At 38.3% G+C, this 72,089-nt stretch overlaps 2 protein-coding genes and 1 long non-coding RNA gene across 5 annotated transcripts; 1 reads left to right on the forward strand and 2 right to left on the reverse strand.

Annotated features, from left to right (window-relative positions):
- Positions 1 to 927: 927 nt before the first annotated feature.
- On the forward strand, positions 928 to 2,961 carry LOC133718216 (uncharacterized). Its single transcript, XR_009850157.1, has 4 exons — positions 928 to 1,769; positions 2,192 to 2,358; positions 2,475 to 2,538; positions 2,784 to 2,961. It is a non-coding gene; the product is annotated as an uncharacterized LOC133718216 (long non-coding RNA).
- A 15,891-nt stretch (positions 2,962 to 18,852) lies between these two features.
- Positions 18,853 to 27,010, reverse strand: LOC133714807 (retinoblastoma-related protein). The gene is made up of 19 exons (XM_062141062.1): positions 26,804 to 27,010; positions 26,399 to 26,528; positions 26,151 to 26,255; positions 25,910 to 26,052; positions 25,715 to 25,811; positions 25,577 to 25,623; positions 24,039 to 24,237; positions 23,793 to 23,859; positions 23,449 to 23,628; positions 23,169 to 23,362; positions 22,171 to 23,041; positions 21,828 to 21,990; positions 21,660 to 21,732; positions 21,222 to 21,398; positions 21,014 to 21,133; positions 20,760 to 20,904; positions 20,536 to 20,648; positions 19,308 to 19,423; positions 18,853 to 19,223 (listed from the first exon to the last, which is right to left on the reverse strand). Exons 2-19 carry the CDS (start codon positions 26,519 to 26,521, stop codon positions 19,073 to 19,075), a joined length of 3,084 nt encoding a protein of 1,027 aa, XP_061997046.1. The 5' UTR covers positions 26,522 to 26,528; positions 26,804 to 27,010; the 3' UTR covers positions 18,853 to 19,072.
- A 5,681-nt stretch (positions 27,011 to 32,691) lies between these two features.
- Positions 32,692 to 35,572, reverse strand: LOC133717679 (sm-like protein LSM8). Of its 3 annotated transcripts, XM_062144392.1 has the most exons (7): positions 35,289 to 35,572; positions 34,216 to 34,559; positions 34,007 to 34,079; positions 33,707 to 33,747; positions 33,552 to 33,626; positions 33,235 to 33,287; positions 32,692 to 33,050 (listed from the first exon to the last, which is right to left on the reverse strand). In XM_062144392.1, exons 3-7 carry the CDS (start codon positions 34,041 to 34,043, stop codon positions 32,960 to 32,962), a joined length of 297 nt encoding a protein of 98 aa, XP_062000376.1. In that variant the 5' UTR covers positions 34,044 to 34,079; positions 34,216 to 34,559; positions 35,289 to 35,572; the 3' UTR covers positions 32,692 to 32,959. The 3 variants fall into 3 exon arrangements, with proteins under 3 accessions (XP_062000376.1, XP_062000374.1, XP_062000375.1); XM_062144390.1 differs by lacking the exon at positions 34,216 to 34,559 and having other exon boundaries at positions 35,289 to 35,571; XM_062144391.1 differs by lacking the exon at positions 35,289 to 35,572 and having other exon boundaries at positions 34,165 to 34,559.
- Between the last annotated feature and the right edge of the window lie 36,517 nt (positions 35,573 to 72,089).

The raw sequence follows: 72,089 nt of genomic DNA on the forward strand, positions 1-72,089 counted from the left end.
CACGAGAATACCATGGCTCCAACACCATTGGTGGCGTTGTCTCCGGTCAAGGTTTGCAAATTTCAAAAATTGAAAATAGCTCTCTACCTTCTTTCCACTCTCCTATCACTCTTCATAATGTTCTTTATTGCCCACATGCTTCTGCCAATATATTGTCAGCTCATAAATTACTCTCTGATAACTCTTATTATATTCTAATGTTTCATAATGCCTTTTATGTGAAGGATCTGAGTTCAGGGAGGACGCTTTTGGAAGGTCGGAGTAATAATAGATTTTATCCTGTCAATAATGGTTCATCGTCATCCAATAATTCGAGTCTTTTTACTACTTTTTTAGCAAATCGAGTTGCTGTGGATGTGTGGCACTCTCGCTTAGGCATCCATCAACACAAATTCTTCGTCATCTTGCATCTAGGATTTCATTGTTAGACAATCATCCTTTATCAAAATGTCATTCGTGTCCATTGGGCAAGTCCACTAAATTGCCCTTTTGTTTGTCTGAGTCTATGTCTACCTTTTTTTTTGAATTAATTCATAGTAATGTATGGACCTCTCCTACTCTTTCAATTCAAGGTTTCAAATATTATGCTGTGTTTGTGGATGATTTTTCACGATATGCTTGGTTGCTTCCCATGAAAGCAAATCTGAGGTCTTTACCATCTTTGTAGCCTTTTTTACTTACATTGAAGATCAATTCTCCACAAAAATAAAAAATATCCAAATAGACGGTGGGAGTGAATACACTAGTCATGCATTCAAACAATTTTTGCTTCAAAAAGGCATTCATCATAGACTCTCTTGCCCACATCATCCTGAACAAAATGGTTTAGCAGAACGTAAACATCGCCATGTTGTCGAAATAGCGTTAACTGTTCTTGCTCATTCTTCGGTCCCTAACACTACTACAGAAATGAGTTTCGTAGACACCGGCCCAAACTAAACAATGACGCATTTTTTAACCAACGTCCTTGTAACCCAATAAGGACGCTTAAAATTTTGAACAGCACGGCCCTTAGCTATAATGATAAATGTTTAGAATCCTTCTCTCCTTTCGAGACGTGAACAAAATAAACAAAGAAAACTGAAGAGCCCCTTCTGCTCTCCACTTCGTCTTCTCCGGTTCTCTCTCTCGATCGAGTGAGAGCTGTATTCATGAAATCACCGCCGATTCCTAGATCAGCGACCATTCAACATCGAATCCCTTGTCATCTCCGTGTATGCATAAAACCTTCTCTTCTGCACACACATGCTGCCAAATCCCCTGTTTGTTTCTGGCAATATCTTGTCCCTCGCCCTCCGCCGTTTCTCTTTCAAGGATTTATTTTTTCTTTTTCTTCTTTTCTGGAAATCTTTCGATCTGTGTGAAGTCACTACTGAATTGTTCTTTTTTTTTTTTTTCTAGGGTTATATTTTCTTTTTTGGTTTTGTGACTAATTTTGTTTGATTGATATCTGCAATATCGTTTTTTCTTTATTTTGGTTCTAAGTGTGAAGTGGTTTGAATGGGCATAAGAATCTTCTAGAGAAACTAATCTGGGATCCAACCAGATCTGAGAGCTTTGGTGCTTCAAAAATTTTAGATATTATTTTAAATGAGTTTGCAGATTTTGAATTAGGGATTTAAGTTTTTGGTTGAGAAAAAGTTCATGGTCGGTGATGTGAATGAATTGAGACACCTACATCTGCTAAACTTGTTTTCTGTCGTTTCCGCGGCAGGTTTCAGCTAGAGAAAATGGAGCAGCAACTTGAAAAAATTCTTGATTCTGTACAGGTATTTGTTAAATATGTTCTTTCAGGGTGTGTATTTGATAGCTACAACATAATCTTGTTGTGTAATGTTTTTTGCTTCTCTGTTCCCTGTTTTCATATGTGATTATCCCAATCCTTATAGTAGATATAGGTTGAGGATATGATTTCAATGTTATTGGGAAATTAATCAAGACTTATCACTATCAATATGATCAAATCTCCTAAGAATTAGGAAATTAGACTGTCAGAAACTTGCTTTCATATAGGTGTAATCTCTTATTGAAATATAAAATTCTGAGTTGCACTTTGTTTCGTTGAGCCATTGTCATATTTCCATCTTGTTGCAGTGATTTCTTCTACAAATATGTATGAGTGGTTTTCCTCTCACTATTCAAGAATTTTGTATTTGCGATTCATGTTATTTAAACTGGTGTTTGGGAACAGGTTGATTCAAAGAAGTTTGGAATGCTGGCAAATTGGCAGCGGGATTTCACCATGGAAAATATATTGATGCAGCTGAAGAAGGAAATGACAGCCTCACACATACTTAAAATACCAGCTGCTGAAACTTGTTAGATATTCTACGTACTAATATTAGGCTTCAGACTCAGGTTTGTTTTACTGTATAATCTTGAGTATCCTTATAATTTAAAGTTCGAGACCAAGTAAAGGTAGCTTTTCTGTTCTTTATTTAATCATTGTTTTTTTTTTTTTTTTTACTTGGCAGAACACATGCTCAACTTAAGTTGCTAGTAGCTGCTGGCATGTTTAAATGTTAAAGTTTTTAACAGGTAAAGTAAGGAATGTTTGTATTTTGATTATGGCTTATTGGTTTACTCTACAAGTAAGGAATGTTGCGTGGCTCTGCATGATTTAGATGCTTGTTTGTTTTGATGTGGACATCCATATGTGGTTGCAATGTTGCATCTATTAAGTTTTGGATTAGGATGCTGCTATGTAGTATGTTTTGTAATTTAATCGATTAATAGTAGTGTTATATTGCTCAGTTGCACTAATGTAAAACTTTTGATATCAGGTTGAGGACTATCAAAAGAAAGATCAAAAGGCCAATAAAGTACATTAACTACCGGGATTATACACGGTAATTACTTTTGCTTATGTCCTAAGTTTGGGATCATAGAGATTACATTTCGAAATATGACTGCTCTACAAGGGCAAATCACATAGTTCCAGATGGAACTTTGTTTTGCTTCTTTCTTTTGCCTCTGCCAAAATTCATGATTTGCCTTAAGAAAATCTGTCTTAGTTATTATGGTATAGGTGATATGTGGGCTGAGTTTCAAATAAGTTTATAGCTTAGAAAATGGAATCAATAATACCGTGGCTGGACAGTATCACTGCACAAAAGAGAAACTGTAATGCATTATTTTTAGTTTTGATTTGTTTATTTTGTTTAACTTTTCACCACTCAATTTTTTAACCTCATTCAAGTGTGACTACTATATCGCTATAATGGTGGAATGCTGAAATTACTTTGCTATTTCTATTCTCAGAGAGCTCAAGCTAAAAATGAATTCCAGCTATAACTATAGTAATCAGTAATCACCCTTCACAGAAATATTAGTTGAGTAATGCTTTAAAACATGATGATACCACAGTTATTTCGTTCACTTCTTATTTTCTAATTTGGACTTTCTGGAGCAAATACTGAATTGTGTTAGATAGTTGGGACAGTAGGATAGTTAATTAGCTGAGGAGAGATTCATGAAATGGGGTTAAGTTTCAGCTCTAAGCAATATCCATGTTTTATGTCTATTCTGTGGTCATTTTGTGAAGATACATAATTTAGAGTATGTTTCCTTGACCTGCATGTAGATGATTATCTCCTATGTTTAACATAAAAGTTTCTTAAGCTAACAATGCACTAATTATAGTGATCATGATTTTATTGCGTTTGAGAATTCTAAGAAAAGGTATTGCAGCACTTCTGTTGATCATGTAAGTACAGAATAATAAGCAAGCATATGTTGAATATATGAAGATTAGCAATTGATCATTTACTGATGTTAAGCTTAGTGCTTAGTGCTTGTCCATGTTAATAAATGGTTTGCATTTGCTGATGTTAGTGCTTGTATCCAACTTTGTTTGATTTCTCTTAAACTAGACAGTTCATTTCTATGCACTAGGTAGACAGTTCTGAATAATTGCTGATATATTTTATTTATAATGTCCAGAGTCCTTCAATCATGGAGTACAAAGCTCTGGGTTAAATGTGAGCATCATTATATGTGTATCTGATTCATTATGTGTGTGTGTTATATCTATTATGCAGGTCTTATCACTGACAACTTGTAGTGCAGTAAGCTAAGCCTTAAACATACCATACATGCTAACTAAGAAACTTTTCTCTGTGAATAACTGCATTTTACTTCAAATTTTACAATCATTATCTCTTATTGTTTTTACTTTTGAAAATCCTTTTGGTGCAGGTTATTCACTACTGTCATGTTTCTTCAAACTGTATCAAAGGTGAGTCAAAGCTTTTGCATTCTATTTTTTTTTTTTCCAGTGTTGTATTGTAGCAGATTTGAGATGTGTCATTAAGTTGGGCCTCTGATTTCTGTTAAATGTTTGGCATTTTGTTATATCTATCAGGTAGTGGATGAAGATATTGGAGATGATGAAACCAAGTTTTGTGCCTCTATAGCTAGTCATCTAAGATCACATAGGATATCAACATGTAATAAGGAATTATTTAGTTGGTTTTAATTGTAGCTTAGTTAACTATTGTCATCTAGGATTAGATAAGATTAGAAGGTATAGCTAGGAATTAGTTACTAGAATGTGCTTGTAGTCAAGTATATTGTAATGAGTAATAGATACAATGACATTTGTTTTGGGATTGTAATTATTTGTATGTAAATGTCTTCTTTTTGTTTCAAGGACATTTTTTTTTTTGTGTTCTATAATAGATATAAGGACGTTTTTTTAGCGTCCTAGTATACATTAGATGACCTTTTTATCGGATTTAAGGACACTTAAAAAGTGTCCTAATATACATTAGAGGACACTCTTCTAATGTCCTTTAAGACATTAGAGGACGCTTTTTAAGTGTCCTTAAAGACATTAGATGACGTTTTTTTTAGATTAGATGACGTTTTTCTGGCGTCCTTATAAACATTAGAGGACGTTTTTTGAACGTCCTTATAAGTGACTTACAATGACTCCTTGATAGATGACGTTTTTTTTGCGTGTCATCTAAAGTTTTCAATGACGTTTTTCGAACGTCCTAAAATGCTTTTTTTGTAGTAGTGTAAATCATATTGGGTTGAAGCAATTAACACCGCCCTCTATCTAGTAAATCGTTTACCAACACGTATCCTAAACTTTTCCTCTCCTTATGATAAATTATTTCACTACACTCCTAATTATTTTTTTCTTCGTACCTTTGGTTGTGCTTGCTTTCCTTACATTCGTCCTTACACTAAAAATAATTTGGATTTCCGTTCCAAAAAATGTGATTTTGTTGGTCACTCATTAAATCACAAAGGTTATCACTGTTTAGATTTGTCTAGTGGTCGAGTTTATCTTTCGCGTCATGATATTTTTGACGAGTCCAATTTTCTGTCCCAAAAATCCATTACTACCACCCCCTGTAGACGCTACTCCTTAAACCCAACATAACTCATTCCCTTTAATCACTACCATTTCCCATTCTTACCAACCAACCCACCCTTCACCCTTTCTACCAGCTCAATTAGCAAACACACCATCTTCATCAATACCTCAAAACACTCAACTTGCATCTCCATCAGAACCAACTCCACCCCAACCCCCCTTCTTCTTCCTCTCTACCGATGACAACTCCCATCGCCCCTCCATTGAGCCCTGATGTGAGTCATATTCCACACAACTCTAGGCCTGTTACTCGTAGTCAACATGGAATTGTTAAACCCAATCCCAAATATGCTATGGTTGTTAGCTCTGTGACTTAACAAATTGAACTAGGTTGTTTTAGTCAGGCAGTGAAGTAGGAGGAATGGAGTCTGGCAATGAGTAGTGAATTCAATGATCTCATTCAAGCTGGTACTTGGCAGCTCATTCCCCGTTCATCTCAAGGAATGTTCTTCCCAACAAGTGGGTCTATCGCATTAAGCGGAAGCCTGATGGTTCTGTGGAGTGATAAAAAGCTCAATTGGTTGCCAAAGGGTTCCGGCAGCAAGAAGGTGTTGATTATGGTGAAACCTTCAGTCCGTTAATTAAACATTCCTCTATGCTATTGATCTTAGCACTAGCAGTTTCTTTTGACTGGACTACTAGACAATTGGATGTTCAAAATGCCTTTTTACATGGATATTTGTCACAAGATGTTTATATAAACAACCGCAGAGGTTTGTTGATCCTAAATATCCTCAGTATGTTTGTAAGCTACAACGCTCTCTTTATGGCCTCAAACAGGCACCACGAGCTTAGTTCCCTTATTTCTCTACTTATTTGGAGGACTTGGGTTTCAATGCATCTCAGGCAGATTCTTCTTTATTTGTTTATCACTCAAGCACCATTAAGCTTTATCTGCTTATATATGTGGATGATATCCTAATCACTGGCACTCATGTTAAGCATATAAATATCCTAATCTCTAATCTGAGCAAGCTCTTCTCCACGAAGGATTTGGGTCCATTGCACTATTTCTTAGGCATTGAAGCTGTAAGGTCTCCTAATGGTCTTGCTTTAACTCAGACCAAGTATACCTTAGATCTCCTTCATTGGATAAACATGACAGAAGCTAAGCCTGTATCAACTCCTGCGACTAGTGGCAAACGTTTAAGCATCACATATGGCATTCCTCTTCTTGGTGTCACCAACTATCGCAGTGTTGTGGGAGCCCTACAGTACTTAACGTTAACTCGACCTGATATCTCTTATGCTGTCAATCAAGTCTGTTAGTTTTTGCATTCTCCTACTAGTGTGCATTGGGTGGCTATCAAACGGATTCTCCGTTATTTGAAAAATACCCTAAGCCACCCAGGTACTTTCCACTTAACAAGTTTTAGTGACTCTGATTATGCTGGAGATCCAGATACAAGAATCTCCAGAGGTGGCACTTGTATCTACTTGGGTTCAAACCTGATTTCATGGAGCTCTAAAAAGCAAAGTGGGGTGTCTCGTTCTAGCACATAAGCTGAGTATCGTCAGTTGGCTTATACTGCTGCACATCTATCCTGGTTTTGAATTTTATCCCCCCCCCCCCCCAAACTATGGTGTGACAATATTAGTGCCATATCTTTTGCTTCGAATATTGTTTTCCACACAAGAACTAGACATGTGGAAGGTGATTACCAGTACATTCGAGAAAAAGGGGTCCGCAAAGAGATTCAAATAGGTTATGTTTGCTCTCAAGATCAACTCGCAAACATCTTCACCAAGGGATTGTCTACACATATCAATGAGAATATATGAAAAAAACATTCTCCCAAATCTTCTTTAAGCTCTTCTAGGTTTGTTTTCTTCATTTTTCTGTACACTAGAAGATGATAAGCCTTGATCCATATTACTGATATCACGATTTCATTTGTGCATATTACGGGTTGTATCTTCCTTGTATGGAAATATTTGTTCAATGAACGTAGCATCATCACTTTCAATTATTGTGTTAGCATGTATACCAGTAATTTCATATTTAAATACTAAAAATCTAAATGCCGCACTATTCTTGGCATATCTAATAAACACACATGTTTGTAGTTTTTGGTCCAAGCTTCGTTCTCTTAAGAAGAGGAACTCGAACCTTAGCAAGACAACCCCACAGTTTCCGCTTTTTATAGGAAGGAATCTTTCCTTTCCATACTTCACAAGGAGACTTGTTTGTCTTCTTGAAGGGAATTTCATTTGTAGCAAATAGAAAATCACCCCACAAATTATGTGGATCCGGAACACCAGAACTATTGAGCTGGAATTGATCATATCTCTAAACGTTCAATTTTTACATTTTGCAACTCCATTTTGTTGTGGAGTGTATGGTGCAGTTGTTTGATGAACAATTTCATGTGAAGAAAAAAAAATCCAAAAAAGCATTATTCATATTCTCCACCTCTATATGATCTTATGATCTTGATTTTCGTATCAAGTTGATTCTGTACTTCAACCTTGTTGTATTTAAATATGTCAAAGGCCTCATCTTTACTATAAATTAAGTAAACATAGCATAATTTGCTGTAATCATCTATAAATGATATATAATACTTGTTCCCTCCACAAGTTGCGTTGCCTTAAAGTCACAAAGGTCCGAATGTATCAAACCTAGCACTTCATTCGACCTGTCAACATATTTGAAAGGCTGCCTAATAAATTTAGATTCATTGCATACTTCACATATGTGTTGATCATTGCCATTAGGATTGCACTTTGGCAGAAATCCTAAGTTAACCATTCTTTTTAAAGAACAATAATTTACACGGCCTAGTCTGGCATGCCATAAGTCAAAGGACTCAAGCAAGTAAGTAGTAGCCTTAATTATTTTATTAATAGTAGTAGTAGTAGTAGTAGTACAACCATCAATAAGCAAAACATTTAGTTTGAAGAGCCTATTAGCTAGGTAGCCCGTAGTCCTTCCCTACAAACTGTCCACATATAATTGTTACAAGTTTATCAGATTCAAAGACAAGTTTAAATCTCTTATTCACTAGAATAGGACCAGACACAAAGTTCTTGCAAATTTCAGATACATGGAGCACATCAAGAAGGGCTAATTGGTTTCCAGAAGTAAGCTTAAGTACCACTTTGCCCTTCCTTTCCAGATGTAGAAGCATTTCCCATATATAGGTTTTTGCCATCAATCTCTTGGTAGGTAATGAACAGACTCCTATCTGCACATATGTACCTTGTTGCACTAGTTCAACCCACCAATCATTTGGGTCACCAACCATGTTAACTTCTAAAACCATACCAATAAAGTCAGTATCAACAGCCATATTAGCTTGGTTATTGTTACCTTGGTTTCCAGCATGTTGGTCTTTCTTGTGGCGACAAGTTTGTACCTTGTGGACTGGTTTGCCACACACCCAACCACCACCTTTAGGTTTGAAACGTTTCGTTTTTGGAGCAATAGATGCAGCCTTGCCTTTGCCTTTGTTTTTATTCGAAAAAGTAGGCTTAATTGGACTTTGAATTGTCTCCTTCAACAATGTTTGCCTTGGCTTCCATGAATGAGACATCATTCTTCTTATTTCCTTGGTTATCCTCTTCCACTGGAAGCTTTTTTAAAACCAGTTTTTTCAACCGACAATTCCTCAGTCATATGTTTTAAGGTTTTCTTGAAATGCTTACAGGATGGAGGAAGCTTTTCAATAAATGACCGCTCCCACTTCAAATTTTTCTCATCCAGAATCATGCCTTCAATGTGCAATTCATGTATTATGATCTACAGTTCTTCAACTTGGTTGAGAACAGTTTTGTGATCCACATCCTATGGTTTAGAAACTTGGCGATGATAAATTTGCTTGCACATGCAGCTTGTGACAAATACTTCTTCTCTAAGGACTCCCATAATTCTTTTGCAAATTTGAGACATCATAGAGTGTATCATCAATCCATTAAGGATATAGGTTTTGCAGAGGAATTCACTATGAGTCCAAGCGTCAATGGTATTCAATCTCTCTACTGTTGCTGGAAGTTCTGCCACTGATTTCTTTAGCGAGACCACTTGTGCCAAGTTCAATGTCGTGAGATAAAACAACGTCTTTTGTTGCCATCTCTTGAAATCGACTCCCTTGATGAACTTATCCGGTTTCTCAGCATGAGAGGTCTTAGCGATAATCGCCGATTGATCCATCCTTAAGTACAGAAATTTTTGTCTTAGATCGTTTGAAACGTAGCGATAGTTAGTCTCGGATCAATCCTTAGTCGCTGAATACAATATATAATTACAGTATATATAAACAGAATTTAACAACAATATATAGATAAAGTACAAAAGTATTGTAGTAATGTATCAATCCTAATACACGAGTGCAATAGTTTTGTATCTTATATACAAATGAAACAAGAAATAAATAGAATTAAAATCACTGACTTGATTCTTGAGAGAAAGGCTTGCAATAGCAATGTCCTAAGACAGAATTTTGTCCCTACACATGTGTTGTAGGATACTACTCTGTGTTTGAAGGGGTTGCACAGATGTCTTGAAACCTGGCGAACTTCACTTGTGTTTTTGTCGAGTTTTTTTGTAGAAGAGGGTGTCAGGAAAAACCGATGTGCGTATCAATGAATGTTTTCGTCCTTTTATAAAGTTCGAACAAGGAGATGCAACTATTTGTATGTTTTGAATTTGAACAGAACAGTTGCAACTGTCTGAATCAGTGTTATCCAAAAACATCTTTATCCGAATATACAAAAAGAAAAGAAAAATCCTTTATTGGAATTTAACTAAGTCCTTAAAGCCCAAGAGCCTCGAGGTCCAAGGCCAACTTTATATACATGTATACTTAGAGCAACTCCAACAGCTTCTCTATAATTTTTGTATTATTGGGAATCAAAAGTCAAAGTTTTCCATAATTTTTCTTTTCCAACTCCAATAGATTCTCTATTTTACAGCAATCTCTAAAATCTCTATAATTTTTCCTTAAAATTTTAGAGATTGCTGTAAATTTAAGGAATTTTGTTTTCTATTTCCTCACTATCCCTAAAATGGAGATAGTTATAGAAAATATGTTAGAGCAAAAAAGACTCATTTTTCCCTAAAATAGAGATAAATCGAAATATGGAAAGATGTTGGAGTTGCTCTTATATGTTTTAAAATTCTGAGTTTTTTTGCATAAGCAAGTTTCGTCAGAATTCTTTTATGCAGTCTATTACTTAAGTGATATTCTTCATAAATAATAGGGGACTTGGTTTCTAATGTGGGATTTCAGACAATGTTCTAACAATTACTTTCAAAAAAACCCTTCAATGCCTAAATGAGCAACCATCTTATAAGTGAGTGGGAATCAGAGTGATTAAATGTCTTACCAAACCCACTTAAGGGTGTAATTATAGGGTGAAAAGCCTTATCTATAAGTTGGTTGCATCTTGCGCCACAATCTACTATCACCTATCATTGGGTTGCCCATCTCTCGACCCGAGCCCTGTGCAGCAACGATAGGGCCTCTGCCAACAACTTAAGCAAATGTTTCTCGATTCGTACTCACAGGCAACCTTCGATGCTTGCCGCAACCTTCGTACCACATGTCTCTAGATTCATACTTGCAAAAAATCTTTCAATGCCTTCTTACGCCATAATCTACTATCACCTATCATTGGGTTGCCCATCTCTCGACCCGAGCCCTATGCCGCAACGAAGGGGCCTCTGCCAACACCTTAAGCACATGTTTCTCGATTCCTACTCACAGGTAACCTTCGATGCCTGCTGCAACCTTCGTACCACATGTCTCTAGATTCATACTTGCAAAAAATCTTTCAATGCCTAAATGAGCAACCTTCTTATAAGTAAGTAGGAGTAAGAGTGACTGAATGTCTTACCAAACCCACTTAATGGTGTATTTATAGGGTGAAAAGCCTTATCCATAAGTTATTTGCAGCTTTGACCGCAATCTACTCCCACTTATAATTGGGCTGCCAGATTCTCGACCTGATCCCTGTGCCGCAATGATAAGACCTCTACCCAAACACCTTAAGCCCACATGTCTCTTGATTCATACTCATAGGCAGTTTGGTGCATCTGGATAAGAACATGTGCTTTAGGCTCACATCTTGGCAGGTTTATCCCTTGCTCCATATTTCTTGTTTGTAGGCCTAATCTAATTATTTTTCCCCCCACAAACCGCCTTTTTAGGTAGATGCAGGGCTTCTAGATGGCTTGTGGATAGTGTATGTGATAAACTGAGGCTCACAGAGGAGCAAGCTCAGGTCTATGCACACTGGGAGGAGTTTCAAGTAGATACAAAGTATCTAGATGGCGATATGAGTGATGTCGAGACAAGAAACCAAGGCCCATTGACAACAAGGGCGTTTTCAAGATCAAGTGGCAAGTTTATTACACCCTTAAAGATGGCAAGGGTTGAAAACACCAAGTGTTAGCATGTCTTGCGCCAACCTTAGCTAGCCTCGACTGCACATCAGCGGGCACACTATGTGCAAGGCTTTGGCCAAGCGGTAGGCAGGGCATTGCCTAGCACTGACGCAATAGGTAGGCAAAGAGGTAGCATCGTTTAGCGCTGATGGCATTTAGAGTAGGTAATACATGACCTGCGTGAGACTTCTAGTAAGGGCAACACGCAGCAAGACGCATGTTGACAAGGTTGACAAGCCAATCTGCCGAGAGCCACTGAATCTAGCCTCAACCTATCGTGGACGCTTCCTGCCACTGTCTAGCCAATGTTGGCCAAGGTTGGCCGCAAGCTGTCGGTCAGGGCTGGCCAATAGACAGACAGTGCTGGCTAAGGCTATAAGCAAGCAAGCAAGTAATGAAGCAAACAAGCAAGCAGTGACTCAAGCAAGCAAAGAGGGTTGATGTAAGAGGGAAATTGCCAGAAGTTAGTGATGCTTATCTATCTAAGGGAAGTTAAGAGGAGTTACTTGATGTAATCCTCCCTTTCGGATAATCCGGGGTGGTTGGGGATATTAACCATACTTAGGGCATCTCCAACCTAAAACTCATTTCAAATAAAAAAAAAATTGAAATTTTACTAATTTTAGGCTAAGTTTGATCTCCAATAGACTAACTAAACAAAAGCTAAATTTAACTTTAGAATTTAGCTAAAAAACCTAGCTATATTTAGCTAAAGATGAGAGACAATTTAACTAAAACTTAAATTTAACTTGGGATTTAGGTATTCTACTGGGGCAGAACTAAAAAAGTAATTACTTACATTTCAGTTTTAGCTATCACTGTTAGAGATGCTCTTAGATAAGAACAAGTAGTTACTTTACTCAATCCCTAAGCGGTTGGGCGGTTGGGGATATCAATTGCAAGAGAAAAATGTGCATTGTTCGATACACGTACCTAAGGAAGTTGGGTTGTCAACTTCCGAGAGTAGGCTACTCCATAAATAGCCATCATAGTTGAGACTCTAGGCACATCCAAGTTTGGAAAGATACATCCGTTTAGAATGTTATTGTAGGGATCTAAACACATGTTCATTATTAAGTACGAGTTACCACAAGGTTTGGATTTTCGGTAATTTGTCGGTTCTGTGGGTTGAATTTAATTCATGTCTTGGTATCCACTTGGTGTGAGAGAAACACTTGGGTGAAAAGTGGCAAGCCTCGCTTATAATTAGTGGTTGAGCACAGTTTACTCTGAGGTGTTGCTAAAAGGACACTCTTGTTATCTTATGGTGGGTAGCAAGGTGCCATTACAGAACGAGAGAAACAAAAAGTTCCCTATTTGAGTACGTGTCCGTGATAATACATGACACAATGCTCACACCATGTCTCTTCATCTTAGGCATTAAGAAGCTAACAAACCTCCCTCACCAAAGCTAGACAATGCCCTCGTCGCCAATAGGGTCTCGAGGTAGTGAGTCATTGCAATCATCATTCCCTCTAACTTCTTCACTTTTTTGTCTAACTCCTGCACTGATGATGTGAGGCAATTTTCACTGTTACGAGGGCAACATTTTCTTCCTTCAGAAGCTTCTTATCCTCTTTCAATTCCCTCAGCTGATGTTTCTTTTGCAGTATATTTTTCTCCAATCTCCAACTTCAATCTCTCCTTCCAATTTTTTTTTTTTTTCACAGTCAGACTTCTTACCTCCTATTCCTTTTTTTTTTTTTTTATTCCTCCCACTTGGCTTTTTCTTCTTCGTTGCAGCTTGTTATTGTCATCTCAGTTCCTTCATGTTCACCCATTTCACCTTCTTGGTTATCCTTTTCCTCTTCAGAACTCTGATCATCAGCAGCTTGAACCTCTAGTTCCGAACCATCCGTCCCTTCATCAGAACCAAACTCCTTAGATTCTGTCTCCTCTGCATCTTCTTTCAGCTTTGCGAAGAGTTTATGAAAGAAGAATCCGCAATATGTCAATGACATGCTATGTGAAATAACCAGTGACATGTTTACAATAGTTACATGAGCCAATGACATGAAGTGTGAATTGGCTAGTGACATGCAGTGTGATAGTGATTTGGTCAGTGACATGTATAGTGACTTGGTCAGTGACATGTATAGTGACTTGGCTTGTGACAACTATTTTGATAGAGAAAAACATACATTCAGTTTTTCCAAAGACAACTATTTTGATAGAGAAAAACATACATTCAGTTTTTCCAAGATCAGGCTCTTGATGTCCCATTTTCTCATTCCATGCTCTTCATTTTCCCTTCCAGCTGTTGGCTTGATTGTTCTAGTCTTTTCACGGAACCAATACTACTTGGACAAAAGAAAAGGAAAAAAAAAATAGCTAGTTTCGGAAAAACAAATTGATTAATGACTTAGCCAGTGACATGCAGTTTAACAAGTGAATTGCCCAGTGACATGCAATTTGACTTGGCTAGTGACATGCAGTGTAACAGTCACTTGGCCAATGACATTCAGTCTGACAGTGACTTACCGGTATTAATACGATGCAGTCACCCATAGTATTTGAGCTGCCCGACTTCTTCTTCAGCATATGCATAGACTTTTTTAGGAAGTTCCCGACTTCCTTGGCCCAGCCATAAGATCCAATATCATCCAACTTTTCACAAGCCTTAACATAATTCCATGAAATTGTCCCCATTGCGTTTGGGGACAAAAACTTGATTAACAAATGCAGCAATATTAACCTTGCCACATTTTTATCTTTCTCGATCCCTGCCTCTATTTTTAGCTTCTTTTTCAATGTGTCTTTCAAATTCTCCACAACACTCTTGTTAACCCTCTTCGTCTCTGGAAATACTCCTACACAAAATTGGACTCATATGCACCCTCAGAAGTCTTTGGAACCAACTCTCCTTGTGCTAGCAGTCCTAGGATCATTGAAATGTCGCTTGTGGAGATTCTAAATTTCTTCTTTCCAAATAAGAAGAGGTCTTTTTCATGATTGTAAGCCTACAAGAGTAGGATAATGAAATCATCAGATTTCTTTGCTGACTTCTTCTCTATATACCCACCATGGAATGCATCCACAATCTTTCCAAACGGTGTCTCCCTTAGTAAAGCTAATGTTCTTTCATTCAGTTATCTGAAATCGTCTTCAAAAAACTGATAGTTGTGCACCTATATTGCACGTGCCCTACTTTCAAATATCTCTTCCTCTTCTTCGGCACAACTTCGGCTTCTTCTTCTTTTTCATCTTCTTCAGAATCTGGTACAGTTTTTCCCTTTTTTGTTTGTCTCCCCTTGCTGCTCTTCTTTATATCCTTTCTCAGAATCTTCTACATCTTTTGCAGCTTGTTCTTCTTCTTCGTCGTCCTCTTCAGAATCTTCTGGTACAGTTTTTCCCTTTTTTGTTTGTCTCCCGTTGCTACTCTTCTTTATATCCATTTTTTCGTTGGTAATACTAATTCTTCTTCTGTCTCAGAATCTTCTACATCTTTTACTTCCTTTTTTTTTTTTTTTTTTTTGCTTTTTATCCTTCTTCGAACCCTTCTTCGAACCCTTCTTCTTCTTCATCGCTTGATCATCTTCTTCTTCTTATTCGACCTCTTTGTAATCTTCTTAATCATTGCTTAGTTCCCTTTCTTTTCTTTTTCCACTTGCCATTTCTGATCATAAATTCTGTACCAAAATTGTTAGAATAAGAAGATTAGCATTGACTTTGATAGTTATATGACCAGTGACTTGGCCAGGGACTGGGCAGTGAAGTCACATGCCATATCAGTGACATGGTCAATGACATGAGGTTAACACACATCTGGCTAAGGACCTAGCCTTGCCAGTGATTTCATGGCCAGAGACATGACCAGTGACCTGGCCTTGCGAGTGACTTCACTGGCCAGTGACTGGGCTAGTGACTTGGCCGGCCAGTGAGACATCATTGGCCATTTGCATTATATATATTTATTGACCCAACATCACATCGATTTTAGCAAACCATACAACCTAAATAGCATCACACACATTCATCATCTCCACATAAATGTATATGTCACTGTCCATGTCTCTGTATCAAACCAAAATTAAAACACAGCCACACCACAATCAAAACAGTCACACAATGGCCTCAAAACAATTTTGGGTTCCGAAATTCTACATTTCATAAAGCTATGAACGAACTCAAAGCAGGAAGCAGAAGCAAAATTGGATAAGTATCAAGCAATTTCATCACTAGACAATGCCAAATACGCAAAGAGATGATAGCGGTGGAATCGAGGCTGAAACATTACCAGCTCGAGGTAGACGATTTGAGGCCGGGAAGTTTGCAAAACCATAGAATTTGGGACTTCGTTGCTGAAGCACTCTTGTTGGAGGCGACGTTGCTGCATGGTGTAGGAAAAACAGTCGTCGTCGAAGGTGTGCGCAGGAGTAGGTGTCGAGCCGAAGAGAATTTGGAATCGTCTCAACGATGGAAAGTCTAGAGCGGTTTATGTGTTTTTGAAATTGCGAAACTGAAAAGAGAATAAGAGATAGAGTCGGGCCCGGGTTAGAAAACCTAAGTGGCATTTTTCGTAAATTTTGTAAGTTTTAGTGTTAGATAGTTAGTGCGTGACCTGAATTATCATACGCTATTATCTTTGACCTAAACTATCATTTGTATCTTCCAAATGACCACTTTAATCATTTTCCCTATAAAATAAGGGGAAATGCTCATTTACCCAATTTTAGCTTAAAATTTGCCCACTTGCTCCACTAACAGTTTTTTAACCCCATTTACCCAAAACACTCTAAGAGATTATTTCCCCTTTACAATTCTTTCTTTTATTCTTTTTATTTATTTTTGGGACTTTTTTGCCCTCTCCTTCTTTCTCACTTAGAAAGAAAAGTCATCCTCCACCTTGCTGTGCTCTGGTGACCAGTGGCCGGCCGAGGACTCCGGCCACCGGTGACCGGTGACCGGAATCCGGAATCCGGCCACCGGACTGTTAACCGGATTCCGGCGTCTGAATTTATTGCCCCCTAATAATACCTAGTAACCATATTATTACCCACCAGTAATCATATTATTGCCCCCCAGTAACCATATTACTGCCCCCCAATACTCATATTATTGTCTCCCAATAATCATATTATTGCCTCAAATAATCATATTATTACCCTCCAGTGAATTGCATAAACTCCCAAAACCAAAATGAATACACTACAGGCACAATTGATCAATTTATATGCATATTATTGCCCCCCAATACTCATATTATTGTCTCCCAATAATCTTATTATTGCCCCGCAATAGACATGTATAACTACTCAATAAAACTTTTTTTTTCATTCTTCTGCCAAATTTACCAAAAAAAACGAAATCAAGCCGGACGCAGAACCCGGACCCTGCGGCGACGACACCGACTGCATATCTCAAACCCCAGAACCCGGACGACATCCCGCACATAATCGAAACCCAAGAACCCGGACGACGCCGTCGGAATCAAAACAAAATCAAGCCGGACGCAGATCCCAACCCTGCGGCGACGACACCGACTGCAGATCCCAAACCCCAGAACCCGGACGACATCCCGCTCATAATCGAAACCCGAGAACTCGGCGGTGACGACGTTGCGGTTGCTGTAAGGGTTAATTGACTTCTCCGGCGGGTCAATTTTGGTCTTGCTTGACTATGAGTGAAGGAACGGCGAAGAGAGAGAGAGAGAGAGAGTCTGATAGGAGGTGAGAGAGAGAGAATTTTGTAATTTATTAATTAGTTTGGGGGTAAAAATGTCACTTGCATTTAAATTGGGTAGATGGGAGTAAAAAACTCTTAGTGGAGCAAGTGGGCAATTTTTTTGTTAAAATTGGGTAAGTGGTCATATTAAGTAATTAGGGATGTGTATTTAAAATTTCTCAACCTTAAAATAACAAAATTAAGGCACATAATCTTTATAAATAAAAAACATAAAAAAATGCACACTATAAACAAATTAGTTAATTAATTAACAAAACACTGACCTCCACCCCCTTTCAGAATTCACCTTTGTGAATATGCCTCCCATGCTCAGGATTAAGATTTACAACAATCTAATGGCAGCTTTGAGCCTGTAGATGGCACTCGCTTTCCCGGGCACACTTCTAGTTTTTTCCGACTAGATGTTGCGAACCTGTATAGAGACTCAGTCATATCAAAAAGAAAAACTTTCCATCCACATATTCAGAATTCTTTATTTTTATTTCGACGAGTTCTTTTCGGAAAACAAATGAAACAAACATGAAAGAAATAGCATTGATCAAACGAAAACAAAAAAGGAATTAGCAGAGAACAGAAGGTCATTGCCAAGAATCAAAACAGAACAAAGGATAAATCTTTCACCATCGAGGTTCTACTTTGGAAAAAAAATCAAAATCAAAATCAGCATACTTTGAAAAACGTCATGAAATCCATTTCATGGCGTTCTTTGACGTACCGTTTGAAATCCATTTCATGAAAGAGATGCACATCATGATCGTAAACAATGAGATCGATCGAGGGCCACGGGCAATATGAGAGTTTCTGATCCAAGCAAGTTGATGAGGTTTAATTTGTTAGGGTTCCTGAGTAGCAATATTGTGTGATTGATTTAGTTACGTCTTTCAGATTTCTCTGGCATATTACGATAAGATGATATGCTTCCTTCCTACGTTATTGGGATATGTTTTGGGATTCTCACTATCAAGGTTTGAAATATTTGTAGATATATATTCCTCGATATATACTTTTTTTACGAGAGTACTATTCCGAACAAATACTCTTCATTATCGATATATCGGAGATATACTGTATCTGTTGATATGCCCTTAATTTGGACTGCGGATATCTCTCACAACCGAATCAGTGTTGAACTGTTGATATATCCTTTACTTGGACTGCCGATATCTTTGGGGATTATCTTAGCCGGGGGTGGAAATTTGAGGAAAAAGGCGAAAGAACTAGATTTATTACAGTTAGCACACTTTGATTCTGTTAACATGTCTTAATTTTCTTGACTTCTCTCTTATTTGTTGTTTACATTTGTTTACATCAAACCAATGCAACTAAGTAGCATAATGAAATGGACTTTTTTGCCAAGAACTCCATTGACAGAAGAATTGAGGATACAAATTACTTGAAGACCAAGGCGAAAACCAAAACATTTTATTAAATCAAGAGTCTCCTACCTAACTAACATACATTAGCACTTGAGAGAAAAGGGGTCTGTGGTGGCCATTCTACAGTAACTCGCCACTCATTCAGGACCCCATGTCATAAACATAGTATGTGTTGCATAAAATATGAAGAACAAAAAAACCTAGATTTACATAGACAAAAACTATACAGCAGTTGGACTACAAGTCAGGTTGCTCGGTTTTCAATGGTCCACCCGATGAGGATGCACAACTCCCATTTTGAAGGTACAGGCTATTGGCCACCATAGAATCACTAACCAAACCAACCCCTACATCCACATTATCAAAGTCGAGTGTGCGTTTTCGTGTGCTGAAAAAGGAAACCATGCATTAGATGAAATCATTAATTTGGTAAAACACTTTGGTTTGAATCATCATTGTGCTGAAAGCATACCCATTCAAGCGGTTGTTAATGGCTGTCAGATCTTTTGAAGGGCTCTGATACGCATGAGTACTCTCCCCAACACAAGCATAATAGCTCTTTGAGCTATGTGAGATTAAGGCATCCATCTGTAGCAGGGTCATAGTTAGCCTTGGAATAAATAAATTCAACAGTACAGTTCCCAGCAAAAATGAATTAAAATGTACTGCAAAGACATTGAGGACTTCTGAGTACATTATCAAGGATCAGGATCTAAAAAAACTTGAAGAATACAGTCACAGGACACGTGATACTTAGTTAACATCACATATTTACCTCGTGAAGATTAGCTAACGCGTAACCAAACTTCATAACAACCAGTAGAAGAATATTATTGTGTCAAAATTTGAGAAGGAAAATAGTTATTAAACAATGAGTGTGCAGTGTCAAAGTAGTAAGATAAGAAGAAAGCAACAGTATTAAACTATATTAATGGGATGGTGGTTGAAGCAACAGTATTTGCATCTTACACGTGAAGTGTTTGCATAATTGCTAGTAAGATGAAAATGAAGTGGCTTTTGGTGAATGAATATGTGAACCCCACACAAGTTATGTAGACCTGTTGTTTTTGTTTTGTTTTAGAAATGGATTGTTATCATATTCAAGAAGGAATAAGAGCTGCATCATCAAGATACAGACCTTACAACCGTCATAGCAAAACATAAACAAAGACGGAATCAAGAAAAGGTTAGCGTAATTTCACTTGCATCACCTAAATCAAACTCTATATTAATGTGCAAGTGCATTACATAGATATCTGGTATTTACATCCTGACCAACTGGAACTTGAAAGTGAAAAACCAAAGTTTTGGTCCATAAAAAAATGAGAAATCCCAAGACATAAGTCAATACTCCAAACGCTGATGAAGAGGATCATAGTGAGAATGCATGGAAGCAAAATATAAAACAAGATCCTATCAAAATAGCAAAAAAGCTAAAGAGAATACTTTTCCATACTACATGGTGCAGCAGTAGTACGTAATTCCGTTAAAGAATAAATATACTGGGTATGTACTAAAACAATTAGTGTCATGTGGTTCCTGGTTTATTAATGAATAAAATAAAATAAAAAAAGGAAAACGTGTATGTAGTTCAAAAACCCAAAAGATGCACAACAGAATTGCAATAGTTAACCCACTTTATAATCAACATACCGTATATGTGAAACAGGAAAAAGAAAATCAGAAACCTAAACAAGTACCTTTGATGATCGCAATGGAGATACATATACATTGTGTGCTGCAGATACTTTCTTTGGAGACATATCAGGGAGACTTGGAAAGGTGGATACTTTAGGTGATCCTGGACATTGAGCTAATTGCCAATGAAAACAATATGGGACTTATTAGGGAGTTCTAGCACGAGTGTTACAAGAGGAACAAACACAATGCGAAAAACTAGACATCAGTTTTGACAGAATCATACCATCATTGTTGTTGTTAGCTTCAGGAACTACATTGGCTCTTGTAGTTGTAACAGCTGGCCCAAGCTCAACAAGCAGGGTCTTGACAGAAGGAATGAATACTTCATTGTAAAATCTAATGATATCTACGTGTTCCTGTCCAGGCCGCTGGTTCCAGAACATGTGAAGGGATAGGAACTTAGTATTCAACTAGAAATATAATTTGATAGGGATCTAACTAGGAAACAGCTATAAGAGTAAAGATTAGGCATCATACCCCATTGCGTCTAGCTGATGACCAGTCAACAAAGACACTTCGAAAAACTTGTGGTTTGCATTGTGGTTGCTTCCTGTAGTTGTGTATGATTTCCCTAAATGTAAGACTTAGTTGAGAAATCTGCATCCAGAAAACAATTGATGAGTGTACGTAAAGATTAAAATTATGTAACAGCAGCCTAGAAAACTCGTCAGAAGTCACATCATACCTTGGCAACCCCGTAAAAACAACAAAGGATAATTTGGTCAATATGGCGGTTAAAAAAGAGAGATGTCCGCTGAACAAGTATTTGTTGGAAGAGGCGATAAACATTCTCCCTGATTTGCTGAGACAATTGCAACCTTTCGACCATACCATTAATTCTTACAGCAGCCAGCTTGATGATCTATGATACAAGAAATTCACATAGGTATAAAGCAAAAGATAAATCCCGATAAATCAAAATTATAAGGTCAATGTAAGTACAATCAGATCCTCGATGGCATGAACTAGTATCTCTACCACAAATCCTCTTCAGTGACATATAAGTCATGAACAGGCCTCAAAACTTTTAACCATACGTAATATGTCAACCGGGCAGATTTTCTGAGATTTATTACACCCACACACACAAAAAAAAAAAAGGCGATGGAACACTGTCTCGCACCTTATTAAAGAAAATACTAACTCCAGTTTCTGCACATGTTTCCCCTCCACCTCCTGGATTTGGTCGTGTTGGACTGCACAAAAAAATTTCAGACATAGAATTCCATGAGGAAAGAAATGAAACTGGAAGGAATTGCATTTACGACTTCCTGGGACAAGAAATTGATACCTTGCAAAAGCAGATTGTAGAGGTGGCGGTGGCAGCTTTGATTTAAGGTTACTTAAGGCCAGGAGACGATCCTTCACTGGAGAAGTAAAGGAATTTCGCTCTAGTAAGACACCCCTATATTCTGTGCAGGGTCTCTTCGGAGACCTGAGATCTCCATTCTGACCTGAAAAGTTACAGTACAAAGAATTCACCACTTGAGCATATTACTATATCATGAGCCACGAAGTGGATAGAAATTTATTTCCAATGACCATGGACTTACACATCCCAAATACAACGTCAGGGCATTAGTACTTCAGATTGTAATATGTATATATCAAAAAAATAATAAAATAAACAATACCTGGGGAAGTCTCATGCTTCTGTAAAGAAGCTACTGGAGGCAACCCTCCACAAGAGAAGTTGATATGCAAAGCTATTGCATCCAAAGATGGCATTGGTTCTGCTAATAACCCGAGACGGTTGATTTCAGCCGAGAAGGCAGGCCTAGCAACTGTCAAAGAATTGTACATTGAGGAACCCTTCTCCCATACCATGCTCTCCAAAAGTCGTTCTTCCAATGAATTTAGATGTCGTCTCAATTCTCTTGGTAGAGATTCTTCATGTCTAATGAAGCTCTCTATCACCTTGCTAAGATCAAAAGCTGTAATGCCTGTCCTTTCTAGTACGGCAGGAAACAACATTGTGACCGTCTTATGTGTTGCCAGGACTAACTCAGCAGAGCATGCTAGCATGCATCTATGGAACCTCTCATTTGTTAATAAAGAGGTCAAATTAGTAGCATGCAAAACTTGAGCCTCTGCCCTACACATTGCTTCCAAAACTCTATAATAAAGCTTGAGTGCTTCCAGTCTTCGTTGTTCTGCCCACACATTGTCCATGAGGTTAGCACTTTGCAGACTACCAGTTACACATCGCTCCCCCAAAGCACTACTTGGAAATATGGCCTCAAGTATTATTTGCGCCCTGCGTATCACATCATTACTAACGTTCCTATCACATGATGCCAGAAAACCCTCGAGCTCGGGTGAGGGTTTTGATGGAAGTGGGGAAATAAAGGTCCTAAGCCACTTTGCAGTTGTCATTGCAGTGCTCACAGGTGTAGCTGCCATCTTTGAATTAACACCACCATTAACATGCGAAGCTGGAGAGCGATGGGGAGAGAGTGGACTTGTAATTGTCTTTGTTGGGGAGGCCACTGAATCAAATTTCCTCTAACATAATAGTACAAATAAGATTATCAACAAATTTTCTATAAACAAAACAACAGCATTGGAAACAGAAAGAACATCTGACAACACATATGTTCCTGAATAGTGGAATTCATTATTGAGAGCATACCTTCACACCAGATAAATTCAAGGACCCTCCTGACAAGCTCCCTGAACCAAGTAAGCTGTCCTCCTCATTTATAAATACTCTCTCATCCAGTTCACCCTTATTCCGAATTGCATCATCATGATCTTTTTCTAGAATATCTAAACTGGATGACAAAGAAGGTTCATCCAGAAGTCCTTCAAAATAGGTCAAACCATCTGCATCAAACAGGATGATACTTCAGAAGAACGTCTTTAGATTTTCTTATCAACCATTGCACAAATGAGGAACTTTTGCAACACACCTGTATCAATATTCTTTAGATTTTCATTTTTACACTCAGATGCCAAACAAGGCTTCTTCTTCAAAAGATCTGATATCAATGTATTAGCCTTTTCCATTGTTTTTCTCAGCTCCTCTTCTGAGGTGTCATAAGTGTTGCAAAGTGATGCAAGCAGGTCCACACCTTTGTTGCCTTTCCTCACTGTATTAGACATTAATCAATGAGCTCCAATGAAGAATTCCAAAATGCACAGCCAAAAAGGGGAAAAGATGGGGAGATCAAAAGTCCAAACAAATTTTCAACTTTTGATATCCTCTTGGAAAATCATAAAAGAAAGAGTGCTAACAAGCCAAGTGGAATATTACCAAAACGCGGTGAATCATGGATTCTAAAGTTTCTGAAGCGAACAGGGACGTGAATAATTAAAATTGCCTGTACAAAGACAGAATCAAGCAGTAAGAAAAAAGGCACCTGTAAAGTAGAGAGCTAAAATAGAGAGAGAACCAGAAATCTCTTTTTCTTAACTGAAATGGAAATCCATTTTATGTCAGCAGTTCAACTATCTGATAGCATCTTAGACTCTAACTAAATAATACAAAAAGACAACTAACCAATATGGAAACCAAGCCGTTTGTGCATGTCACCAGGTCTTTAACTCGCCCAAATACATGTACCCGAAGGGCCAAAAACAGCAGCCATCCAAATCTATGATACTCTGACACATAGCCAGCTCCATTGGTAATGGCTGACTTCTTATCAACAGTTGCATCACTTGTCAAGAAGAATTCCCGGTATGCTTTTTTGAAGTACCTTGAAGCATAAAAATTTTATGATATCATGCTATTAACTCAAATATCTTTTATACATGAAACCAAAACCATGAAGAAACATGTATCAGGTACACAGATAAACCATTTAACAAAACTTCACAAAATACTGCAGTATTACAATATAATCTACAAATCTGAGAGATGAAAATGTCCCTTGGATAAATTCAATGAGTATGAAAATGTAGAATTAATGGAAACTTCTTATCCATACAACTTAAACTCTCTCCTAAATGTATTACAAATCATGAAAAATATATGGATTTGCAATACCGCTGTAAGGTGCTCACGGTAAGCAGAAAGACACCCGTATGGATGCTTACTTAATTCAGACTACCCCATTTAAATTTCATGATACTGCAATTAGATAGACATCTAGATCAATGGTATAACCATAGATTCATCAACTGGGGTGTTGCATTATGTACAACAAGTTTCAACTAGGTAATCAGTTACCCTATAGATATATACTCACTGTTTCACTCAGTTGGTCAAAATTTAAAAGTCTTCAATGAACCAAAATTACCGAAACTGGAAGTTAAATAGTCAGTTTAACACAACCAATATGTCTAAAATTACAGTCAATGTTACGGAGTAACACTCATAATAGTTGCTTATACGGCTACATGGTAGATGACTATATATTCAGCCACTAATTTTTAAAGGATCAGAAGTCCATATGCCAACAACTGAATGTACTCTCTAGAAACCAAGACTGAAACTTGACAAACCACCAAGGGGCATACCTAGACTCGAGTTAATTCTTTAAATTCAAACTAATTTCATGTAACTATAGCACTCAGTGGCAAGCAATTTATGGTAGCACGGTCCTATTTTCAAGAACTCATAACCAAACAAGAAGCATAGTGTTTCACGAGAAAACGCAGCAAAAAAAAATTTTGAGTTAACACCACATTTTTTAAAGTATTTTGGATAGATAAGGATGAAAACCAACAGATTCTGATACAACGAAGCTGCCAAAGAGATTTTTTCTCTTTCCTTTTTAATCACATTTAATTCTAATCTATTTTAAGTCCTAACACCACTGTCAGCCAGTGCCATTACAGCCTCATCAACAATTTTCTATTCCAAGCCACTACCATCAGACCATACTAGTACGCCTAACAGTCTCCCACCAAAGCAATTATTACTATATCTAACATTACCACACACAGACACATATTACTCATGCTTAGTTTTGTATTGGTCCCATCCTAACTGTAGATATTGTACACAAGATTCAGAAAAGCTTAAAAGAAAAGCAGAATATTTTGTAACATAGTAATACATCAAGCGCGATGAGTAAAATAAAGGGCACTTACTTGCTTAAAAGGCTCAAGTACAGAAAATTGGCCTGCAACTCTTTTGCCTACAAATTAAGAACTCAAACTCATGAGTGATCAAGTAAAATACATAAAAGACAGTGTCGTGAAGTAACTGAATCTCTGAAGAATTAATACCTCAAGTTTGCTCTCCCAATCTACACCATACAGATTACTTAAAATTGGGCCGGCCTTAACAATAAACTGTGGAAGCTCCTTAAAGAAATCCACAATGCTGGAAGCAACCGAAAAACAAAATGAGAAGAATTCATGAGCAAGCAACATAAGATACAAGCAAAAACAAAAAAAAAAACAGATTGACAAACAACATACTTCAGTTTAGCAGCTCTCAAAATTTGGATGAGAGAGAATCCATTATCATCAGACCCCTTTTGTGAATTATCTGAACTCTTCTCACTCAATGTTTTCACCGAGAACAAAACAAACGAAAACCAGAACCGTTCTGCTTCTTCAGGCTGCACACAGAAAGGTAGTTAAGTTGCATATTAAACGATACTTTCTTTCATCATGAATCAATAATGTCACTACACAATCAAGAACTGATAAAACATACCGTTCCATTTCCGATAGCTGATAAATTTGATATTAGAACATGTTTCGTTTCTATCAGCAGCTTAATAGCTTGCGTGAGCGTGTTCTCGTCCAACGACAATCCATTCTGCAAACATCATATATATTCAAGAGAAAGAAATTGTACACTGGAATCATCGAAAGATTAAACTTTAAACACAGTGGCATTACAACAAGATAGACCAGCTGGGCTAGTCTGATCACAGTAAAAAAAAAAAAAAAAAAACCAACCTTGCACAAATCAGTAAATCGAGCTTTAACAGGGTCCAAATCTCCAGTTCCCGAATTCGAATTGTTGGATGCAGAGACCTCCGGCTTCGTATCTTCCATGTTCAGCACAGCAGGTGGACTCATCTAAACCCTAGCTCAACCAAAAAAACCAAAAACTCAATCCCAAATCCTTAATTTCTACAATTCGCCCCAAAAAGAAGCGAAATTTTCGAAACCCAGACACAAATCACTCAATTTCTTCACCGAAATTCAAGTTCCAAAAAAAAAAAAAATCAATTTCCGTGGGAATTAAACCTAAACACCCACCCCACCCACGAAAAAGCACAAAATGCGTGATGGCGAAAACCGGAGCCAACAATTGAAGCCTTCACAAAACGAAGAGAAATTTTTTTAAAAAAAGCTTACGAATTTTCGTCGGCACAGATCTGCGTGATATTTCAGTGTGAGAAAAGGGGGGGGGAGTAGATCCGGCGAGGCCCAATAACAAAAACGACGGCGTTTTGGGGGGATCGGAATCGAAACAGAGGGAAGCAGAGAGCTCTTTTTTCAGTCTTTGGGAAACCCTATCTCTCTCTCTCTCTCTCTCTCTCTAATTTTTTTGGTTTGGTGTTGAGGGCCTCTTTTTGGGGGAAAACCCTGGACTGTTGTCTCGCGCGGGAAAAACAACATGCCATGTCACCATGACTCACATGCATACATACATAGAGGGCGAATCGGGGGAGGACACGTCATGCGGGTTAGGTGTTTTTTACCGCCAAAATTTCTCGCCGTTACGACTGGACGAGATTAGCAATGAATTCCGTTTGCCGCCGTTACGGCGTGGGTGACGGAACCTTTTTTGGATTCTCTCTCTCTCTCGGTAACAGCAGAACTGCCCACATGTGGGAAGAGAGTCGGGGCCCATTGGGTTTCCGTGTCGTTTTTCGACATCTAAATGTCGTTTTCAGCTTTAGTGGGCCCGCGCCCACAGCCCCATAGCCCTAAAGTTTTTTTTTTTTCTTTCTCTCTCTCTCTCTCTCTTTTTTTCCTTAAAAGGAATCTTCTCTTTTTTGTTTTTTTTTTTTGGGATCTTGACCAAATGCACCAAAATTGGCCAAATTTATCCCACTTACCCCAGCAACAGATTTTTATTCCCACTAACCCAATTTAAGGAGAAATAACAAATTTACCCTCAGCCTAATTAAATAATTACACAGATGCCACTCCACTCCTCTCTCTCCATCACCGACGCCATCTCTCTCTTTCTCTCTCTCTCCTCCGCGCCCTCTCTCTCTCCTTTCTTTCACCGGTGATGGTAGTGTAGGGTTGAAGATCAAATCCCTGCACGAAGCTTTGTTCCAGCCTCTGGCTCATATTTCTCTCTCAGATATCTCTCCAGTACTGAACCTCAGCCATGTACGATAGGGATCCATGGGGCGGCCCGCTGGAGATCAACACGGCGGACTCGGCCACCGACGACGACCGCAGCCGGAACCTGCAGGACCTCGACCGGGCGGCGCTGTCGTCTCGGCCGCTCGACGAGACGCAACAGAGCTGGCTGCTGGGCCCCACCGGGGAGCAAAAGAAGAAGAAGTACGTGGATCTGGGATGCGTCATCGTCAGCCGCAAGATCTTTATCTGGACGGTAAGGACACTCCTCCTCTCCGGCTTGCTCGCCGGACTGAATTGCATGCTCTTACCATTTTCGTCTCGGCGGCGGCGGTTCTCCTCGTTCTTTCAGCGCGTGTGTTTCTTTTTTTTGTATATAGAAACTTGACGAGAAGATGTTCAGTGCGTGTGTTTCGCGTGTGTGTGTGTGTGAGATTGGGTTTTTTTAATAAAGACAAGTAGAAAATAGAAATAAACAAGATCTGCTGGTCAACGGGAAAATAGAAACAACAATAGAGGTCAGCTCGGCTTTGCTGTTCGATTTGGGTCCTACTTGATTTGGGCTGCCGACCATCACTTGTTATAACTTGGTCACTTTTACTCGCATGTTTCACTGAAAAGAGACGTGTATTTGTTTCAACACACATGTTATTGAGGGCCAATAGACGACTATTGGGGGGCAATAGACATCTATTGCGGGGCAATAGATGTTTTAAATTGATGTAATCTTTTTTTTTTTTTTCGTTAATTAAAGTTTTATTTGTCTAATTTTAGGAAGATTAATTTTCATTCCGACAAACGAAAGTTCTATTGGGGGGCAATAGTCGTCTATTGGGGGGCAATACATGGCTGATAGTCGTCTATTGGGGGGCAATACATGGCTGATAGTCGTCTATTGGGGGCCAATAGACTATTGGGGGGCAATAGACGTCTATTGCCCCTCTATTAGGGGGCAATAGATGTCTATTGGGGGCAAAAAAACTTTCCGGTGAGATTTTCAGCAAATTCCGGTGGGCGGCAGCCGGTGACCGGAATCCGGCGACCGATGACCGGATTCCGGCGAAAGTTGGCCGGATTCCGGTAAAAGTTGACCGGATTCCTGCGACCGGTGACCGGATTCCGGCGATCGGTGACCGGATTCCGGCGACCAGCGGCCGGTGACAGGCTCCGGCGAAGTCTCCTATGGTTTCTCTCTCTTCCATTTTCTCTATTTCTCTCTCTAAGTAACAAAGGGGTGAGGGGTAAAATGGTATTAAAAAAAAATTAAAAACAAAAAAAAAATCTTAATGGGGTATTAGAGAAGACTCCCTTAGAGTGTATTGGGTAAGAGAGAATTAAAAAAACTTAATGGGGTAAGTGGGAAAAAAATCCCTAGAAATGGGGTAAATAGACAAAACCCCTTTTTTTTTTTTGTCTTAACATTATCTTACCACGTTGGATGGGGAGAAAAGGTTCCCCATTGCCTTCTGCTGCAATCTTCTTCTTTTTTTTCTTTTTTTTTTGGCAAATGTTGACATGGGATTTTATTAGGGGTGGGCGTCCGGACCCGAAAGACCGAAGACCCGACCCGGACCGAGCAAAAAAGCCCGATTCGGTTCGGTTTTAGTATGGAAAATCTCGGTTCGGTGCAAAGCCCGACCCGAATGTATATTTTCGGTTCGGTCTCGGGCTTCAAATATTCGGAGACCGAAAGCCCGACCCGACCCGATTTCTCGCTCTCGTTGCCAAATCGGAAGAGGATGCTACCGTCCGAGCACTCTGTCACAACGCAAATCAAAACGAACATAAATTTCTACCTCTCAATTCATAATCCATTTGTTTCTCGAGAAAATTACACTTACCGGTAGTAGAAATGAGTTCGAATTGTGATGATGACGACGACGATGATGATGAATGCGGAAGCGTCGTCGTCGTTGGCCTTGGCTTTGGAAATCCAAGCGGAGTCCGAGCTCTGAGCTTGTTGTGCAGAAAAGGTCTGGAGGGAAGGAAGGAGGAAGAGAAGGTGAAGCAGCGAGTTTTGAGGAGGCAGACAAAAGGATCACCCATTTTTGGGAGGTTGTATTAATTATAGTTATACTATGCATGCTTTCTATTTTAATATTGCTGACTCTCGGTTTTGTAGTGATTTTGTGGCGATTTGAGACAAGTGAGAGTGAAGGATATTCATATCTGTACAAAGCCATGTCTCCACGTTGTTGCTGCCTCACTTCCCAAGAATTAAAGAAAAGAAAAGCTGCTACAGCTACCAAGGAGAAGAAGAGAAAGGACCGGGTGCAAGGGAGGAAAAGAAAAGAAAGGACAAAAGTTGTCTCCCACCAAGAAAAATTGTCTCCACTTTCTTTGTCTCCACCACCAAGAAAAGTTTCCCATGATGAAATAAATATAAATTTTGCAGATAAAGTATCAAGAGAGTCTTGTGCTCTGGTGGTTGGGAGTAAGGCTGTCGTGTAAGAGGTTGGGGGTTCAAACCTCGCCTCTTACTGAATTTTGTGATATTTTGCATATTACTGGACTGAGAGATGGGAAACTCAATTTTGGGCCCGAAAAGCCCGAAAGACCGAACCGGCCCGTTGGGGATCGGTTTCTGTCGGTTTTCAGTTTTGAAAAAGCCCGAACCGACCCGAACCGATTGATTCGGGTTCGGTCTCGGTCTTACTGATTTTTGGGCCCGGCCCGACCCGAGCCCAGCCCTAGATTTTATTGCCCTTATGACTAGATGCACGGCAGCCTTTTTTTTTTTTTTAATCTGAAAAATACTTCAATTGAAAGCTCAAAAAAGAGCAAAGATACAAAAAAGTAAACACAAGGACTAGTGTGTAAGAGAAAACACAGCAACAAACTGCAACAAAACCGGTCCTAAAGACTGGGATGAAGTCTCAGATAAGGGAGGAGGGTGGCTGAGAAATTGGGAATGAGGTTGTGGATATTTGAGTGACGTTAGAGATTTTTATATAATATTTTAGTCAAATATTTTTGAAATTTATTACTTTTAAGTCTTAACCGGAGATGTATTACATAATACGACATGAATCCGCCTTTAGTCTTAATAGATCATTTTATGGTTCAAGACGTAATGATTCGCAAAGTAAATGTCTTGGGATTGTAACATTCTTACAATCTTGTCCTTACGATTTAAGACTCCTGAAATTAATCCAGACAAGTCAGGCTTTCAAAAAAGCTCGGTTTGGTCGCCTGTTCGATTGACTGATATTACCACTTACCCTTTCAGGGGGCGCTCGACAATAGATTGCTACATAAGATTCAACAATATATTGCCCATGTCGATTGTCTTTTAGGCATAATCCAAGTATCCAACCCTCGTGGGGTATGCCTACATGATCCCATGCATGGTGTTCATGGGTAATTGGGCACTCACTGTTGTGAATTGTGCGATCTTACGTGCCTTGGTTTCTTTCTCTCTAATTGTCATCACTCAATAGTCTTGCGAGGAGTGGTCAACTTTGGTCGTTGATGAATGTGGATCTAGTTTCGAGCCTAGGCGGGGAATAGGTACTGGGTTTAAGACTTCGAGTCAATAGTTTAATCTCTTCATGTTTTTGCTGATTTAACTCAGCAAGTCCCTCAATTAGCTTTGATAGAGTAGACTTGACACAGTTGAGAATTAGTATGTAAGAGAAACTCCAACCCATCCGCCAAATGACAAGTTGGAGGCTCAATGAAAAGAAATGGCAGATGACACCAACTTCAGCAGATCTCCCAAATCTTTCGTGGATCTTGCATACCAAGCCGATCTGCCAAATTCCAAATCTGTCAAATCCCTTTCTACTCACCTTATACTACCAAAATTTGTCGAAAACTGGAGTAAGCAGAATAAAAAGATGTAATCTTGTAGGGAATATCAATTACTTCTTCAGACCCTGATTATCATGGAAATTTGTGAGAACAATAAAGAATCAAGCACATTCCAATTTGAGTAGAAACTTGATTACCAAATTGGAATGAAGATATTCATAAATATAGTTTCTGTAGACAATGAGAGTAACAGCAAACCAAATTGTAGAGTGAAGGGAGATAGTAACCACCAACTGAGATATATCTTCGACCAAGGTCACCTAGAAAATTAGAGAAGATGCCTGAAATAAAGAATCTCAATGTGGGTATGTAACTAGAAACTTGATGATGAAGGATCTCAAACTTTAGCAGCAGAAGGAAGATGTGCTTGATTGAGTGCTTCAAATAAACACATACACCTTGCCCTTTTCTACGATCTTAAATGACCCATTTGTTGGCAAGTTTAGCAAAATGTCATTTGCAACATTAGCCTTCAAATTCAAATTTGACACAAAATTTTTGACATCTCATTGGAGATGTTCTATTATAATTTTGTTATACTACTAGCACACTACTAAAAAAATTTGCTAAGTTATACTTGGAGCAAGTATTGAAGTATTGTGCCCAAAACGATCGTTGTTTAGAAGTTGCCGTATCCCAAAAATTGAAATAAGATTACAGACTTGAAAAACAAGTATTGTGCCCAAGACGATTGTTGTTTAGAAGTTGCCCTATCCCAAAAATTGAAATAAGATTGCAGACTTGAAAAACAAGAATTAAACACGCACAAGTCAGTACTAAAGGTCCCAGCCTTGAGTGCATAGTATGCACAGTCCAACCTTCATTGAAGATCAATTTTGTTTTTTTTTTTTGAAATTTTCGAAGTGAAAGGTAAAGTAGAGACGCTTACGAAAGAAATGAAGTTTTGGTTTAGAAAATCAAATGAATTAGGGGTTAAAAGAGCTTCACCATCAAAAGTGCAACTAAATATTGCTATACTATTTTATAGCAAGACTAACCCAAACATATTGCAACTAAATATTGCCATACTATTTTATAGCAAGACTAACCCAAACATATTGGCCTGTATCGCACAAGGAAAATAAAAAACCAAACATTTTGGCGCTTTAGGATGAATTCAAAATTACCCCCATCACTGTCATATTCTTGCTGGTAAATTCTGCTCTGTTACATCAGCACTCGAGAAAAGAATACGAATAGGAACATTATGACCGATTCATTGTCTAGCGCATAAGTAGAATGGCAATCCAACAGTTTAGAAACCAAATCAGTATTACAAACCCGAATGTCCATCATTATACACCTATAAGTAACACATTTGTTCGGTTCGCCATAATCTACTCATCGAGCCTACAACATCTCTATGGCTTTCATGATCAGTCAATGGATGACAGGCTTCAGAGGATACGCTCTCATCTTCGACCAGTCAAGGCTTGAATCAAGATCCGCATCTAGTTCCCCAACGATGCTTCTGCATTAATAGAAAGATACAGATCATATCAAATACAACGAAATCTGTAAAAGCCAAAATATGAACCAACTTGTTTACAAGAAACCAACCGACAGAAAATACTTGTTTACCAAAAGAAAGGAAAAGAAACCACTCAACAACTCACATGAAACTAATTTACATAAATTAATTTGTTCACACTTACATGTTGTCGCCCCTGATTATATACAATCCCAACACGAGTTGCTGAACACCCTCCTGCCAGTCAGAATGAACAAGTTACCCCAGTGATAGACGGTGGGACAATAAAACCAGATAGGTACGTTTAACTGGCATTATTGCAGAAGTAACCAAATCTACAAGTATCAGACAGCATTAATCTGGAAAACGGAGGATAATTTCAACTGCCAGAAGTATGACTCCAAAATTCCTTTATCTCAGTCCATTCAAGTCATTTTAAAATAAAAAGAATAATAAGGATACAGTAGGAACTTGAAAGCTAGTAACAGTAAAGATGCAAACCTTTGTAGAGAAGACACGTTCATGAGACTCATCAAGAATGATATTAGTAGCCTGGTCAAAGCCTTTCAAGACACCCTGAATTAAAAATCAAATTTGTTAACAGTTACAACTAATTAGATTAAAAAGATGTAAAGGTGCATTGCTGTGAAGTATACCACAATATTGCGTCCATCATTTGTGATAACTGAAATTGTTTCTGCAAATAGAAATGTTTTAACAGTTAGAGAGAGAAGTCTGAAATTTGAAATGCTTAACAAGTAATACTTTTCCAAATAGACTGGGTTAGATTATTTCGTCTATTGGTTGGATTATCTATTTGTCACAAAAAAATGCAAAATGCTTATCCTCGCCTTGAAGGCTTGAACTTGTGACCGTTGGACACAAAAGTTATATTCATGCATAAGAATAAAAATGAGTTAATTGCAATGAAAATAGATAGTCAAGAATTTCCATACGATCAACAAGTGACTCAAGACCAGGGCCACCGGACATATTTCAATTCTGAGGCTTCTTGATAAGCAAAAGTTTCTGCAAGAAAGAGACAGAGAGAAAGAATGTCAGAATCAAAATTGTATACTCAACGAGAAAACATAAAAGATATATATGATAATACCAAAGAATTAATATTCCTCTGTTCAGAATGTTTAGGGGAGACACATAATACCACAAAGAATTGATCATCCCCCGTTTAGAACTTAAGGGCTGGGGTGCGTGAGGACTGGAGATATTCGAAGTCTTTAAGTCAGATCCAGTAAAAGAGTGAATCTTGACCAAATAAAACAGACAGTGCTAGATGCCTCGATATGACAAGCATTTTGAAGGCGATTGTAATTTAAGCCATATGTGCTGGAAACATAAAAAGCATTTCCATACGATATAACATATGTTTGACCAAACACATGAAGCCTAACACCTCCAACCCTGATGTAACCCCACAGTTCCCAAACTCACTACTCTTATCAGTGAACTGCAAGACCCAAAAAACTCCAGAACATTGGTAGCAATTCCCTACACAAAAGGATCAAGAATGAACTACCCAAATATCCATGTTAATCAGAAAATCCAGAGTCCAAGTATGAGGAGCTGGAATAACTTGAGAACAAAAATTAGGAAACATATTCTGGAAAGACAAATTACAGTTTGACAAAAATGAACCTCAATGTTTCTTGAGTTGGGAACAGCTGAAATTGGAAAATGGTCCTGTGAAGGTGACTACTGAGCTTCCTTTATTGATCAATGAAAAGGAGTCCAAAAAACATAAAACTCAAGGGTTCATTCACAATTTGGGCTGCTAGGGAGTTCGACAACATTTCAATGAGGTCAACTGGAGAATGAAGGCTGACTAAGGATGGGCCTGAGGGGGTGGGATAGGTCGATAGCCTATTGCCTGCTAAGTTCAATTTAACTATGTACATATTTTTTTTAAGCGTCCTCTGTTAGGCTATAGCAACTGAACTAGCAGTCTTCTTTTCTGTTCCTGTCAACTTGGCAACTTAACCAATTTGGATTTAATGGAATGGCCTCAATCATGCCGCCTGTAAATGTTTCCAGGAAAACAGGATTTTATGCATAGCTAACTACAAACACCAGCAATGCCACCAGCCTGAAAACGAAGAGGACTGGCGGAGACGGGTTGCGGGACAGGATTCAAACGAAGAGGAAAAAGTAGTCAGATTTCACAAATCGAAGAGGAAATTGCAGAGCGATGAGAGTAGAATGAGAAAAATGAAAGCTTACACAAATCGAAGGAGACTGAGAGAGTGAGACTTTGAGGGAGGTCGTCTCGCTCGTCTGGGTTTTGATATTCTATTACTTGATTTGTAGGATTTGCAATCGAGACGAGGACTACGCGCACTGATTGTTTGGTGACAGGACGAGGACGAGGGAGACCTTTAACGTCTCGCTGGAGACGTGCCGTGATTGTTTGGTGCGGCCGATCCTTCTCCGTTTTTGTTTCTAGGATGGAGACTGAGAGAGTGAGAGTTTGTCAGTTTGAGCCTTTGAGGGAAGAGTCGAAGAGCGGAAGAGATAACATTTTAGGGTTTTGATCGAATGGATAGGAGATTATGAGATAAGATGGAAGGCTCTGATCGCATTTGGAACGCTAACATCACATGAGAATGGGTCTATTTTACATAAATAAGCTCACCACTAATGTCCACTTATACACTAACATCTGTATTTCGGTTCCAAGGTTGTTTTAAAAACAAGGACCGGAACCGAACTGAGAATATGTCTCCAGGAACCGAACCGAAAAAAATGTGTTTACATATGTCGTAGAACCGAACCGAACCGAGACTTTCGGTGCGGTTCCTTCGATTTTACGGTTCCAAATCCCAGCCCTAGCCAATATCATAAATATATGGTGGTGCTATTCACACACCCACTATATTTTTCTATTACTTTAATTCAATTTATTTTTACAAATTACCCTAACTACCCTCCATTGCAATTCTGATTTTTTTTTTCTATTTTGCAAGTTAATTATCGCTAAATTCTAAACCCTTATTTCCCCCAGACGAGGACTTCAAAACCCTTATTTCGCAAGTCAGTCATCGCCAAATTGTAAACCCTTATGTGTTCAAGTTTTGCCTTACTTCCCAAACTCCAAACTGCATGAAATGTAGAGCATGCTCTACCTTAATGTGTTTACTTTGATTCTGAAAAATTTCAAGTTCATTACTGCACAAATGAATTTTTAGTAAATCTCCAAAGTGATATGTTCCTGCCTTAAGGTTCCACTTTAAATTGTGTTAAATTTGGTCTTATTCTAAATTTCTCTTGCTTGAGAACCCCTTAAGTCATACCCCGGGTTTGGGGTGTGACAAATTGGTATCAAATTTCTTAATTTCTCTTTAGATTTAGCATGATCGAGTTGAGTTCTGAGTGATGAGGAAGTTATCAAGGAAATTGAGTGTTTTGTCTTTCTGTTTATGTTTTGTTGCAGATTCGTAGTGCCATTATGTAACAACAATCTTTTGACTGAAGTGCTATTGTATTTTTTTTTATATGCTATTTTGCAACATTTGAGATAGTATTGCATAGGATCTACTTGTTACATACTAAAAATAATGTTCCAAAGTCTAGTGTATTTTTCAGCCTAATGTTTAACTTTTATTTATCAGTGAGTGTTCTTTCAATACAGTTATCTAAAATATATTATGCTAAGAGTTTCATACCATTGATTATGCGTGTGTCTACTAGCCCTTCAGATAAGTCTTGTTCAATTAATTTTGAACTATACTCCAATTTTTTTTTTTTCCAAATTTCCAGACTGCGTCTGAAAATGGTTCATTGCCAATCTATAAGAGATAAGAAACCTTAATAAGCTAGGTGCAATATTGGAACCCCAAACAACAAAGGAGTAAAGCATGAGTCTTACCCCTCCTACTCGTATGAGGACAAACTTTGCAATTTAGATGATAATTGATTCATGATTGATTTGCCAAATAGAAAAAAAGAGAAAAAAAAAAAGAAAAAAAATTAAAACTGCAAGGAAGGGTAATTAGGGTAATTTGTAAAAATAAATTGAATTAAAGTAATAGAAAAATAGAGGGGGTGTGTGAATAGAGAAGATGAGTATGTGAATTGACCACTATAAATATAAGTTGCAACTGATTTACCACAGAACTATTCATTAAAATTTAATGTTATAAGTTTATTTTTATAAATTAAATATTATCTTTATATTATAAAAAATATTATATTATGGAAATATTAAATAGTTGTAACTCATATACCACCGGAAACAATATGTTAAAATTTAGGGCTCTTGACCAAATGTCCAAATTTGGCCCAACAGGAACTCACTTACTCCACTAAAAGATTTGTGTGCCTACTTATCCCATTTAAAAGTAAAAAGACAAGTCTGGCCTCCAAATGATTTCTTAATCATAGAGACTTCGTCGGAAACCTCATATTTATTGGGGAATTGAGAGTAATTTCCCTAAAATTAGACAAATAAAACTTTGATTGAGCAAGAAGATGAAGAGATTACATCAATTCAAAACCTTTTATTGGGGGGGGGGGGGGGGGGGGGAATGACTAATCTCTCTAAACTTAGACATAAAACTAATCCCCCTTAAATTAGACAAATAAAATTTTGATTGAAGAAGAAAATCATGAGAAGATTACATCAATCCAAATCTTTTATTGGATGGCAATAAAAGTTTATTGGGTTTTATTGGAGGCAATAAAAGTCTCCGGTGACCTACGAGATCTTCGATAACATCTTTGAGGACCTCCGGTGGGGTTTTCAGAGAAATCCAGCGACTGGATTTCGGCAAAGTCTTCGATAACTTTTCTCTCTCTAAGTGACAAAGGAAGAGAAGGCCGTTATGTGGGATAGTGCCTGTCCAGCTGCGCCTCGGCCCTGGCGACGGCCTCTGGCCTAGTCGGTGGCTAGTGGGTGAGGCCGAACTGGTGTTTTGTTTCAAGGCTGTGGCTTAGTTTCGAAGGATTGGATCGAAAGGTGTACGGTTTCTCCTTTATAGGTTGAAGGGAGTTGCTGCGTTGGGGAAATGGGCGGGAATAGGAGAGGGAAAGGGAGTTTGCTGGGTCGGAACGGCGTCTGCTGGTGGTCGTTGGTCGGCTAGGATTGATGGCTGGTTCGGGCTTTCGATCAGGTTTCTTCTGCAAATTTTTCAGATGTCGTTTTGCGTTGGGCGGACTGCGACGCTCGATGTTATTGTCCTCGGATGTTTGACGGCGACGGAGGTGTGACGGTGGCCTGACGTCGGTGGTGGGTTGGCGGTTTTGGTGGCGGGGCGATTAAGCTACTGCTTTGGGCCGGGCAGGGTGGATATTTTGCTGGTTTGGTCCTTTGGGCTTGGATGTAGCTAGTGGGCCCGTTTTGGGCTGGAGATGTGGCTTGGGCTCACTTTGTGGACCCGGTCGAAGTTATTATTTGTTCTTTTTATGTTTTTACTGTTTTAAGTTGTATAGTTGTTTTGCGCATTTTGCGAGCAATAAGTCCCTATATGTGTCATGTAGGGCTAGTCAGGCTGTGTGCTTGTATGTGCACTCAAAGTGCCTTGTCTGCCCTATGTCGGCGGCGAGTTCATTGTTTCGTTAAATGGTCGCTACCGCCTAGTGGCAAAGTGAAGCTAATTGTCGTTGGATCTATTCTCCAGCGGCAACATAGTACGAAAGTTGTGCTAGAGCTGGTAATTATGCTACGTTGTAATCGGGTTACATATCGATTCTTTCCGTTATGTCACCGCTATGTCAAAACAAATAGAGTCGTCAGTAGAACGTTCTTTGCTAGTTGGTGCCTAGTTGAATACAGTTATTTTGTAGAGACTCGTGATAATATTTCAGAATGTTCTCTAGATGCTTATTGTAATCAGGGGTTTAGGCTCAAGGTCCCCCCCTTGTATTCAACAGTTTCATTAATCAAGGCTTGAGGGCAGCCGCACCAGCTCTTTATTCAAAAAAAAAAAAAAGGCAAATTAATCCCATAAATAAACAAAAAAATAAAAAGGTATTAGGGGAAAAAATGAGTAATCTTATGGGTAATGGGGTAAGCTTATAATTGGTTTGTAAGTGAGGCTAATGTATCTCAAATTTGTGTACATGGACATTTTCCCTTTTAATAATCACAAATCGAAGGTGTACACTGTACAAAGGTTTAGGGCTTTTAAAAATGTTGATTTGAAGGGGAATTCCATTAATGGAGACATATGAAGATACCAAACCATGATCGAAGACCAAAACACACACTAAACTTGCTTTTGTTTTTGTTTGTGTTGGAATAGAAGGGAAAATAATTCTTCTTTTTTCCCGATGGAGGAGTTAATATTACCAATTTAGCATTGTTGCAACTTGATGAATTTTAAGAACTCTTGAACTCAGTTCCACGATTAAATTTTTGGAACTCACATAGCATATTCTCTATTGCGAAGCTGAAGATGAGTTCATGGATATTGATGATGCACGATCAGATATGATAAACAATTTTCTAATACTCAGGTCCATGAAAGATGAGCATAGGATTATGAAAATAGAATCCGGTAATCTGATTTCTCGCGACTTTCAAGAATACATGATCACCTACTTCAAACTCAACCTGTATCCTCTTCAAATCAGCATAGCTCTTCTGTCTACTCTGTGCTGTTCGGATCCTATCTCGGATAGTAGTGATCTTCTCGGTAGTCTCCTGAACAATCTCAGGACCCAAGAACTCTTTATCTCCAACTTTTGCCCAACAGATAGGAGTTCTACATGGCCTACCATAAAGAACCTCGTATGGAGCCATGCCAATGCTGGAATGGTAACTGTTATTGTAGGCAAACTCTACCAGCGGTAGATGGTCCCGCCAACTTCCTTTGAAGTCCAAAACACAAGCTCTCAACATATCTTCCATCACTTGATTCACTCTCTCAGTCTGCCCATCTGTCTGTGGATGAAAAGCAGTGCTCTATGCTTGTAATCCTCTATATAAATAGGCTCATATTATCAGTGAAATCACAACTCATTCTCCCAATTCTCTCTGCTATTCTCTCTGCATTCTTTTTTCCTAAGACACGTTATCAGCACGAAGCCCTAACCCTGAAATAAATAGGCAAACCCTGAATCAAATAGCCAAAACCTAAATCCGAATACAAAAACTTGAAACCCTTTCTACTTCCGCAACATACCTTAAAGACCTTGACCCCAGCATTCCAGAACCAGTGGCGGAATCCCAAGAACCAGCCAGAAAAGTACCGAACTGGTTCCAGAAAGCAGAAGTAGATTCTCCACCAGTTCACCGCCTTCCTGACCTCCAATTGCCTCCAAATTTTGTCAACAACAGCGCCTCCATCCCAGGATTCAGGAACAGAAAGCAGAACCTCAAGAATTGGTCTAAAAGTCACCAAACCGACCGCCTAAGTGACTGAACCGCAAGCAGAAAACAGAATAGAAGCCATTTTAGGGTAGTTTCGGCCAATACCGGCCACCACCGGCCAGCCATGCGCCACCACCAGCCAACCACTGGCCAGAATCACCTTTTTCTGCCAATTTCCGGCCAAAAGTTCCGGTGACCCCCATTTGTCATTTTTCAAGATATTTTTTATTAAACGTTCCCGCTTTTCGTACTTTCAATTTCTTTTCTTTTTCTCGGGGAATTGCAACATCCTTTCTTCTGCCCCCTTTCTTCTTCATAGGGGGAGACCTAAGCTGAACTATGGGGATTCGTGCTATCTCCAAGCTTGGAGCTTGTTGAGACCTCCAAACTTAAAGTAGATCAACCACAAACACATCATTGTTTCGATCTAATCCAATACCTCTTGGAATCGAATTTCTTGGAAGTGACTAAGCTCAGAAATTCTCAATTTCTTGGGAGTGACTACGCTCAGAAATTTTTATTGTTTTCATGGTAGCCTTTTTGCTCCGAAACTAACCATTTTTCTTGTTCCTTTTCAAGATTGGTAACTTGAATAAACTGGACTTTGCTCCATTGGGAACAACTGGCTCTAGATATCACAAGTGGGTTCGTGATGTCCGCCAGCATTCAAGGCCCAAAGAATCCTAGATACGATTCTTGAGGCTAGCCAGGATGGGCTAACTGTTAAGCAAGCTCAAGCTTTGGAAGCAAATAGAGCAGCTTGGAGGCAAATAAGGTGAAAGCCATCATCCTAATGACTTGTCATATGGATGATTCGCTCTAGTATGAGTATATGAATGAAAATGACCCCAAAAGGCTTTGGGTCTTACTCAAAGAACGCTTTGGCAACGTCCGTGACTCGCTGCTTCCTGACCTAGAAGTGAGATGACATAATCTCCGCTTCTGTAATTTCAAGATAGTTCTTGAATACAACTCGGAAGCACTTCGCATCAAATCCTTGATGGAATTATGTGGAAAAGATATCACAGATGCGATGTTGATTGAGAAGACTCTCTCCACATTCCCCATCTCTGCTTTGATGGTTGCTAAGAACTATCGAATCAATGCTACTGTAGGACGGATCACAAGGTTTCATGAGCTGATTAGAGCCATGAATGTCATTGAAAAGCATGACAACATCCTTGTGAAGAACTATAATTTGAGACCTGTTGACTTGATGCATATGCTCTCGCAAGCGTACGAATCGTTGTCAAGTAAGGGAAATATTAAAACCTTGATTATCGTACCTCGGGGATTAGGTGTTGGACCTAACCGAGGTAATTGGCGCTAGAGTGACTCAAAAGCATACAATGAAAAAGTAAAAATAAAAAATAAAAAATAAAATAAAGTAAAATAAAATATTCACAAGGCACCAAGCCTCGACAATGCTCGGCTTAGCTCACACTAAGCCTAATCAAAGCCACTAACTTGTAGCCCAAATGAGTTATGCACAATGGAAGGTAGAATTTTGTTTGGGAGTTTTTAATTGGGAATTAACTAAATTAAATGCAAACTAAAGTAAAAGCAAACAACTAATTATCAAGCAAGAAATTAAATTTGGATTTTCAAATTAATGGAAACATGGGAGTGTCGGGTGATTCACACTAACTCTCTTGCAAATATCGACGCCAATTTCATAAATGCATGCATTTCCTAGATGTGTTAAGTCTCGTATTTAGTACCGGTCAAGGCTACTAAACCAATTATCCTTTCGGTGTATCGATTATGCCGGTTATGGCCACAATCAACTCTCTAACTTAGGCATTAGATCGGTTAAGGCGGCAATATCTAAAATTAGAGGCTTAGAGAGCAAGATAATAGAGACCCAAGCAAGCTTAGCTACAATTAAGCTAGCTAATGGTCACCACACTTAAATCCTAGATGCAACAAGACCAATAAGTTGTCAATTTATCAAGCTACTCATCACAATTGCCCACAACATAATTTCAAAAGGTGACAAAGCCTAGAAACATGCTTCTAAGGACCAATAAATTCGGATTTAAAGCATACACAATGGAAATTGCATTTATTAAAATTAAAGCATCAATATTTATACAAGATAAGTTAGGGCTTCACAACCCTAACTCCTAAAATTAAACTATTCACTCATAATTAAAACAAGATTTAACATCAAAACCATGTACAATTAAAATAGATGAGAAGAGAGAGGATAAGCTTTGCTTAATTTCAACAATGCTAGAAAGCAAAGAAAACTAAGCTAGCTTGAATCCTCCTAACTACCCAAGATGAAATTAAGGTCTTGATGATCTTCCTTGATGAAATTTGAGAAGAGCCCAATACTTTAATGTGGAAGAGTGAGGGAAAATGGGAGAATGGGTGAGTTGCGGTGCTGTTGAAGAGAGGAAGGAAATATGAAGTCTGGGGTGTGCGGCCGTTCTTTTTTGTCTCCGGTCTAAGAGAATAGAGGAATAGGGTCTGGGTCTCTATATCTCAAAGAGAGAGGAGAGTATAATTGATAATGTGTGGCTGTGATTGCTCAAAGAAGGAAGAGAAGATCCCAGGCCTCCGTTTTTGCGTGGTGGAAAAAAAATGATCAGGTTTGGATGGTTGAACACGTGCAGCCCTGTAATTTTTTTTTTTTTTGAAAATTGCAGCCCTGTAATTGGCACAAGCCAATTAAGCAAACAATGTTTAATTGCTTGCACGTGCAAAAGACTTAGGCATGCAAAATTAATGATTAATTAAGATTGTTTCTTCCTCCAATCTTCAAGCACATCCAAATTTTTGTCTTCCGCATCCACCTTTTAATTGACCAATATTGACTTTTCAATCTTTTGTCGGAAAATGTCAATTTACTTCAATTTTGCACAATTTTTCTCGGTTCAGCAACTCCGCTAATTTTCTACAAAATAAATAAAAGTGGATTAATTACATAATAATTGACATGAGGATTAGCTTAATTCTAGTGTTTTAGATATAATTATACGTATATAAATGCGTGTAATCACCTGTGGGAACAGAAACTATTCCAGAGTCCAATTACAGTCACGCCTCAAAAGAAGGGCGTCAAGAGCGAAAACTTAATCTTAGGGATACTTTTGGACGTTATGGTCCATATAATCACTCTACTTGGGAAGGTAACCGCCAAAATGGGCGGACAGGGAACGGAAGAGGTCAATGTGGAAAGAGAAAGGGAGGCAACACCTCTGGCCATGTTGGTGGTGCCACCAACACTAAGTGTCATCCTAATGATGCTGTCAAAGCGCCTCAATTAAAGGAGTCTGAACACAGAGATGTATGTTCTCGATGTGGAGCATCCGATCATTGGGCACATATTTGTAGAGCTTGTGAGAATATTGCCACCGCCTACAAAGCATATTGTGAAGCAAGAGAAGCTCACTATGTGGAACAAGAAGATCAATAAGGTGATCTGGAGTTAAGGGTTGAAGACTTCAAATCTGGCTGGGATAAATAGATCGCCGATTTTGTTTAAGTCTTTATTTTTTCAAGAGATTTAATATGGCAATTGCCACAGTATTTTAGTAGACCTGTAAATGGACCGGATTTGGATCAGATCAATCTAAATCCAAATCCGTTTACTTAAAAAAAAATTCGATCCAAACCCGCTCCGTTAACCCGGCAGATCATTAATAGTTCGATCCAAATCTGTATACGCCGGATTAACGGATACCCGATCCGCTAATCCGACCAGTTTATAATTTCAAATATTTTAAAATTTTAAATAGTAATATTAAATTTATATCATGATACCTCATAAGATTTTAATAAAATATTAAAACAACATAAAAAGTATCACCAAAAGTAGAGTTACATTATCAAAATTCTTAATACTTCTTAGAATCTTGGGTGATGGACTATCCCTTAGATTTCTGGAAAAAACTTGTATTCGAAATTCTTAATATTTTATATTTTTAAAAAATAATAATATATTAATAAAAAATAATATTTTATTATTACGAAAACGGGCTGGATCATTAACGGATCGGATCGACCTAAATCCCTATTTGATCCGTTAAATAAACGGGTTAACGGATTCAGATCATTAACGTATCAACGGATCAAAATTTTCGATCCAAACTCGTCCAATAGCCACGGATCTAGAGCGGGTCTGGATCAAAATCCGGTCCATTTCCAGGTCTATTAGTGGATGCCATTGGTTAAGTTTTTCTTCAACTAGGCTTATTCAAAGCAAATATGATGTCTAGGAAGGTTTTGAGATAAGTGGTATTTAAGCGAGCTTTGCTCCACTGACATCTCTTTATTCACATGGTCATATTAATTTTGGAGTTGCCGAAAGAAGTGGATTAAATTTTCTTTTGGTCAAAGAAACAATGATGTATATTGTTGACTTATGAATAAAATTTTGAGTCCTTTTCATTATGACCCCATTTCAATTATGAGCTTAGAGAACTTCAATGTCTTGCGGATAGTGCGACTACGCACACCATTGACCGCCATAGGCAATCATTCTTAGAGATGTTGCCTACACATTCCTTTGTGACTATGATGGCTGGGCCATCAGGTTTAGTTTAAGGACATGGAATAGCCCAATTTCTCTTGCCAAATGGCACCTTGATTACGGTCTCAGAAACTCTCTACGCTCCTAGGGAGAATCAAAACCTATTGATCTATTTGAGCCAATGGATTCCTTGAGGAAACGCATGTAGAGAACGGAAATGAGTTCATTTGCAATATCTCTAATTATTGCGAATAAAAGCGCATCTTAGAGAAACTTATGTGTCTCTTTAGTGGACTTTATGTCGCCACTATTCGAGCTATTAAATCCAATAAAATTATGAGAGAAGATCTCTTGGGTTTAGACACATATTGGCTTTGTCACAACATGATAGGTCATCCTAGTCATGATATGATGATCCGTCTACTAAAGACTTCACACAGACATCCATTCTTTCGAGTGAAATGAAGCAAGAATCAAATGTTGATTCCTGAACTAAGTGTGACCGCCGTCGTTGCCTCTGGTTCCTCCGTCGTCCACCACCGGCCTAGGGCTAGTAACATCCCTATCCATAATGCCATGGATGGCATCTATCATGGTGATGACGCCATTGGTGATGTTGTAGCCACCAACTTTGCTTTTAATAGCGTTTCATATGCTCAGGCTCAACCAAAATTCTCATTGGTTGCTTATAAGACTTCTCGCTCATTCTACAAAGCCTGTTCCTTAGGAAAATTAGGACTGAGACCGTCCTATGCAAAGGATATGAAAATACTCATTCTGTTTTTACACAAAATCCGAAGGGAATTCTGTGGACCAATTCAACCAACTTGCGGACGTTTCAGGCTGTTAGTTGACGCACAAACATGCTGGTCACATGTTGTGCCATTGTCTACCTGTAATGTTGCTTATGCTATACTCCTAGCACAGATTATATGGTGACGGGCTCACTCCCCGGATCATCCTATTTAGTCAATTCGACTTGACAATATTATAGAGTTTATATCGAAGACTTTCGGTGATTGGGAATGATGTTGGACATCCTATCCCTATGTACACATCCAAATGGTCTAGCGGAAAATACTACGATGGTAGCCCGGACATTGGTAATGTGCACCAATCTCCCTATATCCGCTTGGGTGATGTAACAACGCATGCAGCTATGCTAATTCATCTACGACCCACTGCCACTCAATCTATCTCTACGTACAGCTAGTGACTGGGTACAAGTATCTCGTAGTTATGCATATTTGAGTATGCTATTTATGTGCCAATTGCCCAACCATAACGCACTATGATGGGTCCTCCCTGACGAATAGGCAACTACGTTGGATTTGAAACTCCAACAATCGTTCGCCACTTAATATCCTTGCTAGGCGATCTTTTTATAGCTAGATTTGCATATTGACACGTTGATAAGACATTCTTCCCGTCGTTAGGGGGAGAAAAGAACACTGATGTTCAACAGGAACGACAGGAATTGTAATGATCTGTCCCCACTATGTCTCATCTCGATCCCTGCTAAAGTGACGAGATCACATATATCTACTGCAAACATGCCTGCAAAAATGGATGTCCCTACGAAAGGACGTAACACCACCCTACATAGAGGTACGCATGGCACCAACGCCATAGAGAGTGGCATTCTAGCGTTATAGGCCATGGCCCCAGCTAAGATGCGTGTGAGGCCAGTAGGTTCGAAGAATACTTTGGCTCAACCCAATCCTTTGATCACTAACACTCAAAATCTGTCTCATGAGAATGTTCTGGATTAAGGTTATCATTGGGGGACGCCTTAATGTCAGAACCTATTCTGGAGAATATAGGGCTCCATGAAAATTACACTAGTGTACATGAGACGTAGGATAAAAACTTCATTATGGTTGATGATGTATTCGCTCCTATCGCTGTACATGAGTTTATTGAGTTATCAAACCACGCTCCGTTGATGAATGAATGCCCACGTAGAGAAATTTGGCCTAAATGGAAAGTTGCAATCTAGGTTAAGTTGGATTCTCTAACGAAGAGGAAGGTCTTTCGAGTCAGTGATGTCAACACCTCCTAATATGAAACCTGTTGACTAATGGGTCTTCGTTAGAAAGCATGATGAGAAAAAGAGATTGCAATATCTCCTTATGGCGCAAAGCTTCTCACAAATGCCCTGGAATCGTCTACGAGGAGACATATCCTCTCGTAATGGATGTTATTACACTTCATTACCTTGTTAGTTTGGTAGTTTCCGAATAACTGAACATGCAGCTTACAAATTGGTCACTACGTATCTTTATGGGGATCTAGATACAGAATATGGTGAACTTCATTTACCCAAGTCAAGTGGCTCTAGACCACAGAGCGCGTTTGCAAAAAGGTTGAAATGCTAACTTGGTTGGGAAGGGATATTTTAATGCCCTCATGTTTCTATGACAAGTTCTGGATTTTATCGCGGTTCATGTTGGTGATATGATCTTCATTGGAAGCCCTTAAGGAGTTAAGGGAAAACACTTGAAATTCGAGTTTGCGATGAAGGATCTTGGGAGAACACTATTATGTCTCGGCTTGGAACTTGAGCATAGTGTTGATGGATGCTTAGGCGTTTTGACATGGTCAAGCCTTCAAGCACGCCCATGATCATCCGTAGTCTTGATCCTAAAAATAGTCCTCTTTATCTGAAGGATGATGATGAAGACGTGCTAGAGGCATAAGTGCCTCACTTGAGTACAATAGGCGCATTATTGTACTTAGCTCAATGCACAAGACCAAACATCTCATTTGCAGTGAACTTGTTAGCTAGGTATAGCTCTGCGCCAGGCGACACCATTGGATTAGTTTAAAACATATCTTTCAATGCTAGAGATGCACAATTGATATGGGCTTGTTCTATCCCTATAGAGAGATGATAGATTTAGACTCGTCACACACCAGGAATGTCGCCTACACTGGCCTGCGTCCTCTATCCCCATCTCAAAATGACATTAGTGTTTTAGAATGTTTTACTGATGCTGGGTATCTCTCTAGCCCACACAAAGGTGATTTCCAAACTGGTTATGTGTTCACCATGGGTGAGACCGCAATATCTTGGAAGTCTACAAAACAGACCCTAGTCGCTATATCTTCAAACCATGTAGAGATGATCGCTCTTCACGAAGCGGTTCGTGAATGTATATGGATTGGATCCATAATTACGCATGTTGGAAGAAATTTTGGTTTGAAGTCTACCACATATGAGCTTACGAGCATTTATGAGGATAATGTTGATTGCTTTGGACAAATGAATAAGCAAGGCTACATCAAAGGCGACAACACCAAGCATAATCAGCAACGACAAACTCTCCTCAAGATCAGAGTGAACTAGGTTCGATATGAGGACAGTGTGGCAGACTTGTTCACTAAGTCATTGCCTAAATCCACTTTCAGAAAAATGTTGGTAGCATCGTTTGCGGAAGTTATCTGAACTCCCATGACTGTAGTTATCATCAGGGGGAGATGCAGACATCAGGGGGAAGATGTCGACATGTATGGTCTTGAAACTTGAAGGGTGTTAAAGATGTCTACATGTGTTGTACTCTTTTTTCTCTTTCAACCGAGGTTATTTTTGCCCCATTGAGTTTTTGTTACTCGGCAAGATTTTTGACGAGGCAACGAGAGGAGCACTGCGTTTGGGTGACATAAGAGGGAGTGTTTAAGGACACCTAAATTATGTGTCTGGCCCAAACTTTAGTTACTTTTCTGAGTTGTAATAGGGTTAGTCTTACAAATATTCTCGGAGATATCTTCGTAGATATCCAAATCATTGTACGATTATGTATTCTTGTAAGACTCTAATTCTATGAGATGTAATCTTCTATATAAAGAGACTCATATTATCAATGAAAGCACAACTCATTCTCCCAATTCTCTCTGCATTCATTTTTCCTAAAACATCTATTACTTTAATTTATTTATTTTTAAAAATTACCCTAACTACCCTCCCTTGCAATTTTCTTTTTTCCTTTTTTCTATTTGGCAAGTCAATCATCCCTAAATTTTAAACTCTTATTTTCCTACAAACACAGAGAACTTCAAAACTCTTTGCGATTTTCTCTTTTCTTTTCCATAAAAAATTTCTCTAGCATAGTCCTATATTCTATTTCTCTAACATGATGCTTTAAAGTTTAATTATGGCAGAACAAGCAACTTTAGACTCATCTTTGAAAAAAAAAAATTACAACTGATTTGCAATGGAGACATGGAAGAAAAATATGAGTTTAATGATCATTTGAGCCCCTTTGAATCCATATCATTCCTGGTAAAATTCTAATTGAAATTATATAGCGTATTTCAATCCATCTCTCTCCTCTAAAAAGATCAATTTCTCAGCGACTTGGTGAAGTAAGAGCTTTAAATTTGTGTGTTTTGTTCATCTTCGTTTGATTTTGGTATGGCTTGCTTGCTAATCATGCTTTTGACTTGAGTTTATCGATAATTTTGAAATTATTGACGCTTTGATTTCATTTTGACTTTAGTCATATCATCACTCTACAAAATGTTTTATGTCACTAGGAATGGTATCTTGAATCAACGTTACTTAATCAGATGTGAGGGGTTTTGGATCTCCTTTAGTTTAGATGATATGCTTATATCTTTCTTCAGTTTTGTATAGCAGTCATGACGACATACCTAAATCCCCAAACTCAGTTACATCGTGATTTTTCATCTGAGCCCTAAACTTTGCCACACTAATTGCAAAACTTTTGACAAATTGCACTTCGTCCTGCCCATCAAGTAGGGTTGTCAATTCCGACACGACCCGATAACACGACTCGAAATCCGCACGAAATAAAGCGGGTTGAACCTGCACAATTAAAAAGCGGGTCGACAGCGGGTCAACCCGTCATGACCTATTTAATAAACGGGTCGGCCGCGGGTCAACCTGTCAACACGAAGTGAACCCGTATAACCCGATTATACTATACTTCTTTTTGAAATTTTGGACGTTGGGAGTATTTGATCCTAGGATTGGACAATTTGAAATATTTTGCTTCATCATTATTGGATTTTATTATTTATGAATTATATACAATTATTTATATTCTTCGCCTTATGGAATTTTTAGTGAATTTAATCAATTTATGCATTTTTTAGTTAAATGGGTCGCAATGTTAACCGTTAAATGGGTCATTTTGTCTAACATAACATGACCTATTTATTAAATGGGTTAAGCGGGTTGAAAACGGGTAACCTGTTTAATAAATAGGTTGAGTTTGGGTTTAAATTTTCGACACGATTAATAAATGTGTTGGGTTTGAGTTTGTCTCTTGTGACACGACATTTACATTGACCCGACATGAGCCAAACCCGACACGACCCATTGACAGTCCTACCATCAAGCCTTTTTTTTTTTTTCTAATCAGCAATGACATTCACGAGAAAAATTGGTTTATTGTATAATAATGTTTCATTCATGATTGACTTGCTAAATAGAAAAAAGAAAAAGAAAAAAACATAGCTACAAGAGAGGGTGGCTAGGGTAATTTGTAAAAAAAAAATTGTATTAAAGTAATGGAAAAATAGAAGACACTACTAGAAAAAGTACCAATCACACACGGATCAGAATCCATGTGAAATCACAGTATTCCATATGGAAATCCGTGTGAAAGCGTCAATACACACGGTACAACAACATATTAATAATCCGTACGTATTACAAGCGTTGCTAATACTACTTACACACGGAATTATCTATTCCATGTGAATATTTAGTAGGTCCCACTTAGATCACACCTACAACAATTATGTCCCGTCACCAAAAAAAACTGTGTACAAAATATATTTACTGAATTTTATTAAATTATTTACATATTTATAATTTGGTCCCTCAAATTACTGTCCTTTTAATTTATAATTTGGTCCCTCAAATTACAGTCCTTTTAATTCCCAATACCACCATATCTCCGGTCAATTTGAACTCCCAACACCACCATATCCATGGGACAGAGCCAACTCGTCGGATTCAAACAATAATCTCATAGAAGAAGCAAAACAAATACTCACAAGTCTGTAATGCATGAACTGATATATAAGTTTCCGAGGTCGGAAATCTAGTACCTAAAAACCAGGAAATTGACCAAATCTAGAAGCAGAGCCGAAGTGAGTTGGTTCGATCTGTTATGAATTCTTCTGCAAGAGACGAACAAACTTTGGATCAGAGAAGTAGTAAGAAGCGCACAAAATCGAGGAAGGCAAGTGCAATACTGTAAATTGGGGAAAGATGGAGATAGAGAGACTTACAGTGTGTTTAATTTGCCAAGAAAGATCCATACTTTTTTGGCTCAATTTCCTGCTGGGTGCGAAAGATCTTATTAAAACCAGCAATATTAGGCAAATCTACAAGAAATAGTAAAGAGAGGAAATTGAAACCCATGCCTTACTTGGGGATTTGGCATCTTGAATTCATAAATGAGGTTAATTGAGGGGGAGAGATATCTGAGCATCTTCCATCAGTCGTCCTTTTTTCTTCTTCTCACAGCCTCTGCTTGAGACGACGCAGGAGGAGTTGAGGAGTCTGGCGGTGGGGGTTGAGGAAGGAGGGGTTGGGAGAGAGAGGGAGATTGGGAATAGGTGATTGGAGTGAAAAGAGAAGAAATGGAAATAAGGACTGGATGTGGGTAGGGGTGCAAATGAGCCGAGTCGGAGCGAATACCAAGGTGATCATGTTCGGCTTATTTACTTTTTATCGAGCTCGAGCCGGGCTAAAGCTTGAATTTATTTTTTCCATGCTCAAGCTCGGCTCGGCTTGAATATTTTTCTTAAGCCTAAGCTGGGCTCGATTTATTGGATGAACTCAAGCTTGAATAGGTTCGGCTTGACTCATTTGACTTTAAATTTAAAAGATAAAAAAGGAAGAAAGAAAATTGAAAATAATAATCCAAATTTGATTATTGTAATATACTTTACTTAAATTCTCAGATTCTCTTCCAATTGAAAAGGAAGGTAACAAAAAGAATTAAAGATTTGAGATTAGAAAAATTATATATTTTTTTATACCATAAAGCTTCATGAGTCGAGCTTTAACAAACAAGTTGAGTTTTAACAAGTTCGAGCTACTCATGAGTTAGACGAGCCGAATATATCCTTGTTCAAGCTCGGCTTGTTTTTTTGTCGAGCTTAATATTGAGCTCAAGCTCGGCTCATTTATCTTACGAACACAAGCTGAACGAGCTAAAATTGAGCCGAACACGAGCTGTATCAAGCCTATTTGCAACCCTAGATGTGGGTGCGGCTGCCGAGAGTGAGAAAGCCATATTTGATAATCTGCACCCATTTTTGAGTCTCTAATAAGTTTACAACCCTACTTTTAGCCACCAGTAAAAGATAAGGAATTATAAAGATTAAATAATAACAACCTAAACTCTATCCACAGCAAGCTTCTTATGAGATAATTATGAGGGTAAAGTGTAAAGTTAGGAAGTTGAAAATTGAAGTTATTCCCGAGAGAGAGAGAGAAGTGTTCAATTATGAGATGATGCACAATATTAAAATTTGCAGAAAAAAATTTCACATAGATACATGTGTGAAATCAAATACACATATTACATTTTATATATTTAATTTATTTTCACTTTATTTTGAAATAAAATTCACATGGATTTTTGTGTGTCAACTCTAATTCACACGGACATCTGTGTGAATTTCTGACACATATACATGATTATCTGAAGCGAAAGTAAATTTTCACACGGACGTCTGTATATGACCTTAATTCATACGGACATTCGTGTGACCTTCATACAGAAATCCGTGTGAACTTTTGCGGCCCTACTTTTAAAATATATTTCACATGGATAACTGTGAATATAATTTTCACATAGATGTCTGTGTGTATTGCATTGTTTTTCACACAGATTTTCATCCGTGTGAATATATGTGTGAATGTCATATGTGTGCATTGGGGGGTTTTTCTAGTAGTGAGAGGTGTGTGAATAGAGAAAATAGGTGTGCGAATAGCACCACACTATTCACTATTCATTTTTATTTCTACTTCATGTTATGTGCTCATTCATCCTAATGAAATCTAAGCATTGAGTTCATGCTTGTGAAGAGGTGAGGACAATACAAGAAAAAATTGTTTCAATGACATTTGAAATGTCATTGAAATATTTAGATAATGAATTAAATTACAAAATGAAATATTTGAATCATTGAATTATGTTATATATATATATATATATATTTTTAGTAAATGAAGATTTCATTGATAATCTCAAGCCAGAATGACACATACAAATTTCTCAGAAACAAGAATCATGCACCATTCACTTAAGATATCGAAGTTCACTTAATCAAGGAGCCTAACAAACTACAACATTACCTACAAAAATATAATTTTGTGTGAAAACATGTAAAAGAAACATTCATAATCTGCAGGCTAAAAAACCACCTAACTACATCGGTTAGTGCTCATTAAGAAACTAACAAGCGTAGCTCCCTAAAAAAAATAGGGATTATTGGAAATAAACAGCAAAAAAACTATTTAAAACCCTAGTAGCCCAAAAGCCACCCAAGGCCCCATTAAAAACCCAGTGGCCCAAGCCCAAGCCGCAGGTTGCCCAGTCTATGACGCCACCACCTTGCTTGCTCCAAGCGAGCTCCGCTTCCACGACACCGCCAAGAGCCACCAACCAGGGCGTTCGTGCTTCTCTCTAGGTCCAGGCTACACCAACCCACGCCATCGTGCCAGCTCACTGCTACTGCTCTTTCCCATAAAAAAACTTCAAGCCCCCCGGACAGCGACGTCGTCAACCTGCAACCTTTACTTTGGCCGGACCACCCACTTCAGACACACGGTCTTATCTGGCTCGTCCGATGCTGCCACCGCAAGGGCGTGCCGTCGGACCCAAAACTCTTGCCGCCGCTAGGGTTTTTGAGAGAGAAGAAACATAAAAAACATTATTTGAATTATATTATATTGTTGCACAGAAAGTTTTTTAATTTTTTTATTTTATTATGAAACTGAATTATTTAAAATGAAACTGAATTTATGTATGTCTAAATTTAATTACTTTAAGCATACAGTACTACCGAAAAAAAAAATGAAGAAAATTGAAAGAAAAGCAATGTACAATTTGGGTGTACATGATTAAATCATACCGTACCAAACCCGCCAAATGAATTGGTAGGTACGTAGCTGGAATAGTAGAGGGTGCTCCCACGAGATATCGGCACGGTTTTACTAACGCCACATAGCCACATAGCATTGCCCGGTAGTTTACTTTACTAACGCCATCCTCCCTATTATACTAATTTGGATCTTATTTAACGTTGTAATTGAAAAATAGCATGTAATCATATGATTCAAATTTAGAATAAAATGTAGTTCGGACTTCGGAGTAATTGATCAATTAATGGGTTGTGCTGGAGTAATTTCTGATTTAATTGTAGCGTTAATAGTTTATACACAGATCGACATTTGAAATCATACACAATCAATCAATCGGTTATGTATACCCCGAACCCTAGGGAGCTTGTGATGTTCTTGTGATTATACAAGATACACATTACGTACGTACTGGAATTATGATATACTGCCTCGACTGAATTAATTCGAACACAGAAAGAATACTACTCCATTAAACAACTTAACTTTTCGATCTGCTTCCCTCTTGAAAGCACTGCTACTATTACGTACGGAGGCTCAAGCTCAGGCTCTGTCACAGCAGATTCAAGACGCATGATCATGGCTCTGCAGCTGATTTGGTTGCCTCGCTAGTAGCTAGTGAGGAAGAAGTGCCCGGAGGTCTAAAATTGACCGACCGCCTTCTTCCCTTGTGCATATCATATCTCGCGACGGCCTCCCTTGCCCACCTTTTCAGATTGACCGCTGATTTATCCGAGGTTGCGGGTGTGTATTTCATCGAAGCTGTGTTGCTGCTGTCGGCTTTTCTGTTTTTTTTCCAGTTTCTGTTCTTTTTGTTCCAAGTTGTTTGGTTTCCTGGTCGTTTGCTTTAGTCAGCTCTGACCGTGTGAGCCGTGTTGATGGGGCCTGTCCTTTGGGCTGTGTTGTTTCTCAGGCCTTGGGCCTCTTTAATGAAGTTTCCATTTGACCAAAAAAAAAACGCATGATCATCGATCAGGACCTCCAGACTAATTACGACCGCCCTCAATGATGAGTGTTTAGTTCACACCTTTGTGCAAAGCTTAAGGAAAAGCCGATGATGCATGCATGAAATTCAAGTCAGATACGCCTTCTACAAAATGGATTTCCTCATTTCCTCATCAGAAAACCTCGGGTGTGAGCCCCCTTTCCCTGACGTCACCGAGGATCGGTGACGTCAGAAACTCCCGGGTGTGGCCTACTAACGTCGGAAACCTATCCCTGTGGGCCTGTGCGTCTGTGATTCTGTCACGCCCCGGATTTTGAATAACAAATCCAAATCCGAAACATGAATTAATACAACTCACATAAATACAACCTGAATTTTTTTCTCAAAACAACCACACTTCACACCTCTCAATATTACAATAAATCAAATCCTCAAGTTAATTATTACAACACACTCTCACCAAATCAAATTCTAAGGCTCAATGAGCTTAACTCACCTCACTATTACAAATGCTGTAAAACTATAACAAATACTCTAACCCGCTCGATCACCGCCCTGATTCTCCTGACCTGCAGGATTACCCGCTACACCGTTTGAATAGTGTACCGGGATTGCAACAATACAAACCCGGTAAGCTTTTTGCAAAGCTCGTATGAGTAAACGAAAGGATTGCACGATTTAAAGTAACACAATCAACTCAAGCACATTTTAATTTTGTTTTGCATAAGAATTGAAGTGTACAACGTCACTTCAAGCATCAATCAACTCACATCTCATCATGACTACTCAAAAATAAACAACTTCTTACTCAATATATACTCACAGGCTTATGATTTATTTAAATAAATCATCCCATGCAGTATATTATACTTACAGGCTTATGATTAATTATATTAATCACCCCATTCAGTATATCATACTTACAGGCTTATGATTAATTATATTAATCATCCCATTCAGTATGTGATGTCATACCCAAGGGCATATGATAACTCGTTTATCCCCCAAGCAGTATGATGGCAGACAGACTAGAGCTCTAACTGTATCGTAAAGTGTCACCTGGGCCAAGGTTCACCTTACGAATGACTGCTTTTCTCAATTCACTCGACTCCTCATTTAATTCATCTCAACGACTCAACTATCGCACTTCACTCAATTACCCATTATCATAGACAACACAACATCTAAGATAAATCACATATTCCAAAGGGCAATGCTCAAAATATAACTCAGTAAATTACACCATCCAATATATATTCCACGTAAATATATATATATGTAGTCACCCACACAAGAGTGACCACTAATACCAACTATAGTTCACATGCAATAAAATCTAGAAATTCATTTTTTTATAGTTAAATACATTTTACTTACCTATGGACCGTAGTCGATCAAGTCCATATAATTTAAAACAAATATTTATTTTCATAAAACAATTTCCACAATTTCTCAATTAAATAAAATCACCGAATTTCGGTTCGTGAATGAACCATGTGCGATTTACTCACCTCGATATTCCCGCTGCGTCTTCAATTCAACACAATACACACCGAAACCGCTCACCCAAGGAAGACCGTCAATCACCTAGTCAAACATGACCTTAACTTAGCCAACAACTCAAAAACATACTCAAACGACAATCCAACGGTCGGATCGAAATTAAATGATGATCCAACGGTCGGATCCTCACGGATCGCCTTTAGGATCACCCTCCAAAAATCATCACGAAGATCCAACGGTCGGATCTTCCTGAATCGTCCTTACTAACATCTTCACAAATTTATACGAAAATCCGACGGACGGATTCTCACGAATCGCCTCCCTAATCACTGTTTTGCATTTATACGAAGATCCAACGGTCGGATCTTCGCCCATGACCACACAAAGTCATCGGGACAGTCATACGATCAACATGTTATAATTTGAAGTAAAACCAATGGTCAGATCTTCGCAGATCGTAAACCGAAGATAAAACGTAAAAACGTTAAATAGTAACGTCAAAACGTAAATCCATTATTTATCCACATTTTCTAAAATAACCTTGTAATATATCAAAACGCTCGTATGGATGCGTAGATCATCGTCCAGATAATATAAACTCAAAATAAGGTCCGACCCGCCGCCACAAGCGGAGGACAGACGGTGGTCAACGCGGCGGTCAACGAAGGTCAACCACCTCTGATGCAAAAGTCGTCAACTACAAACTTCTTCAAAATGAAAGGGTGATCAACTTTCATACCTGGAGCTAAGCCTGGTTCGGCCTAGATCATCCTAGATCAAGCGTTGAAGTTGGATTAATCTCGGCCGCACGATCGGATCCTAGATTGAATCAGAGGCGTCCAAAAAGTCAAACCTTGATCTAGCGGTCTACACTCAAAATCGTCATGCAAGGCTTACATGGGGATGATCAGGGGAAGGAGGACAACCCAAAAAGTCGAAGAAATCTGTCGGGTGGTCGCCGGAAGTAGGAAATCCGGTCGGGTCCGAATCCGCTTGGCTGAGCATCTTCGATCCAGGTCTGGAGGCAGCGGCTCGGCAAAACGATGGGAGGGGACGGTTGGGCGTGGAGCGGCGATCACGGGGGAGTCCGGGTCCGGGCCCGGAGGAGGTCGGAGGGCCGCCGTTTGGCCAGGTCGGGTCGGTCGGAACCCGAGGGTTCTGAGGAGAGATGGAGAGAAAACGCGGGGACTGTTCCGCAAATTCAACATGTTTTCGTCCTTAATGAAAAAAAGTCAACATTTTTTGATATTTATAGAAATTTCCAAATTTTCAAATATTCATAACTTATTCATACGAACTCCGAATATTGCGTTCCACATGTCCACGAACTCGTATCGACGAGCTCTACAACTTTCATGAAGGAAGTTTTCCCAAATTTTGAACGTATAAAAAGTCAACTTTGTTGACCCCCTAAAAACGTTCGTTTTCGAAAATAAAATCGTTCGAACTAATTCCACAACTTCTCCAAGCTTCGTACTCGCTCCTACTATGGTGAAATCATTTCTAAAAATCCATGGAATTTAATTTGGATTTTTCGGGGTATTACAGATTCATTATCGTGAGTGTGGCAGAAAATGTATAATAAAACAAACTCAGTAACAGTGTCTATATACAACTGTCAAGTTAAAATGTCAAGTGTGTATATATACAGGAGGCCTCATTCCATGCCTCATTCTCATCGATCAACACAGAATTCCTTCCCATGCCTCATTCTCCTGCATCGAAACCTATGTCTTCCTTCAACAAACACTCATCCTCCTCTTATTGTTGATCAGCTTCTCCCAGACCCAAGCCCGCGTAGTCCTAAACATGCCAGTCTGAGATCCTGCTTATACCCTCCAACACACCTTTATCCATACAGGGGCTCAGTCACAGGGTGCTGAAACCCTCCAGACTAACATTCTATCGATTATCCGAGTGGGCTGTATCATTGTGTTGATCCTTATAGTCATCTTGTCCATCTTGCTCAAGTTGGTGTCTTTACTTAGAGAACGAAACCCGGTCCCAGGCTCGATGGTACCAATCGTCCATGGCGCCCTTGTTCTACAACAACCTCCCGCCGGCCTCATCATGCAGCAAGCTCCTTTAGCTCCTCTCCATCCCCATGGCCAGCTCGGTAATTTCCCGGACATATCCCTCGATGTTGATTTTTAGTACTCAGAAATGCGTAGTTGCATTCCATGTGTTTCCTGGTCTGGAGGTGGACGTACTTGATAATGCCCACAAAGCTGTTGGGCTTATGTTTATGAGATAAAATGCTTAAAACTTTTTTTATTATTGATTTTATATTTTGTAAATTGGAGGTGATAATGCCTACAGATCTATTGGAATTATGTCTTAGAACTTTTTAATTATTGATTTTATATTTTATATTTTGTTTTTGATGTTTTTGTTCTTGATGATATATATATATATATATATTTTTTTTTTTTAACTTTGAGGGTTGTAGTATAAATTGTAAGTTATTCTTTGTTTGTTATACATCTCTATCTCTCAAAATATATGCCTCACTTTCTTTCTTTGTTTTCTATTTTATTTCATTAATTGGATGATTAATATATTTAAACAAGATTCTGATGTCTCGAAACTTGTATTTTGGTTACCAGCATTAAGTATTTAGGCCAAAGACGATGGTCGTCCCAAAAACTCTTTGGACGACAACTGCTCACGTAATTACTACTGTAATTGGGATGGTTGTCCAAAAGAACTAGAACTCTTTGGATGACAAATGCTCACAAAATTACTGCTGTAATTGGGTTTGGGATTGTGTCCTTAGCTTAGGTCATAGCTCAAAACATTTGACACTCATAACTTTTTAGCATTCTCCAATATCTCAACTAATTCTCATAGAAACTTGAAAGCAATCGAGTAACAATATAAGCTTGGCAGGGAGAGCGAAACCCTAATTAAGGGATTCGAGTCTACGCGGCAACGGCTATGGCCATCGCGGTCCAGTGTCGGCGACAAGCTCGAAGGACCATTCACTAGTCTGCGGGTGTCTTGAGACCTGAGAACAGCGGTGGTGAGCGGAGGTGACAATTTCACTCAAGTTTTTAGGTCTGTGTAACGTCTGATTAAGGTAGGAATAGGATATTGTGTTCACCCTCAACTAGAAGCTAGATAGGTACTGTGTTCCCAAAGAACCAGAACTCTTTGGACAACAACTGCTCACATATCGTTTCAAAAAAAAAAAAAAGGAAAAAAGAAAAAAAGAACAACTGCTCACATAATTACTGCTGTAATTGGGTTTGGGCCGCGGGTTGTCTTAGCTTAGGCCATAGCTCAACAATCATAACTTTTTAGCATTCTCCAACTTCTCCACTAATTCTCATAGAAACTTGGAAGCAATCAAGTAACAATATAAGCTTGGCAGAGAGCTAAACCCCAAGGGATTCGAGTCTAGGCAGGTGCGGCTTTGGCCATCGCGGTCCAGTGTCAAAGACAAGCTCGACAGAGCATTCACTAATCACTAGTCTGCGGGTGTCTCGAGACCTGAGGACAGCGGTGGTGAGCGGAGGTGACAATTTCACACAAGTTTTTAGGTCTGTGTAACATCTGATTAAGGTAGAAATAGGATATTGTGTTCGTTCATCTTCAACTAGAAGCTAGATAGGTCCTGTCTAGGTCACGAGTTTGTAGATTTCTAAATGATTGTTTTGTGCTGCCCTGTGTTACAGTGGAATTATCTGGTCATATTAGACTATTAGGGGTAGTTGTAAAAATCCTTAATTACCAATATTGAACGATAAGTCCAAATGACATATAGAGAATCTTCCTTAACTTTATTCAGCGGATGGAATAAAGACTTCATTTCAAAAAGGTCTTCATTATTGTTAATTAAGGATTTTAACAGGCATGTAATTAGTGATATTAACATCTCTTCGTAGCAGAAGTGGGTGATGGCGTCCACACATTATAAGTCTGTACTTATATTAATGGCCCTTCCTGTTAATGAAGGGTAAAGGAAGTGAAAAATTTGACATGAAGGGTAAAGGAAGTGAAAAATTTGACTGAGCAGGCGAACCCTAAATTTTGCTGGGATATACGTTATGATCATCATGAATAATAATATTGGAAGTACGACCCTCTAGGTTTGAAATCGTGGCTGGGAATTGATCTTTTTGGCTGAATGATATCTTCCGGGATTAATGTTGACGTGCATTAAGCACAGATATGTTCAAAATGGTATAGAAAGAAAAGATGTAGGAATGTTACTGAGGTTGGCATATGCACCAAGGACGTGTGAACAAATGATGATCCCTTATCGTTACGAGCTACTCCAGAAGAACTGCAAGATTAGAAATGATCCCGCACCATAACAATATATTCGTGGACCTCTTTTATATTTTTTTATTACTCTTATATCTAGTTACAATCAATCATTACGATAACTAAAGTCAGAATTAATTGTGCAGGTGACTAAAGCCTTTGTAGTATCTAATTTCAAAGGCTACAATGAATTGATTTATACAGTAGTCCAAATTAACGATAAGTCAATCGTTGTAGAACTAATGAAATTAGTTAACGTTGAGGTAGCGAATAATTTCTTATTGTCTCCAACTCTCCGATGAGCTACAATGAATTGATTTATACAGATTATGTAATCCAAAGGATAAGTCCATCGTTGAAGAATTACTGAAATTAGTTAAAGTTGAGAAATGGTATACAACAACACAACCAGTCAAAATTACATTAATTGTAATCATAATCCGAAAAAGAACTTTTATCTTTTATTTTATTTATTTATTTTTTTTTTTTTGACAACCCATTTATCTTTCATTGCAATCACATAAATTGAGAACACTCATTGTCAAAAATGATAAACGGCTTCCAACAACAGAAGTTAACAACCTCATGGCCGGGAGCAGGTTAATTAATTTGTTGCTGCTGATTCCAACCTGCGCTGGACTGGCCCTCCTTCAGGCCATGTGAAAGTGAATTTTGACGGTACACTTGACTTCAAAAAGGTAGGCTTTGAGACTGGGACTGTTTGTAGAGATGAATAGGGTAGAAGTTTAGGTGTACTTGGAATGCCTGGCACTAATTGGGATGGTAACGCCTTTGGCATGCGGGTCTGTTGCATAGTGAACAGCCAATATTTTTTTCTTCAAGCAGGCTTTACAAATGTGATCTTAGAGGGCGATGCGAAGAATGTTATTTAGGCAATGGAAGTAGGTGAGGAGGATTTGAGTCATGATGGTGCACTACTTGATGAAGCAAGAAGTCTAGTAAGTAATTTTCAGTTTTCAGTTGGTTTCATGTTCCCATAGTGTAATAAAGCCGCCCATCGTGTTGCTAAGGCTGCTACTAAGTTACCTTTCCCAACTTATTGGCAGCGGACTAGCTAGCGGATGACGCCTGATTGGCTCATGCCTACCATAGAAAGTGATAGAAGTTTTTCAAGTTGAATGAAGTATTATTTGATACAAAAAAAAAAAAAAAAGGTTAACAACCTAGCTCATAGAGCGAAAATTACGGATTTCCAATCATTATTTTTTTCTTTTAAATTCTGCATCACTTCTTTCTTTTATCTTCTTCCTTTTCTGGCCAACTTGACCCTCATCTTGTTCCATAACATTACCAAATAACTCAGACAATTATTAAATTGATAAAGCTGAATGAGGTTTCCAATTAACTTATTGAATATGTCTATTTCATGATCAAATCAGCAATTAATATTCAAGATGACAGGATATCCATCATCTTGAACTGAGGAGAATATTTCAGATGTTGAAAATTTCAATATTGAACTGATAAAGCTAGCTAACTGAAGCTTCCATGCAACACGAATTGAATATCAAGCATAAGAGAAAGTAAGATGAGGAGAGGATTAAGGGTAAGCCAACTTGCTTATTAGTTATGAAAAGTTGACCAATCTATTTCTTTATTATCATATTTTACGTGTATAATGGAGTTCTATATATACAAACATATATGATTTCACAATTTATAGGCTAGTATAAATTAAGAATATTATTTTCCGTGTAAACATTAATAGTGAATGATCAATAGATGTCACGATTTTGTTTCAAATCGATCCATTCATTTTCTGAAAATTTCATTGTCCAGACTCCAGAGTTGTTGCAGTAGACGAATGAATGTATTTTTGGTAAAAAAAGCAGATACCTATACATTGTGGACACACTATATATGAAATACACATAATTAACAGTAAAACGATACCTGCTGTACAATAATCCACACATGGATAGAATAGGTGTGCCGGAATATAACTAGTGAAAAATGTACGTAAGCAGCATAATTGTAGATTACCATGAATCCTCAACTCCACCATTAACCATCTCTTCTCTGTCTCTAACTTAAATTTTTTCCTTTAAAAACTATGGAAAAGTTTGAAATTCATTATTCATGTAGACTTGCAGGGCTATGTCAATTCATTACGTACCTTACAATAATTAGAAACGATCGATATCTATGCAACAATCTAGAGTAAAGACTTTAAACCATTATCATGCATGAAGGTTGCAATCTATATATTTGCAGTTTAATAATTAATATTGACTTTATTAGACGTAATGACAAAAGAACGCCAGGTTAAATCTAGTTAATTGACCAAATCAACACCGAAACTCCATTAAACGTAGCTCAAGTGACATGCACGTACATCATACACCGAAGTAGGGTTGAGCAAAAAAAAAGATGATAGTACTAGTTGACTTTTCTTGATAAATTGAACGAGCTTCACATTAATAATTGTTTCTGTAGACATGTCTTTGGTGTTCATAGCTAGGGAACATTCTAAAATGCGCCATTGAATATTGGCCTAACAAATTCAAGGTTTCATCAAACCAATGAACCTTTCTGACTCTGGGCATGGATGTGACTCTATCGCCTCTTGGCTTTTAATAAACCTTCTTGTATTATGGATTTTTGAGTCCGTCGAGCAGGGCCGCCTTAACAATTAGGTTCGTGTGCACAAAAGTATTAAGTTTACGCACTTATGCCTCAATCGATAGTTGTTGAACTGGTCTGGATCGGATTTCAAAGTCTGCATAATTATGGGTACGAAGCTCTAGTAGAAAGCTCTTTCTACTAGTTGTACCACTCATCTTCTGATATCTTGTTCATGAGACATAACACTGCAAAGTAAGGTTCTTCTTGATTGGCAATTCTGATTCCCACTATCACAAAAATAAATAAATAAATAAAAATTAAGCGATATTCATATTAGCAATATCATTCTCTGTAAGCAACGAGACGTCAATTTGATGGAGACTCATTGGCACATCTTGGTCATCATGAGATGTGTGGTCGTGTAGCTTGGAAGAATTTCCTACCCCCACTTTTAAGCTTGTTTAACAGGGGGAAGGTGCTTTCAGGGGTTTTGTTTGTAGTTTTGTGTTTTTTTTTTCTCTCATGGAAAAAAAAAAAAAAACTAATAATGGTCGTCATTACTTGGAAAGAGTAATACGACATCGTAATTCTGCTATCAGTTAAAATTTTTGATTATGTTCAAATATAAATTTATGCATTGAGAAATGATATGGTACATATATTTTTGTCCGAATATGCCTAACATTTTGGAAAATTCCTAAACAAAATGGATAGTGCTATTCGCACACCCATTTTCTCTATTCACACACTCCCTCTATTTATCTATTACTTTAATTTAATTTTTTTTACAAATTACCCTAACTACCCTCCCTTGCAATTATGTTTCTTTTTCTTTTTTTCTTTTTTCTTTTTTCTATTTGGCAAGTCAATCATCCTCAAATCTTAAACCCTTATTTTCCTGCAGACACAGAGAACTTCAAAACTCTTTGCGATTTTCTCTTTTCTTTTCCATAAAAACTTCTCTAGCATAGTCATTCTATCTCTTTAACAAGTGATGCTTTGAAGTTTAATTATGGCAGAACAAGCAACTTTAGACCCATCTTTGGAAAAAAAATTACATCTGATGATTTGCAATGTAGACATGGAAGAAAAATATGGGTTTAGTGATCATTCGAGCCCCTTTGAATCCATATCATTCCTGGTAAGATTCTAACTGAAATTATATAGTGTATTTTAATCCATCGCTCTTCGCTAAAAAGATCAATTTCTCATCGATTTGTGGAGTACGTAGGAGCTTTAAATTTGTGCGTTCTGTTCATCTTCGTTTGATTTTGGTATGGCTTGCTTGCTAATCATGGTTTTGACTTGAGTTGATTGATAATTTTGAAATTATTGACGCTTTGATTTCATTTTGACTTTAGTTATATCATCACTCTACAAAATGTTTTATGTCACTGGGAATGGTATCTTGAATCAACATTGCTTAATCAGATGTGAGAGGTTTTGGATCTCCTTTAGTTTAGGTGATATGCTTATATATTTCTTCAGTTTTGTATAGCAGTCATGATGACATACCTAAATCCCCAAACTCAGTTACATCATGATTTTTCATCTGAGCCCTAAACTTTGCCACACTAATTTCAGAACTGTTTTTTTTTTTTTTTTTTTTTTGGAGGAAAAGATCTGAGATAACTTCATTCATTTATCCATTGCCAGAAGGCACGTACATCAAATGCTGTCTTACACCAAAATCATAAATGGTATAAGCTACCGAGCAAAGGACAAGTGACCCTCACTGCTAACACATTCGCTCATTTATAAGCCTAATCAGATGAACACAAGTCCAAACTATCTAAATCCTTGTAATAGCAACCCTAGCTACCTAGAGACCTCAATTGGTGTACAACTAGTGAAGCAAACTTAAACAGCAGGAGACGATATTCAGATGCTAGGCCGAGAGACACTAAATAGTGTAATCGAACCAAACATCATGCACAAAGTCTCCAGGGTCCCAAATCCAGGCCCATAGAGAAATCTGACCCAACAGAACAGTGATGTGGACCCCAAAGCAGCTCAACATTCTGAAGACCAAATCTGATATAGGCACCCAGCGCTGGGCACCCAGAGACGGCCATCGTCCTTCAGCCGCCGACAGCTTCATCTGCACCCACTCAAGCCACCTGCGGACACGCCGGCAACCTCCCTGGATTGAGGATCCGATCAGCCAAGCCATCAACTACGGTGCCAATACCAACGCCTGCGCCGCCAGAAATCCCATCCACCACAGTGAGACCCAAACACCGCTCTGCACCACCGCAGCAAACTGCCCAGTACTGCCATCAAAGATCCGCCAATCACTGTAAGAAAGAACGTGCCATCCGAGCCCAAACCCGGATCTCCTCCCCTGATCACTGCAGCATCCCTGCCGGGGGAGCAGCCTAAACTTGAGGCAACCAACAAGCGCTGCCAAGTACAATGCAGCCCGGGATTCCTCAAAACGAGAATTGGAGCGATCTGGTGGAGGGGATGGGATCCTCCCTGGAAGTCGCCGAAAGGAAGCGGCGCTAGGTTTTCGAGAGAAAAAACTCTCGACTCTCATATTTTTTTTTGGGCCAGTTTGAAGTTAGAACCCCATAATAGAAACAATTTTCTTAATTACTAATTTCAGAACTGTTGACAGATGACTTGGTTCATATACTCTCGCAAGCGTACGAATCGTTGTCAAGTAAGGGAAGTATTAAAACCTTGATTATCATACCTCGGGGATTAGGTGTTGGACCTAACCGAGGTAATTGGCGCTAGAATAACTTAAAAGCATACAATGAAAAATAAAAAATAAAAAAAAATAATATTCACAAGGCACCAAGCCTTGGCAATGCTCGGCTTAGCTCACACTAAGCCTAATCAAAGCCACTAACTTGTAGCCCAAATGAGTTATGCACAATGGGAGGTAGAATTTTGTTTGGGAGTTTTGAATTGGGAATTAACTAAATTAAATGCAAACTAAAATAAAAGCAAACAACTAATTATCAAGCAAGAAATTAAATTTGGATTTTCAAATTAAAGGAAACATAGGAGTGTCGGGTGCTTCACACTAACTATCTTGTAAACATCGATGCCAATTTCACAAATGCATGCATTTCCTATATGTGTCGAGTCCCGTATCTAGTACCGGTTAGGGCTACTAAACAAATTATCCTTTCGGTGTATTGATTATGCCGGTTAGGGCCACAAACAACTCTCTAATTTAGGCATTACGCCGGTCAAGGCCGCAATATCTAAAATTAGAGGCCTAGAGAGCAAGATAATAGAGACCCAAGCAAGCTTAGCTACATTTAAGCTAGCTAATGGTCACCACACTTAAATCCTAGATGCCACAAGACTAATAAGTTGTCAATTTATCAATCTATTCATCACAATTGCCCACAACATAATTTCAAAGGGTGACAAAGCCTAGAAACATGCTTCTAAGGACCAATAAATTTGGATTTAAAGCATACACAATGGAAATTGCATTTATTAAAAGTAAAACATCAATATTTATACAAGATGAGTTAGGGCTTCACAACCCTAACTCCCAAAATTGAACTACTCACAACCCATTAACAAATACATCATCAAATACATAAGAAATTAAGAGTAATGATAGAGGAGAGAGGGAGTACAAGCTAGGCTCTCAATTTTGTAAAACTAAATTACAAACAAGCTCACACAATTACATGTTCAACTCCATTATCAGAAGATCAAATCGCATACCATTGACGTCCAAGGTTGAAGCCATCGTAGCAACTGTAAGAACAAAAGAACAAGACGAGGTTGAAGTCTTCTGCTATTCACTAACTGTAGCTTCTGAATGGGCAGAACACAATGCTTGTAGACGGTGGTGATAACAGGGACCCTAACCTCTTATTTATACAAGTTCAAGTCCTAGGAATCCTCCCATAAAGGTTTTCCTTATGGAACAAGACTTGTATCTCAGATTCCTAATGCATCACAGTTTAGGACTTTCTTGTAGTCCAATTAATGGATTCCTAATCCAATGCTAAATACACTATCACATTAGATATCTAGGTTGATTCTTTTCCAGATCCATGTTGTATTCGATTTAATGCTTTGATGGTTTCCTAGTTGCTCTAGGATAACTTGTGATGAGTCCACTTTTGATCTAACAATCTCCCACTTGGACTATCACTGGTTATCAAGGACAACCAAAACTAAATAACATTAACTTGTTTACAACCGACTGAAGTGTGCACCAGAATAAGGAAAAGTCTCAAAATCCATTCAGCATGGTCAAAACACAGTTGCTGATGCAGAGCAAGGAAAAGCATACACTTTAACAAAAATGCAGCACTTCCAGACCACTAACATAAGCTCCTGCATTCCACATATGCTATTAAAAACAAAATGATGCAGTATATGAACATCGTGTATTACCAGAAGATCATATACCTAAATGGTCCAACTAAATGTTTCAAAATGAAACTCAAGCAAAAACTGAAAACACTGATGGTCTTAATGCTTGTACTTTAAACTGAAAGAACATGTTCACTGAAGTTACAAGACCATCTGTTATCAAGGTAAATCAAGAACACAAAATGAAAGTTACAGAAAACTTAAATAAAATTGCAGTAACACAAACTGAGTGAAATACCTCGAGAATTTTATTGATAATCAAAATTCAATAATACATAAAATTGTGATGATGAATAAGCTGAAAATCACAGCTACCAAAACTTACAAGAACTCAGAAAATACAAAAACTCATAAAAATTTGCTCTTACTAAATAGGCTCCCACTTAACTCAAGAACCTAAACTAGGTAAAACACCAATATTCTCAATGTGTTTCTTGAAAGCAGCTACTGACAATGCTTTGGTGAAGGGATCTGCAAGCTGAGAGTCTGTGCTAATGCTTAACACTGAAATTTCACCATGCTTGACTCTCTCTCTAACACTGTAGTACTTAAGATCAATATGTTTTGAATTGTTTGATCTTTTACTGTTTTTACTGAAGAACACAGCTGCTTCATTATCACAATGAATCACAAGAGCATCAGAAACAATATGACTTAAAATCCTAGTTTGCATCAAAAAATTTCTAATCCATAGCCCTTCACACATTCCTTCATATACTGCAATAAATTCTGCCTGCATTGTAGATGTTGTCACTAAGGTTTGTTTCATAGTTTTCCAAGCAACAACCCCTCCTGCAAGCATAAAAACATATCCACAAGTCGATTTCTTGGAATCAGGATAATTCCCTGCAAAGTCTGAGTCTGTATATCCTATAAGCTCCAATTTTTCCACTTGTCTATACACAAGCATGTGGTTCTTAGTCCTCTGCAAGTACCTAAGTACTTTCTTTCCAGCTACCCAGTGTTCATGACCTGGATTAGACTGAAATCTAGAAAGAATGCCAACTGCAAAAGATAAATCAGGTCTAGTGCAGACTTGAGCATACATTAGGCTGCCAACAAGCCTTGCATAAGGCTTGGACTCCATATCCACCTTTTCTACTTCATTCTTTGGACTTTGTTTCTTAGTGAGCTTATCTCCCTTAGACATTGGAACCTCCCCTGATGCACAAGTCTCCATGCCAAATCTTTTCAAAATTGTAGCAATATAGTTTTGCTGGGATAAACCTAGCAAACCTTGTGCCCTATCTCTTATAATTTCTATTCCTAGTACATATGATGCCTCACCTAAATCCTTCATGTCAAAATTCTTTGACAGAAAAGCTTTGGTTTCTTTAAGTAGCTTTAAGTTGCTACTGGCCAACAAAATGTCATCAACATAAAGTACCAGAAATATAAATTGGTTTCCAGATGTTTTGAGATAAACACACACATCCACTAAATTCTCAGTGAATCCAAAAGAAGAAATCACAGAGTCAAACTTTTTATACCACTGTCTAGAGGCCTGTTTTAAACCATAAATATATTTTCTTAACTTGCAGACTAAGTTTTCAGTTCCAGGCTCAATAAATCCTTCTGACTGCTTCATGTAAATAACCTCATCGAGTTCTCCATTTAGGAAGGTTGTAACATCCATCTGGTGTAGCTCCATGTCAAATTGAGCTACAAGTGCCATAATGATCCTAAAAGATTCTTTGGTTGAAACTGGGGAAAAGGTTTCAGTAAAATCAATACCCTCCTTCTGTGTGAAACCCTTGGCAACTAACCTAGCTTTATGTCTCTCAATTATATTCCCATTTGCATCTCTCTTGGTTTTAAACACCCATTTGCAGCCTATAGCCTTTTGTTTGGGATCAGGTTTCACTAAATCCCAAACTGCATTGTGGTTCAGGGACTCAATCTCAGCTTCCATAGATTGTTTCCACTCACTTGACTGACTGCTTTCAATAGCTTGATTGAAAGTGACTGGATCATTGTCATCTGCAAGATCAATTTCAACTTCATGTTCTTGCAAATAAACAATGTAGTCAGAATCTCCCCCCCCCCATAAGTTGGTTTCCTTGCTCTATTAGATCTTCTTAATTGGGGATTTATGTTTTGGTGTTGTTCTGCAGGCTGATCTTGAGGTTCTACAGGCTGTGGTTGATCAGGTAGGGGTTCAAGATTAGCTTGATCATCTGCAAAATGCATTTCTTGATCAACAAGTTGATCTTGTGCATTTTGAGTTTCTGGAACACTAATGGCTGCTTGAGTGTCATGAATTATAGGCAATATACTTTCAGTATGCTCATTATCCATAATTTCTTCAAATTCTGAAGATAAATCTTCAAAACTTGTATTATGAATTTTCTCATCCAAGAATTTTACTTGATGTGTTTCAAAAATTCTTGGTGAGTGCTGAGCTGCATAAAGCCTGTAACCCTTAGATTTTTCAGGGTCGCCTATAAAATAGCAGCTTACTGTTTTAGGATCAAGCTTGTTAATGTTTGGATTGTAAACTCTAGCTTCTGCAGGGCATCCCCATACATGACAATGATGAAGACTAGGCTTTCTGCCACACCATAGCTCAAAAGCAGTTTTCTCTATAGCTTTACTAGGTGTTCTATTGCAAACATAGTTTGCTGTCCTTAAAGCCTCACCCCATAAAAACCTAGGTAGACCTGTTGTGCACATCATGCTCCTGACCATATTCAAAAGTGTCCTATTCTTTCTCTCAACCACACCATTCTGTTGAGGATTATATGGTGTGGTATATTGAGCTTTAATGCCTTGTTCTTGCAGAAACAAAGCAAAAGGACCCTTTTGTTGTCCACTCTCTGTGTATTTTCCATAAAATTCACCACCTCTATTTGACCTAACAGTTTTGATTTTCTTTTCTAGTTGTTTTTCTACTTCAGCCTTAAATATTTGAAAGGCTTTGAGTGCTTGAGATTTTTCTGAAAGTAGATAAACATAACAATATCTAGAAAAGTCATCGATGAAGGTTATGAAATACACATTTCCACAGATTTTTTGAGTTCTAAATGGACCACAAATGTCAGTATGTATGAGCTCTAAAAGTGCTTGGCTTCTGTATGCAGTAAAGTGCTTGGCTTCTGTATGCAGTCTTTTTCCTTAAGTTAGTTATCTTTCCCTTAAAACATTCAACACAATCTTGTAAATCAGAAAAGTCAAGTTCATTCAAGATATTGTTTTTAACCAAAATTTTCAATCTCTCTTTTGATATATGGCCAAGCCTTCTATGCCACAAATATGCAGACTTTTCATTGCATTTAGTTCTTTTAACACCAGTTAAAGTGTTACTCGATGTGTTATTATTATTATTATTATTTTTTTTGAATAAAGGGTGGTGCGGCTGCCCTCAAGCCTTCATTAAAGAAACTGTTAATGAAACTGTCGAATACAAGCACCAACTATCATGACATACTATCATGAGTCTCTACTGAATAACTGTATTCAACTAAGCACCAACTAGCAAAGAGCGCTCTGATGGCGACTCTATTTGCTTTGACATAGGTCACACAGCGGTGACACGACGGAAAGATAACTAGATCTGCAACTCGATTACAGCTAAGCATAATATCCATATGAGCAGCTTTCCCATCATGTTGCCACTGGACAAAACATCCAGTGACACTAAGTTTCACCCTACCACTAGGCGGCAGCAACCATTTGACCACGCAAGGAACTCGCCGCCTGCCTAGAGCAGACATTTTGATGTCCCTAGGAGGTTGCGACCATTTGCGAATGCAAGGAACTCGCCACCTAACCAGAGCAGACAAGGCACATAGAGTGCAAAAACAGGCACCAAGCCCGACTAGCCCTACACCACTACTGTAGGGACTTATTTTCAACAAAGCAACAAACATAAACAACCAGAGAAATTTCTTGTTGACTGTGTGAACAATTTAACTGTAGGTAATCATTCAATATAACACCAGAACCAATTTGAACTGAATCTTTAAAAATAATAATTCCATTATTGTCAATAAGAAGTCTACATCCAAATTTAACCAAAAGAGAAACTGAAACTAAATTCCTTCTCATGGAAGGTACATAATAAACATTATCCAAAACTAACAACTTTCCTAAACCAAGATCTAATAAGGTTCCAATAGCTTTGACTTCCACTCTCATGCCATTGCCTACACACAGGTTCACTTCATCACTTCTTGGGACTCTCTTCCTTATGAATCTCTGCAGAGAATTAGTAATATGTGTAGACCCCCGTATTTTTTCTTATTTATTTTAATTTTTCGTATAACGTATGAAACTACGTATTCGTAAGGTACACAAGTATTCGCGCTTAGGTTAAGACTTTGAGGCCATTTTAAAGGATTAAGAAATTAGAGAAAATCCAATTTGGGTCTAGGAAAGTATTTTTTAAAGTGTCAAGGCTTAGGACAAGCCCGTAAAATTTTCCCGAAAGGATTCGGTGAAGT

This window comes from Rosa rugosa, chromosome 6 (genome assembly GCF_958449725.1).
Source record: "Rosa rugosa chromosome 6, drRosRugo1.1, whole genome shotgun sequence".
NCBI lineage: Eukaryota > Viridiplantae > Streptophyta > Magnoliopsida > Rosales > Rosaceae > Rosa > Rosa rugosa.

Excerpts from the sequence above, each read along its gene's own strand:
- LOC133714807 (XM_062141062.1), bottom strand. The coding sequence starts at position 26,521 with ATGAGTCCACCTGCTGTGCTGAACATGGAAGATACGAAGCCGGAGGTC. Across the intron at positions 23,042-23,168 it reads TGAATTTATCTGGTGTGAAG|AGGAAATTTGATTCAGTGGC; the intron begins GTATGCTCTCAA and ends CTATTATGTTAG. Across the intron at positions 20,905-21,013 it reads CATCAGCTAGACGCAATGGG|CGGCCTGGACAGGAACACGT; the intron begins GTATGATGCCTA and ends TTCTGGAACCAG.
- LOC133717679 (XM_062144392.1), bottom strand. The coding sequence starts at position 34,043 with ATGTCCGGTGGCCCTGGTCTTGAGTCACTTGTTGATC. Across the intron at positions 33,288-33,551 it reads AACGTGTCTTCTCTACAAAG|GAGGGTGTTCAGCAACTCGT; the intron begins GTTTGCATCTTT and ends TCTGACTGGCAG. Across the intron at positions 33,051-33,234 it reads ATAATCAGGGGCGACAACAT|AAGCATCGTTGGGGAACTAG; the intron begins GTAAGTGTGAAC and ends CTATTAATGCAG.